The 72,089-nt window shown below is 42.7% G+C and overlaps 1 long non-coding RNA gene across 1 annotated transcript; it reads right to left on the reverse strand.

Annotated features, from left to right (window-relative positions):
* Nucleotides 1–9,458: 9,458 nt before the first annotated feature.
* LOC140734117 (uncharacterized) lies at nucleotides 9,459–15,497 on the reverse strand. The gene is made up of 3 exons (XR_012100480.1): nucleotides 15,446–15,497; nucleotides 13,991–14,100; nucleotides 9,459–9,531 (listed from the first exon to the last, which is right to left on the reverse strand). It is a non-coding gene; the product is annotated as an uncharacterized lncRNA (long non-coding RNA).
* Nucleotides 15,498–72,089: the final 56,592 nt, after the last annotated feature.

Genomic DNA, 72,089 nt, shown 5'->3' on the forward strand with positions numbered 1-72,089 from the left:
TCACTGAAGATTGTGTCTCAGTACATCCTAGGATGTAGGTGTATCTCAACATCAGGAAATCCTTTCTGGATCACAAGGTACAATGTAAACAAAATATTTTCCTCAAGTCACCTGGCATTCATTAGCTAATCAGCACCAACCACCATCACTCTGCATTCCCTCAAATTCACACAATTTTGAATGCTTGTTTCGTACCTCCTATTAACCTCCTGCATGTTCAGAAAACCCTCAGCATCTTAAGTCTCAGCTCATAACCAAGATTTCTGGTAAGAGCTCAGCAATTAATATCCAACCATCTCCAAAATCTTGTACAGCTGCCTAAAATGTGGTATAAAGTTTCCTCGTTTTTTTGGCTCCATTCCTCTATTAGTAAGATTTTGAATTCAATATCCTTAAAAAACTATTCAATTTGTGTTTATATCTTTTCAGAATTCTGTACATCTGCTTCTAGGCCTTTGTTTCCTTCATACCTTTTAAAATTGTCATGTTAAGTTCATTTATCAATCCAACTAAATTGTATCACTTGACACTTCTCTACATTAAATTTCATTGGCCTTGTACCTTCCCATTTCACTCTGTCTAAATCCTCCACGAGTCTGCTTCTGTCTCCCAAATGGTTACTTATACCTCAAGGTTTCATACCTACTGCAAGCTTTAAAATTATGCCTTATGAATGCAATTCCAAACCAGCAATATACATCAAAAAGAACAGTGACTCTAATATCGAGCATCACTGAAGACATCATATATCTCCCCCCATTGTGCAAAGCATTTTAATTTCAGTACAACAATCAAAATATACTCATGTAGCCTCTTTAGCATTGGTGTTTCCATACCAGCCCATGATGCTCTCCACTGTGCATCTATAGAAGTCTGTCAAAATTTTAGATGCCATGACGAATCTACGCAAAGTAGAGACACTGTTATGCCTTCTTTGAGATGGCACTTGCTCACTGGTCCCAGGAAGGATCCTCTGGAAAGATAGCGCCAAGGAATTGAAAGTTACTGACCCTCTCCAACTCTGATCCCCTAATGAGGACTGGTTCATGGACGCCTGGTTTCTTCCTCCTGCAGTTAATAATCAACCCTTTAGTTCTGCTGATATTGAGTAAGAGGTTGTTGTTGCGGCACCATTCAATCAATCTCCCTCCTATATGCCGATAAGATATGTCCTATATACAGTACATCCTTATCATAGTTTATTGTATCTTTTATGTACTGCAGTCGCAAAACAATTAATTTCATGACATATGTAGTGATAATAACCCTGATTCTGATTTTAGATATCTAAGCTTTCCTACTGTCTATCCCACCTATCGTTTTAAAGTGTATTAATTACATTTTCATGTATTATTAATCGTGCTTAATTATTTAAACTACTTTATGTTTACAGACTGTTTCACTGCTGACGTGAGGCCAGCCAGCTGACCTGAGAGTGGGTCTTTGTTCCTATCATCTGTCTCCTGCTCACTGAGCCCCTTCTGTCTCTTTGTGGGGGTGTCAATGTGAGCTGCAGCCACCATCAAGGGCACTCCAAGCCATTATTTCAAAGAAGCGTGGAGAATTTTGCTTTGCTATCTCTCAGTCAGCAAGTGTACAACAGATTATCCAGTCATTACTATAAAGCCGGATGAATATTGGCTGGCATTATCCTGGCATTAAAGTGATTTGGGACATTTTGAAAGTGCAACAGAAATGTGTCTCTTTAACCAAAATTTATCCTCAAATAAAGTACACTGATAAATTAGAACGATGCCATTTTGCCTCAGTTTCAATTTTGACCTTAAATGAAGCACTCACTGCAGACTAAGCAACATAGCCCTACAGCAGTTGTATTTTTAGGCCAATGATTGACTCATTGTATTGGAATGGAAAGAGGTGTTGATCCGAGATGTCTCAGAATACAAAATGGAAGTGCAGTAGAAATCTGATCTGGTCCTCTCTGGTCCCACTCACCATAATTCTGACTTGGAGCCTATCAGCCATCTGGGACAGGTGTCAGCTATAATGGCAGCCGATGGGTTCACGGAAAGTTGAGTGGAAGGGAATTGGTAAGGCGGTGAGTGGCAGATATGTGAGCCCAAGGGAACAGAATCAGCAATTTCGCACTATAATCTGTGCATAACAGCTTTACCAATCTCCACATTAAATCAAAGTATAGGCAATATTTGTTCTCCTTGTCCTCACCTACCACCCCACCAGCCCCCAGGTCCAACGTATAACTCTCCGTAACTTCCGCCACCTCCAACGGGATCCCACTACCCAGCACATCTTTCCCTCCCCACCTCTTTCTGCTTTTCGCAGGGATCGCTCCCTACACGACTCCCTTGTCCACTCGTCCCCCCCATCCCTTCCCACCGATCTCCCTCCTGGCACTTATCCTTGTAAGCGGTACAGGTGCTACACCTGCCCTTACACTTCCTCCCTCACCACCATTCAGGGCCCCAGACAGTCCTTCCAGGTGAGGCGACACTTCACCTGTGAGTCGGCTGGTGAGGTATACTGCGTCCGGTGCTCCCAGTGTGGCCTTTTATATATTGGTGAGACCCGACGCAGACTGGGAGACCATTTTGCTGAACATCTACGTTCTGTCCGCCAGAGAAAACAGGATCTCCCAGTGGCCACACATTTTAATTCCACGTCCCATTCCCATTCTGATATGTCTATCCATGGCCTCCTCTATTGTCAAAATGAATCCAAACTCAGGTTGGAGGACCAACACCTTATAAACCGGCTGGGTAGCCTCCAACCTGATGGCATGAACATTGGCTTCTCTTACTTCCGTTAATGCCCCTCCTCCCCTTCTTACCCCATCCCTGACATATTTAGTTGTTTGTTTTTCTCTCTCTCCCTGCCCATCACTCTGCCTGTTCTCCATCTCCCTCTGGTGCTCCCCCTCTCCCCCTTTCTTTCTCTCGAGGCCTCCCGTCCCATGATCCTTTCCCTTCTCCAGCTCTGTATCACTTTCGCCAATCACCTTTCCAGCTCTTAGCTTCATCCCACCCCCTCCGGTCTTCTCCTATCATTTTGCATTTCCCCCTCCCCCTACTACTTTCAAATCTCTTAGTATCTTTCCTTTCAGTTAGTCCTGACGAAGGGTCTCGGCCCGAAACGTCGACAGTGCTTCTTCCTATAGATGCTGCCCGGCCTGCTGTGTTCCACCAGCATTTTGTGTGTGTTGTTGTTTGAATTTCCAGCATCTGCAGATTTCCTCGTGTTTGCAATATTTGTTGATGGCTCCAGTCTACAGATTTAGTGACAGAAACAATGGGAAAATGTTAAACAATTGTGCCCGGAAGCAGAGATTTTGAATACTTTAAGGCAGTGGAAGGTGGTTTCTTGATAAGCATTGAAGAGAATGGTTACTGAAAATAGACAGGAATGTGAAGCTGAGGTTGCAGTCAGACCATCCATGATCTTTTCGAGCAGCATCTATAGAGGGGAATAAACAATTGAGACCCTTCAAGGCTGAAATCTGAGACCCTTCATCAAGAATGAAAGATCTCAGTTTGAAACATCAGCTATTTATTCCTCTCCATAGCTGCCGCCTGATCTGCTGAGTTCCTTCAGCATTTTGTACATGTTACTCAGGATTTCCAACATTTGCAGAATCTCTTGTGTTCATGGTCTTCCCAAACGGCTGAGTGGTCTTGGGGGAACAAATGGCCTATGCCTGCACCTAATTTGAATGTCCATTGTCAGATTCCACAGACAGATCATGAAGTAGGTAGCAGGCTTTTTTTCAGAATTATAAGGGAGCTAATGCTTGTTTGAGATGAGCAGCATGGCTACATAATCAGGTTGGTACCATCGTCAACACACTGCCCTTGACAAGGGGGATTTTATAGGGAGGCACAGCACTGAATTCAGGTAGATCTGCCCACTGTTTGCATACCAAAGAAAATAGCTGAGTTCATATGACAGGACAGAAACTGAGCTCCACTTGATTTTCCAGTCAATAACCAACAAACAATCCAGGCAGAGATGTCAGATCTAGCTGTCAGGAAAAAGGCGGGGAAGATGAGACTTCACAGGACAGAATGTTATTGTTGTTTAAATAGAATGAGATTTATAATCGAGGGGCAAAAACAGACCATTAGAGGTTAATACTTAGAAATATGTGTTATGTTTTGGATCAGTGTTCGCAATAATAAGGCAGAAATTGGCAAATTTAGCCCTCGTCTAGCCAGTGTTGGGAATTAAAGACCCACATCACTATTTAAAATATAGCATAGATAAGGCACTGGTAATCAAGAATTGTTCAGGACTGGAGAGAACTCTGTCTTTTCAATGTTCTGGGTGACAAATGTTATTTTCATTCAAAGTCAGATGAAGTCAGCATAGACAGCACAAGGAAACATTTTGCTTAGTGCTAGTAACAAAACCTCATGAACTCAATTCAAAAATGGCTTCCTATAGATTACCATGATTTAATGTTATTTTCAAAGATGCATCTTGCACAGTTATTTCAAATCTAATTATCACATCCCCCCACACAGCACTTATCCCATCCAAAAATAACATCAGAAATCCAAGTCTTGTCTGAGATCCTGGAATCTATGATCCCAGGATCTCTCATTACCTGTCAAAATAAAAGGAACCAGGGTTATTCATTTCTTTGGACAGATTCATTAATTTCAGCTGCTACACACAATTCCTTGCTGACTCGTGATGCTGAATGTCACTGATTCCACCAGGGAGAGTGGCAATGGAACCTTCTCTGTCCAGGTGTAACCTTGCTCATTTTTTAGTGTAAGATAAGCCAACTGAGGAAAAATATCTTAATAAGGATGTTTAGCTTCACTACTTATGGAAGTGTGAATCAACTCATTGAAAATATTTTATTTAATTGAAGCTACTGTTTAGTTTAAATGAGCAAAAATAAAAAAGCCAGATTTTGATGCATTCATTTCAGATGCTTTGTAATGTGATTCCACTCCAGACAAACAATAATTATTTCAACAAGCTCTCCAGCTTCACACTGTAGGAAACAGGCAAGAGCAGTGTTTATTAATGTGGTATGCACCAGTATCATCAGGAAATGAGATAAATATCTGCAGGGTTCCCCAATCTACCCTATCAATGCCTCTTTCCCCTTAAGGTGTTATTATCATCATCGTCATTATAAGACCATAAGTCCTAAAGACCATAAGATATAGAAGCAAAATTAGGCCATTGAGTCGGCTCTGCCATTTCATCATGGCTGATCTAATTTTCCGCTCAGCCCTAATCTCCTGGATTTCCCCTGTATCCCCTCATGCCCTGACCAATCAAGAATCTATCAACCTCTGTCTTAAACATACATAAAGACTTGGCCTCCACAGCTGCATGTGGCAAAGAATTCCACAGATTCACCACTAAAGAAATTCCTCCTTAACTTCATTCTAAAAGGACACCCCTCTGCAGCTGTGTCCTCTGTCTTAAACTCTCCCACCATAGGAAACATCCTTTCCACCTCCACTCTATCGAGGCTTTTCATCATTCAAAAGGTTTCAATGAGGTCACCCCTCATTCTTCTAAATTATAGTGAACACAAGCCCAGAGCCATCAAACACTCTTCATATAAAAGGCCAATCAATCCAGGAATCATTTTTGTGAAGCTCCTTTGAACCCTCTTCAATTTCAGTACATCCTTTCTAAGATATGGGGTCTAAAGCTGCTCACAATAATCCAAGTGAAGCCTTACCAGTGCTTTATAAAGTCTCAACCTTACATCCTTGCTTTTATATTCTAGTCCTCTTGAAATTAATGCTAACATTGCATTTACCTTCCTCACCACTGATTCAACCTTAAAATTAACCTTTAGGGAATCCGGCACAAGGACTCCCAAATCCCTATACACCTCAGTTTGTTTGTTTTTTGTAGTTTTTTTGTAATTTAGAAAATAGTCAACTCTTTCATTTATTCTACCACAGTGCATTACCATACACTTCCATCTGGCAAATGGTATTCCATCTGCCATTTCTTTGCTCATTCTCCTAATCTGTCTCAGTTCTTCTGTAACCCCTCTACTTCCTCAAAACTACCTGTCCCTCCACCTATCTTTGCATCATGTGCAAAACTTTGCAACAAAGCCATAAATTTCATCATCCAAATCACTGGCATATAACATAAAAATAATCATCCCAACACAGATACCTGTGGAATACCACTAGCTGCAGCCAACCAGAAAAGGCTTCCTTTATTCCTACTCTTTGCCTCCTGCCAATCAGCAACTGTTTTATTCATGATAGATACTTTCTTGTAATACCATAGGCTAGTAGCTTGTTGAGCAGCCTCGTGTGGCACCTTGTCAAAGGCCTTCTGAAAATCCAAGTACACAACATCAACAGAATCTCCTTTGTCTATCCTGCTTGTTATTTCTTTAAATAATTACAGCAAATTTATCAAGCAAGATGTTGCTTTGAGGAAACCATGCTGACTATGGCCTATTTTATCATGTGCCTCCAAGTACTTTGAGACCTCATCCTTAGTAATCATCTCTAACATCTTCCCAACCACCAATGTTAGACTAACTGGTCAATAGATTCCTTTCTTCTGGTTCTCTCCTTCTTGTAGAGTGGAGTGCCATTTGCAATTTGCCAGTATTCTGGAACCATTCCAGAATCTAGTGACATTTGAAAGATCATTACTTATGCCTCCAAGATTTCTTCATCCACCTCTCTCAGAACCCAGGTGTGTAGAACAACTGGTCCAGGTAACTTACCTACTTTCAGACCTTTCAATGTCCCAAAAACCTTCTCTCTGGTTATGGTAACTTCACACACTTCATGGCCCCGACACATGGAACTTCCACTGTACTGCTAGTGTCTTCCACAGTGAAGACTGACGCAAAATACTTATTCAATTCATCCACTATTTCCTTGTGTCCCGATACTACTTCTCCTACATCGTTCTCCAGTGGTCTGATATCCACTCTCATCTCTCTTTTACACTTTATGTATCTGAAGAAACTTTTGGTATCCTCTTTCATATTATTGGCTAGCTTAGTTTCACATTCTATCTTTACCATTATATTGACTTTTTTAGTTGCTTTCTGATGGTTTTTGATAGCTTCCTAATCCTCTAATTTCTCACTAATTTTTGTTCTCTAATATGACCTCTCTTTGGCTTTTATGTTAGCTTTGACTTCTCTTGTTTGTCATGGTTTTTGTCATCCTGCCTGTTAAATACTTCCTCTTTGGGACTTATACATCCTGTGCCTTCCAAATTGCTTCCAGAAATTCCAGCCATTGCTGCTCCGATGTCACCCCTGCCAGTGTACTTTAGATTCTTCTTCTCAAATTTTAGGGTGAATTTGATCATATTATGATCACTTTCCCCTGAGGGTTCTTTTACCTTAAGCTCGCTAATCCATTCTGATTCATTGCACAAACTCAATCCAGAATAGCTGAGCCCCTCATGGGCTCAACCATAAGCTGCTCTAAAAAGCCAGCTCGTCGCCACTCTAGAAATTCCTCCTCCTGTAATCCAGCAGTAACCTGATTTTCCCGATCTACCTGCATATTGAAGTCCCCCATGACTATTACAACATTGCCCTTGTGGCATGCATTTTCTATCTCCCATTGTCATTTGTAGGCCACATCCTTATTGCTGTTTGGGGTTTGTGTACAACTCCCATCAGGGTCTTTTTACCCTTGCAGTTCCTCAGCTCTATTCACAATTACTCAACACCTTCCAACCCTATGTCACCTCTTTCTAAAGATTTGATTTCATTTTTTACCAATGGAGTAATTGCGTCCCCTCGGCCTTCCTGCCTGCCCTCTTGATACAATGTGTATCCTTGGACATTAAGCTCCCAGCTATAATCTTCTTTCAGCCATGATTCAGTGATCATGAACAACATGATCTACAACATCATACCAGCCAATCTGCGACTGTGCTGCAAGTTCATCTACCTTATTCCATCTACTGTGCACATTCAAATATAACACCTCCAGTCATGTATTCACTCTTTTTGATTTTGTCTGTCTTTAACATTGCAACTCATATTGTTGACTGCAATTTTGCCCTTTCAGCAACCTCTCCTCACTACACACTGCCTCTGTTTGTAAACCAGCTGCCTCATCTTCAGCACTGTTATTTGCCTTTCCTACAATACTTCTTACATTTAAATATAGGCAGCTCAGGACACTAGTCACACCATGCTCAATCTTTTGAGTCCTAACTTTGTCTGAAGTCTTACCGACATCTGCCTCCACAACCTCTCCAATAACTGTTCTGGCACTCTGGTTCCTATTCCCTTGCAAATCTAGTTTAAACCCCTCCAGGCGGCATTGACAAACCTTCCCACTAGGATATTAGTCAACCTCTGGTTCAGGTGCAAACCATCCCTTCTGTACAGATCTCACCTTCCCTGGAAGAGAGCCCGATGACCCGTAAATCTTATGCCCTCCCTCCTATGCCAACATCTTTGAAAGCTCGAAGAGCTAAAGCTCCAAGATCACTACTCTGACTCTGTGCACTCAGATGATGGCCGTTGCACTTGCCCCTGCCTTCCTTTAATTTGCTCTTGCTAATCAGTCCCAAACACCAATTGGTCAGTGATCAAAGCTCTTTTTTTTTCTGTATCAATCCACTGCTGCCGCCTTTTGTACTTGGGCAGTGGACCTGATTGAGTTCTCCTCCCTTCAAAACCTCCAATGTCTGGATTGGCCGCTGATCAAAGATATATATTTTTTAATGTGCTGTGTCATATGACATAGGTGATTATGATTATTGATCTTGGCAGATTTTTGTACAGAAGTGGTTTTCCATTGCTTTTTTTGGGCAGTGTCCTTACAGCATAGGTGACCCCAGGTATTATCAATAATCTTCAGAGATTGTCCGCCTGGTGTTAGTGGCGGCATAACCAGGACTGGTGATCACCACCTGCTCACATGGCTTTATGGGAACTCGATTCAGCGGGGGGGGGGGGGGGGGGGGGGGGTTGCTGTAGGTACTACACGTTGCGTTGGGAAGATGGTATGCATTGTCTATTTGGACTTTAGTAAGGTACTTAACAAGGTAGACTGATCCAAAAAGTTGAGGTACATCAGACCCAAGGTGAGCTGGTTAATTGGATCTAAAATCAGCTTTGTACTGGTGAAAGATACTTTTCTGAGTGAAAGTCTGTGACCAGAGAATTACTGCTGGGATCAGTATTGGAACCCTTGTTGTTTGCAATATATACTGACGACTTGAACGTGAATAATTAGTAAAGTTACAGGTGGCAAAGAAGGTTGTCTAATGCAGGTGGAAAATTGGGTGAGCATACGCTAAAAAGCAGCGACAAAGCAATTATATTGTCTGTTATTTCTGCTGTTCTTCTGTCATCCTTATGGTTCTGAGTATAAGTCCAGTAGAAATGATGGCTCTTTCCCATCCTGCGCGGTCCCACCTGTGTCACTTTCCTCTTCTCTTATCCTCACTTTCTCTTGCACTGGGATTAGCCACACCTCTTGCAATCCTACCTGCCAAGGGCCTTGCATTCCTCCTTGCTTTGATTCTTCTCTGTCAATATTCTCCACTTCTCTGCTGCAGTGCCATAAACTTAAAGAGAAAAATCTATCACAGACTACATTCAAAGTCATGCGCAATGCACCTCTTAAACTAATGTGTTTCATTTCATTTTACCAGGTTATAGTTCCTATCAGTTGCCCACACACAGAGAGATTAATACAATGGATCAGTACTGAGCCTTTACTCAATCTTGCTGCAAGCAATTCAGACTTGTGACTGAGTTGCACGATTTAAGTTTATAATTTGCTTTCTTACGATAAGTGCAGATTTTTCTTTAAGTGAGACCCTTGAACTCTCCTCAGACGTGATGGTGGAATGAATTAGAACAGGGAAAACACAGATGGTAAGAGCATATGAATAAAGTTGGTTCCAACATTGTGTCCATCAGTAACTGGGTTGTTAATTAATCGAACATGGCCTAAATAGCACTGACAGTCTGATTAAAAAAGTGGGACTGGGGTCAAAGTCTTTCATTGATGCATTAGAATGTGGAAAAATAGTCCTCTTCTAACAAGTCGATGCTCATTATTTTGACATCAAGCCTTGACCCTTTGTAAATTGAATTATCTACTATTCAGCCTATATTTTTCCATTTCCTGAAAACCATTGAGCCCTTTTAATTATAGTTCAGAGTGGTCATATCAAGGATTTCTTTCTGTAAAATCTTGCACTGTCACCACATCAAATTTAAATTGGGAATCGGTTGTAATATTACCAGCAGTTATTGAAGTTACTTATAAGCGTCTTTTATTCTCACATGCAACTGAAGATTGGGTGTAACAACATACAGATCCTCAAATTTCGATGTTAGACCTTTCAAAGTGTTCCCCTTTCTGGCAACTTCTTCACTGAAACTTAAATTCAAACAATCACAATTCATTTCACCACTTTGCAAAAAGAAAGTATTCACTTCTTTGCAGAAAGAAAGCATTAACTTTGGAATCAATTGTTGTTGATCCAATAATGTTTGCCCTGACAAGCAAAGAGATGAACATTTGCAACTGGTTTATGACATATTGGTGTCATCCAGGGCATATTGTCAAGTAAAGTCAGAAATCCGTCTGCTGTAATGGATACATTTCATAGCAGATCAGGGTCAGTTCTGTTACTGGGAATAGTGTGGAAAAGTTCATCTCTATAGTCTTATTGTTTCTCGACTCCTTTACAGCCTGGCTTCCCACAGACCAAGGCTCTGATGTACCTTTCACCCTATAATTTGCCGGGAGGCTTGTTTTTGTAGATTTTCTACTTCTTTTTAGGTAATTGTTCACTATTCCCCACTCCTCTTCTGAAGGTATTGATTTCTGGCTGTAATCCAGGCTCCTTGATATCTCCTGATACCATGACTGAAAGGCCATCCTTCCTCTGTGTTTCATTATTCAGAATATGGACAAAGTTGGCACTCGCTGCCTGCCTCTACTATCCAATGTTGAGTGATATTCAAAGGCCATGAGAGATAGGCGGGAGGTTAAACTTATTTAATAATTTAGTTAAAACATGCACTCTTCCACATCGTTCCACGATACTCAACATTGAAACAGCTGGCTTTCAAGAATTCAACATTTCTGCTTTGCTGCTAGCTGTCTAGACATGTGTGAGAATGGCCTTCCTATACCTTCCCATTCTCACACAGGAAGAACATGTGGACAGTTGTGAACAACTTCCTCCACTGGGTTCCTACAAGGATTGAGTTTCTGAATATGAAACTATCTTTCATCATGAAAGGCAAAGAAGGTCGCACATCAAGGCACATTAGCCTGGAAATTCAATTACACAAAGCCCTTCCATTTCATTGTTATACAACTGACAATTGATTATTTTTCCTGGAGTTAAAATATGATGGCAGCCATTTTCTGGGTGGTTTCATGACTCTCCTAAGACTTCACTGAGTGTTCCTAGGCTTCAGTCATGCTTTCTATGTCCAAGCACAGCAATTAATTGTCTGGGGCACTTCTTGGTAGGAATTCAGAAACAATGTGGTCATTCTTGGCCACCCCCAGTTAGAAAATCAAGTAACTTTATCCAAGTGGCTTTCTGGTATTGAAGCAATCTTCCGTCCATTGCCTTGTGATCTCTAGTCTGCCTTCCAACTCCTGCTTCACCAACCCCCATTCTGTGCGTCTTCCAATGTTGCCGTATCCACTTCCTCCACCATTTGAAAAACTGGCTCCGATAACCCATTCCAATTCTTATGAGCCTCCTGCCCCAATCCTGAACCCTATATCCTCATCACCAGTCAACAATCATCCTATCTACCCTCCCCCCTCAAGACTCAGTCCCAAACTTCCAGTAAGATGGCATTGCTTTCGAATGCAGTGGGCTCTCGGGGGCCAAGCAAAGGTGTTTCTTTTCTTCATTAAAGACAATGTTAGACTCCAAGAGCTTTAAGTACTGCAGATCTGCCCTCTCAGTGAGCTGCTCATTAATCGGAGTAGCTGGACAGGGGGCTGGAGGAACTGGACTGGGTTTGGAAGAGCGAGATCGGGTGTTGGAGGTGCTGAACAGGGTGAAGACTATGTCACTGCCTGCTACAGGAAGGCATCAGAGTTGGTGTGCAAAGGCGGTGTAGTGTAACCATGGGTGATTGTCTTGGACATTTCTCTTGTGATCACAAGATCCTGTCGGAAATTGTTAATGTAAGATGTTGCAGGTCTGTTTCCCCAGTTTGGTGGCGCAACAAATGGTGGAGGACTAGGCGTCAAGCCGTGGGTTGCCTGCTGCTGCAGTCCAGGAGAGGAGACATTCGGAGGTGGTGTAGCGTGGCATCCGTGCTCGGTTGGGGGCTGGCCTCTTCCTTTAGTGATGCCCTACTGTGTTCGACTAGTGGAATGACAGGCTGCGTATGCTTGTCAGCACACTGACAGGAACTGCACCATCAGTTTGCAAGACATGTCGCTCAGGGATTTGGGTGATATATATGTTTTTTTGCTTGACTGTGTGTGTGCGCACACTATTTTGAATTTGCTGTGACACACATAACATGCTGGAAGAACTCAGCGGGCCAGGCAGCTGAGACATTTCCGGCCGACACCTGTCAGCAGCAGATGCTGCCTGGCCTGCTGAGTTCCTCCAGCATTTTGAGTGCATTGCTGGGATTTCCAGCATCTGGGGGTTTTCTCTTGGTTGTGATTGAATTTGCTGTGTATGCTTTGCATCTTGTCCCAGAGGAATATTGTTTCATTCGGCTGTATTCAAGTATGGCTGAATGATGATTAAATTTGAATGTGATTTGATTTGATTTGATTTGAAAGCCTTGCCTTGATACCCATTGCTGGAGTTCTTCCCATCCCCATCAGTCCAACAAATGCTGGATCCTCTCTCTCAGTCCTCTGCTCACCCTGATACCACAGCTCCTGAATCTTCCACCTCACAACCTCAAAATCCTGGACTCTGATGTCAGACACCCAACCCCTCCCTTGGCCACAGCCCAAGACCAATCAGGCCAATGGGTATCTTGTTTAACCCCATTTTCAGGAAAGCAGTACTGAAAGACATGCATTTGACTCTGATGCAAATGACTGGGATGATTGACCCCTGTTACTTCACCCATCCAGGGCACTTGTCTAATACACAACATCCTCGGCCAATATTTCTCTAATTTCTCAAAAAAAAAGAACCCTTTCTAATGACTTCAAGGCACAGGTTCTTACAAGCATCAGGAATTGAAACAGTTAACAGACTCTGTATTCTGCTCAGGTTGAGTGACATTTCAGCGATATAAGAAAACAGCACTGCTACCCACATGCATTATTCCTTCCCTTATCGATGTGTCAAGTACACACAGATTATACGCATACACACACACACAAACCCGAAGCAAAACTAATACATTTTATTCATGTGTGGAAAACAGAGCAGTCTATTAGTTGAAGCCAGGGTCCATTTTGTATGTGGCCATTACAACACACAAATGTAAATGCTCTTTTCCCACAGCAGGACTCACTCATTTGAATAAGCCCATTTGAGAAGCCATCTGTTGCAACACCAGAGCTCCTATGGGTTGTGAAGCCTTGTCTTCTATACTTGCCTAATGTTCTGATATTTGCTTTGGATTCTCTTTTATTTCAGAGGTTCTCTCACCTGCTGAGCAAGCTTTTGCTCCAGAGCCAATCAGTGGTGAAAACTGAAAGTAACTCAATTGGGCTCCTTTGGTGTGCCTACCTTTTGTATAGGTCTTAACTCACTGTGCTGGCACGGGAACAGAAATTATCGTGAACTAAGCATGTCAGCAAAATGCTGTCAAGACATATGGGCAAATTGCTAACTGTGAATTTTTGCTGCTCACAGAATTAATGATATCTGCTGGGGCTCTGTGGTTCTTGAGGGGATGGTGTGCTGGATATCTCCTGTTATCTGTAACTACTTGAATCACCAAGCCAACAATTTAATTTGAAACAGTCCTGCTATATCATAACTTGAAGTTTTGTGGGATTTGCTAAACAGAATTATTCATGAGATGAAGCCGTGATTCTGAGAATTATTAACTTACCCACAGTGCCTCATTGTTGTTGACTTGATCTTTGAAGCATATTGACTATTAGGCTTTTGCAAGCAATTATTTTCACCAGGTTTGTGAAAACCATCCTTTCTGCTCATACTCTAGAGGGGTGGGTAGGTGAGAAGCATTAGTTCCATAGAGTCATAAACAATACATCAGAGAACAGGCCCTCCGTCCAATCTAACCCCTCCATTTTTCTATCATGCATGTGCCTATCTAAGAGTTTCTTAAATGCTCTTAATGCATCTGCCTCTACCAGCACCCCTGGCAGGGTTTTCCATGTGTAAAGAATTTAAGTCTGACATTCCCCCACCCTACGTTCCTCCAATCACCTTAAAACTAAGTCCCCTTAGTATTAGCCATTTACACCCTGAAAAAAAGTCTATGACTCTAGGTTCATCACCCTCCACTTGAAGAAGTTACCATTCAGATCCCTTTTAAATCTTTCCCTTCTCGCCTTAAACCTATGTCCCTTAGTTTTTGGTTCCATTTCCTTGGGAAAAAAAGACAGCGTTTATTCATCCAATCTATGCCTCTCATGATTTTATACTCTTTAAAGGTCATTCCTCAGTCTCCTATGCTTCAAGGAATAAAGTCCCAACCTGCCCAACCTCTCCATATTACTCAGACCTTCAACTGCTGGCAGCATTCTCGTAAATCATTTGCACTCTTTCAATCTTACTGAGCACGTTCAGTATCCTCACATCCCATCCATCCACAGACTGCAAGTCCCTTCCCAAAAGCTCTGAGGAAGTGCCTTCACCAGAAGGAGCAAAATGCTTCAAGTCCTCAGCTTACCACCATATTGCCAAGGGCAATGCCCCAATCGCAAAAGATGCACAAGTATAAAAGGATTTCTCATTTTATTCTATAAATGAACCACAACAGATACAGGTTTCATAGGATCCATCTGGTTTAACACTCTTTGTGCACACTGGCATGTACTTTAGAATATGTGAATGAGTGTATGTGTGGTGTATATGTATCTGTGTGTATATGTATGTTTCTGTGTGTCTGTGTGTTTATGTGCGAGTCTCTGTCTCTACACATGTGTAAATCATGTCTCTGTTAGCTCAGGAAAACAGGAGTGGTAGCCAGAACTGAACAAGAAGATTGTCATTTTGTATTTTGCCAGTATTTGATTCTGAAGGGAATTTAGGGAAGATACCTGACGTAGGATGCATGTCACTGGTACTGATCCTGGTGAAGATCTCCATGTAACAAAACAATATCAACAACTGAAAATGACATTTCCGTGGATGCTGACTGATGAGCCGAGTTCCTCCAGCATTTTGTGTGTGTTGCTTTGGATCTGCAGAATCTCTCTTGTTTATGATTTGGTTATTCCTGCCCTTGTTTTCCTCTCTAACTACAATAAATATTACCTCCAGTCCCCTGAGCTCTTAACTTGAGCAACGATTTTTAATATAGCTCATCATCACATACCTTTTGAAAAGGATTCATCACATCCACTGCTTCCATTTGAATTACCTTGATGGTTGCACCTTCAATAAACACTAACAGATTTGTCAAACACAATTTTGTTTTCATAAAATCACGTTACCTCGAGCTAAGTCACTGATTACATCCTGATAACTGATGTCAGGCCAACTGGTCTATCATTACCTGGTTTCTTTCCCCTCCCGTCCTGAAAGGCAGCCTGTCATCCAGCCTCCCACAGCTGTGAAAACTGAAGATAAATATAGTCTCCCTGCAGCTGATTAAAAAGCACCTTCAGATGTTGACCATTAGGCTCAGTGGATTTTGTGGCAGAGTTGTTCTTTGAACATGAAATCTTTCTGACAGACGTTAATCAAGATGTAAGTTCTTCTTTTCAGAATCATATCAGAATCGGTTTTAATACCACTGGCATATGTGGTTTTGCACAACAGTACAAGGGGTGATTGATAAATTTGTGGCCTAAGGTAGAAGGAGTCAATTTTAGAAAACCTAGCACATTTATTTTTCAACATAGTCCCCTCCTACATTTACACACTTAGTCCAGCGGTCGTGGAGCATATGGATCTTGGACCTCCAGAAAGTGTCCACAGATGGGTGACTAATAAGTTTGTGGCCTAAGTTAGAAGGAGATGAGTTATTAACTTTAAACTTTCTGCATAATCACTCAAAGAGTTGTCCTGCATGTGCATGTAACAAGAGCTGTATAACTCATCTCTTTATACCTTAGGCCACGAACTTATTAATCACCCCCGCTGTGGACACTTTCTGGCTAACCTATAGCCTCTATTTTTCTAAGCTCCTTGTACCTGTCTAAAAGTCTCTTAAAAGACCCTATCGTATCCGCCTCCACCACCGTCGCCAGCAGCCCATTCCACACACTCACCACTCTCTGTGTAAAAAACATACCCCTGACATCTCCTCTGTACCTACTCCCCAGCAGCTAAACCTGTGTCCTATTGTGGCAACCATATCAGCCCTGGGAAAAAGCCTCTGACCATCCACACGATCAATGCGTCTCATCATCTTATACACCTCTATCAGGTCACCTCCCATCCTGCGTCACTCCAAGGAGAAAAGGCCGAGTTCACTCAACCTATTCTCATAAGGCATGCTCCCCAATCCAGGCAATATCCTTGTAAATCTCCTCTGCACCCTTTCTATGGCTTTCACATCCTTCCTGTAGTGAGGCAACCAGAACTGAGCACAGCACTCCAAGTGGGGTCTGACCAGGGTCCTATATAGCTGCAACATAAACTCTCGGCTTCTAAATTCAGTTCCACAATTAATGAAGCCCAATACACCATACGCCTTCTTAACCACAAAGTCAACCTGTGCAGCTGCTTTGAGCATCCTATAGACTCGGACCCCAAGATCCCTCTGATCCTCCACACTGCCAAGAGTCTTACCATTAATACTATATTCTGCCATCATATTTGACCTACCAAAATGAACCACTTCACACTTCTCCAGATTGAACTCCATCTGCCACTTCTCAACCTAGTTTTGCATCCTATCAATGTCCTGCTGTAACCTCTGACAGCCCTCCACACTATCCACAACACCCCCAACCTTTGTCTCATCAGCAAACTTACTAACCCATCCCTACACTTCCTCATCCAGGTCATTTATGAAAATCACGAAGAGTAAGGGTCCCAGAACAGATCCTTGAGTCACTCCACTGGTGACCAAACTCCATGCAGAATATGACCCATCTACAACCACCCTTTGACTTCTGTGGGCAAGCCAATTCTGGATCCACAAAGCAATGTCCCCTTGGATATCATGCCTCCTTACTTTCTCAATAAGCCTTGCATGGGGCACCTTATCAAATGCCTTGTTGAAATCCACATACGCTACATCTACTGCTCTTCCTTCATCAATGTGTTTAGTCACATCCTCAAAAAATTCAATCAGGCTCGTAAGGCATGACCTGCCCTTGACAAAGCCATGCTGACTATTCCTAATCATATTATACCTCTCCAAATGTTCATAAATCCTGCCTCTCAGGATCTTCTCCATCAACTTACCAACCACTGAGGTAAGACTCACTGGTCTATAATTTCCAGGGTTATCTCCTCCTTTTCTTGAACAAAGGAACAGTATCCGCAACCCTCCAATCCTCCGGAACCTCTCCTGTCTGCACTGATGATGCAAAGATCATCGTCAGAGGCTCAGCAATCTCCTCCCTCGCCTCCCACAGTAGCCTGGGGTACATCTCATCCGGTCCTGGCGACTTATCCAACTTGTTGCTTTCTGAAGCTCCAGCACATCCTCTTTCTTAATATCTACATTCTCAAGCTTTTCAGTCTATTGCAAGTCAGCACTACCATCACCAAGATCCTTTTCCATAGTGAATACTGAAGCAAGTACCTCTGCTATTTCCTCCAGTTCTATACATACTTTTCCACTGTCACACTTGATAGGTCCTGTTCTTTCACGTCTTCTCCTCTTGCTCTTCACATACTTGTAAAATGCCAGGGTTTTCCTTAATCCTGCCCACCAAGACCTTCTCATGGCCCCTTCTGGCTCTTCTAATTTCCTTCTTAAGATCCTTCCTATTAGCCTTATAATCTTCTAGATCTCTAACATTACCTAGCACTCTGAACCCTTTTTAAGTTTTTATTTTCTTCTTGACTAGATTTATTACAGCCTTTGTACACCATGGTTCCTGTACCCTACCATAACTTCCCTGTCTCATTGGAATGTACCTATGCAGAATTCCACACAAATATCCACTGAACATTTGCCACATTTCTTCCGTACTTTTCCCTGAGAACATCTGTTTCCAATTTAAGCTACCAATTTCCTGCCTGATAGCCTCATAATGCCCCTCACTCCAATTAAACACTTTTTTAACTTGTCTGTTCCTATCTCTCTCCAATGCTATTGTAAAGGAGATAGAATTATGATCACTATCTCCAAAATGCTCTCCCACTGAGAGATCTGACACCTGACCAGGTTCATTTCCCAATACCAAATCAAGTACAGCTTCTCCTCTTGCAGGCTTATCTGCAATTTGCAAGTGTCTTTGGTGCCATACTAATTCTCCTCAAACTTCTAATGAAATTGGTGTTGGACCTTCTTTGTAATTGCCTCATTATGTTTGGCCCAGGATAGATCCTCAGAGATGTTGATTCCCAGGAACTTGAAACTCCTTACACATTCCATTCTGATCCCTCAATGAGGACTGGTGTGTGTACCCTCAACTTACCCTTCTTGAAGTCTTCCCCAGAGTGGGAGGAATTAAAAGAGGAGGGGATGGCATTACTAGTCTGGAAACACATCATGGAAGTGCTCATTCAGGACAAACTGGAGAATTTGTCTTGTGAGGCTTTATGGGAGGCACTGAGAAATAAGAAAGGTGTGACCACATTAATGGACAATATTACAGACCACCCAACAATCCAAGGGATTCTTGCAAGAAACATAAGCTTTTTGTAGTAGGTGATTTTAACTTTCCATATATTGACTGGGACTCCCATACTGTAAAAGGCCAATTCAATAGTATCAGAAAGAATGTGGCAGGTGTAGTTTGGTACAAGCTCTTTTCTGCAAAGGAGCAGAAGGCCTTCAAAAGTGACATTTTTTGAATATAGAGTTTATATGTTCCTGTCAGAATAAAAAGTAAGAATAACAGATTTAAGAATAACAGGTTTTCAAGAGATATTGAAGCCCTGGTTAAGGTAGTAACAAATGAGGTTCTAGAGTATGGGAAATGTAAGAGAACACCAGGGCCCTGGAGGAAGGTTGTTCCGTTTTTTACTGTGTACTGTACTAGCAGTTTATGGTCGAAATGACAATAAATTTGACTTGACTTGACTTGAAAGAAATCAGGAGGGTTAAAAGAAGGCATGAGGTTGCCCTAGCAGACAAGGTGAAGAAGAATCCTAAAGGATTCTACGGATATTTTAAGAGCAAAAGGATTGCAAGGGACAAAAATAGGCAAGGCAGCATCTACTTCCTGGACCCTACACAGATTACAGTAGAGGAGGTGTTTGTTGTTCTGAGACAAATTAAGGTGGATAAATCCCCAGGACTTGACAAGATGTTCCCTCAGACCCCGTGGGAGACAAGTGCAGAAGTTTCCAGGGCCCTAGCAGGGATATTGAAATCATCCTTCATGACAGATGAGGTACCAGAGGATTGGAAGATAGCTAATGTTGTTCCACTATTTAAGAAAGGCTCTAAGAATAAACCAGGAAATTTTAGGCCAGTGAGCTTGACGTCAGTAGTGGGAAAGTTATTGGAAGGTATTCTAATGGATCTGATACAGTATATGAGTACTTGGATAGACATGGGCTGATTAGAATAGTCAGCATGGCTTTGTGTGTGGTAGGTCGTGTCTAACCAATCTTAAAGAGTGTTTTGAGGAAGTTACCAGGAAAGTTGATGAAGGCAAGGCAGTGGATGTTATCTACATGAACTTTAGCAAGGCATTTGAAAAGGTCCTGCATGGGAGGTTGGTCAAGAAGGTAGTAAATTACATTAGACATTGTCTTTGAGGGAGAAGCCAGAGTGTGGCATTAGATGGTTGCCTCTCTGACTGGAGGACTGTGACCAATGGGTGCCGCAGGGACTGATGCTGAGTCTATTGTTGTTTGTCATCTATATCAATGATCTGGATGATAATGTGGTTAACTGGATCAGCAAATTTTCAGATGACACCAAGATTGGGGGACGTAGTGGACACAAGGAAGGCTATCATGGCTTCCAGTGGGATCTAGACCAGCTGGAAAAATGGCAGATGGAGACAAGTGTGAGGTGTTGCACTTTGGTAGTACCAATAAGGGTAGATCTTTTACAATGAACGGTAGGGTATTGAGGAGTTGCGGTGGCAGAGTGAAGTTAAGATGGCGCTAAACAGCAACTCCTTTGCTTGCATCTTTGGAAACAACGTTATTTCCATCTTTAATATCTTTATTTTTCACTTTCAGGGTTCTTTTGAAGACCCTGACCTGGAGTTTTACGCTGACTCCAGTTCTTTGTGGGAATGGGACCCGTTCTCAGGGTTTCAGAACCGGCTGTTGTTTGGCACGGCAAGGGTTTGGCCTGAGAGCCCAGCTAAGATCTCGGGGCTCTGGAGATGGTCAGATCGAGGGTTGATGTCACGGCAGGAGACCCATACGTTGCAGGGAGTCTGTAAATCTACTGCTGTGTGCCCGAAGACCCAGGATCTTTGCAATCTTCGGGCACAGAGCTCAAAAAAAGCAATATAACGGACTTTTAACATCGTAAACCAGCGAATGTGACAGAACTACCACATTTGTGCACCACTGTGAGATACTCCATCTCTTCTGCCTTTCAAAGACAATGCTGTCCAGCCTTTGTGGAGGATGGTGAAGCCATCAGCCTGCAGTGCTGCATATGAAATTGTGGGGGGGGTTGAGTGGGATGAGTGGTGAGGGGGTGTAATACCTTGTGTTAGATATGTCCATTTGTTGGAATTAATCATGCTGACTATGGCCATCAGATTCAAAGGTGGGAAGGGCTTTGCCTGCGATGGACTGGGCTGTATCCATCACTTCTTGTAGGCTTTTCCTTTCTTAGGCATTGACGCCTCCATACCAGGCCATGATGTAACCAGTCAGGATACTCTCCACTGTCCATCTATAGAAGTTTGTAAAAGTTTTAGACGACATGCCAAATCTGTGCCAACTTCTAAGAAAATAAAGGTACTCGTCTGCCTTTTATGTAATGGCATTTATGTTTTGGTCCCAGACAGATCCTCTAATATGATAATGCCAAGGAATTGAAAGTTACTGACCCTCTCCACTTCCATTCCCCTAAAGAAGAGCTCACGGACTTCCAGTTTCTTCCTCTTTTAGTCAATGATCAGCTCTTTGGTTTTGCTGACATTGTGTGAGAGGCTATTGCTGTTGCATCATTCCACCAAATGTTCAATCTCCCTCCTAAATGATTCCAGGATTCTTGATCCAAGATGGCGGCGCGACGCAGCTTGCAGCGGCCACTCCGGAACTGATTATCTGTTATTTGTGAAGGGGGGTGCCGTACGCAATCATAATCGATTGAAAACGGACGTGGGAGCACGGAGGAACATCGGGAAATTCCAGGAAGACCTTCCACGTTGCTGCTGCTGCTGTGAGGTCCGGGACTCTGCTGAGAAGAACAGGCCCCCAGTCCTCAGGGTCGCGTTGCCGATGGCCGTTGGCGGGGCCGTCTTAATACGCTCGGCAGAGGATGGTGCTCGGAGAAGCTGTGCCGGAGGGGATGGTCGTCGGCTTGGAGGTTCGACAGACTCAGAGTCCTTTTGACGGACTCGGGTCGCTTCCATTGTGTGCTGCGTCTGCGTGGCTGAGCTGGGCGGCACCTTGGAAGTCCATAGCGGGGGTATTCCCTTCTGCCGCCGGCGTGGGATGGCGAGTCTGTCAGGACCCTGGAGACTTGTGGAAACTGTGGTGATTTCTTTTGAACTTACAGTCCTTTGACGTCTTGGACTATTTTTACTGTGCCCATAGTCTGTTTTTTTTTATCAATTATGCTATTGTTTGCACTGTTGTAACTATATGTTGCGATTATGTGGTTTTGTGCAGGTCTTGTAGCTTTAGTTTTTGGTCTTGTTTTTGTCTGGTGGATTTGGAGCTCCTTTCCAGGGAATGCGCTAGACGGTAGCGCGATATTAATACGCAGCAGCCTCTCTGGACTCTGGATTGGGGATTGCCAAATGTTACGTGGATTTTCTGGTGTAGTCTGTTTTGTCATGTGCTTTTGTGATATCATTCTGGGGGAACGTTGTCTCATTTTTTAACTGCATTGCATTTGTGGTTTCTAAATGACAATAAACTGAATCTGAATCTGAATATGCCGACTTGTCACCGCCTTTGGTTCGGCCAAAACCATGGGGTCGTCAGCAAAATTAAGTACGGCACTGGAGCCCTACGTAGCCTTACAGTCATAAGTACAAATCGAGTAGAACAGGGGACTAAAGTTTCCATGCCTCTGTACCTATGTACCTGCTCCTTCCCAGATAGGGTCATTGTTATATACAGAAAGAAAGAATATGAATCTTCAGATCTAGACATATCATAAGCAAGCAGAGTGCAGCAGTGAGCTGGTTCAGAAATCTGTTCCTGAACCAAGGGTAAAATGTTCTGCTGCATGAGTGCTTCATTAAAGCCAATGGGATATGATAAATCCCAAGAGTGAGCCAGCCTGAGTCCCCATATATAGAATCAACAGTACCATTAATTATCAAGGCCATAAAAAATTCATAAATAAAACCATGTTGATTCTTTATAATGTATTATATTTTATGAATTTAACACAGGATTTAATAGATTTGGCAGTTGAGCATTGTCTTTCACAATTTGTTTGTAGTGTTAATTGAGCCATCGTGTGCAGTCAAAATAAGAAATAGTTTTGGTAAGAGTTCATACTAAGAAATATATTCACAAAGGACTATAATGTTGCTGCTTGTGATATCTAAATAGAATTCTCGGTCTGTTTTATTTCATTACATTTTATCTTCTTGTTTACATAGATAAACTGTTATACAAAAACAATCAATTATTACATCAAAGTAGTCAAACTTTTCAAAATTCCAACAAATTTAGTGTTGTTAAAGTGTGCCGCTTTACATTTGAGATGCTTTTGGTAGTTGTTGCCAAGAGACTCCAAAATTTAGGCCGAGACCAACCATCAGCCGTGCAAGGGCTTATAAACTATAAAGGGTCACAAGACAAACTTGAGTAACATCACCGACAGCCCTTCTCATTGAGCCTGGTGCATTATGTGCACATTTTGAAAAGTAATGAATGGGATGTCACCACCTGATCCAACAGTTTCCAGTGCACATGAATCTGCAGCAACCATTGCGGATGTATAATCAGCCCTCCAGAGAGTGAAACTATTGAAACCACAGGTCCAGGTCATGGCCCTGGCCATGCCCTTAAATGCAATGTAGATCCCCTGCCAGGAGTAGAGGCAGACATTTTTAACCTCTCTCTGCTTTAGGCTACGGTTCCCTCCTGCTTTAAAAAGACCACCATCATACAGGTACTATATCTGAGAGAAACAAGACAACAAACCTTAACCACTACCACCCAGTGACTCTGACATCTACCACCATGAAGTGCTTTGAGAGGCCGTTCAGGGCACGCATCAACTCCAGCCTCCAGAAAATCTCGAATCACTGCAATTCACCTACTGCCAAAATAGGTCTACAGCAAATGCCATCTCCCTGCCCCATCTCTAGAGTATCTGGACAGTAAAGTCACCTGTACCAGACTATTGTTTATTGACTACAGCTCCGCCTTCTATATTCCAAGCAAAATCATCACCAATCTCTAGACCCTGGGAGTCATTGCCTCCCTTTGCAACTGGTTCTTGGACTTGCTGACCAACAAATCACTATCAGTAAAGATAGGCAGCAATACCTACAACACAATTATTCTAAACACCTTTGCTCCACAAGTTTGCACCCTCAGCCCCCTACTGTAGTTCCTGAACACTCATGGTTGTCTGGCCAGATCCTGCTCAAACTCCATCTACAAATTACAGATAATGCCCAAATAGTGAGCTGCATCTCAAATAGCAATCAAATAGCAAATAGCAATGTACACATCAGACTTCCAATATAACTCGGAGTCCTGCCATGTGCAGAAGTTCGCTGACGACACGGCCATAGTGGGGTGTGTCAGGAATGGACAGGAGGAGGAGTATAGGAAACTGATACAGGACTTTGTGATATGGTGCAACTCAAACTACCTGCGTCTCAATATCACCAAGACCAAGGAGATGGTGGTGGACTTTAGGAGATCTAGGCCTCATATGGAGCCAGTGATCATTAATGGAGAATGTGTGGAGCAGGTTAAGACCTACAAGTATCTGGGAGTTCAGTTAGACGAGAAGCTAGACTGGACTGCCAACACAGATGCCTTGTGCAGGAAGGCACAGAGTCGACTGTACTTCCTTAGAAGGTTGGCGTCATTCAATGTCTGCAGTGAGATGCTGAAGATGTTCTATAGGTCAGTTGTGGAGAGCGCCCTCTTCTTTGTGGTGGCGTGTTGGGGAGGCAGCATTAAGAAGAGGGACGCCTCACGTCTTAATAAGCTGGTAAGGAAGGCGGGCTCTGTCGTGGGCAAAGTACTGGAGAGTATAACATTGGTAGCTGAGCGAAGGGCGCTGAGTAGGCTATGGTCAATTATGGAAAACCCTGAACATCCTCTACATAGCACCATCCAGAGACAGAGAAGCAGTTTCAGCGACAGGCTGCTATCGATGCAATGCTCCTCAGACAGGATGAAGAGGTCAATACTCCCCAATGCCATTAGGCTTTACAATTCAACCGCCAGGAGTAAGATATGTTAAAGTGCCGGGGTTGATTGTATTTAATGTATTTAAGTAAACTACTTAAGAACTTTTTAAAAGCTATTATTAATGCTTTTGGAGAGAGTGATTTAGATGCATATCATATTTTTACTGAGTTAAGTATTGTATGTAATTAGTTTTGCTACAACAAGTGTATGGGACATTGGAAAAAATGTTGAATTTCCCCATGGGGATGAATAAAGTATCTATCTATCTATCTATTTACAGGAAGGAGATAGCAAGCTTAGTGACATGGTGTCATGATAAAACCTTCCCTTTAATGCAAAAAAAAAACAAAGCGAGCTAATCATTGACTTCAGGAAGAAAAGTTTGTGCACATGTTCAAAGGTGTTGAGGTTGAGATGATTGAGAGCTTCAAGTTCCTAGGACTGGACATCACCAATAGTCTGTCCTAGTCTAGTCATGTTGATGACTTGACAGGCAAAACTCAGCAATGCCTTTCCTTCCATAGGAGGATAAAAAATTAGGCATGTTCTTGTTGGTGCTTACCGATTTTTATTGATGCACCGTGGAAAACATTCTACCTGGATGCATCGCCGCTTGGCACGGCAACGGCTCTGCACATAGAAACTGTGAAGAGCTTTGGACGCAGCTCAAACGTATTAGATAAACTAACCTCCTGTCTATGGGCTCCGCTTAAACTTCCCAATATATCAGTAAAGTAACGAGCATAATCAAAGACTTCACGCCTTCTTCCCTGAGCATTCTCCCTTCTCCCCTCTTCCGCATAAAAGCCTGAAAGCATGCCCCACCAAGCTGAACACAGACGCGATGTAATGATGCAGCTCTATAAAACTCTAGTTAGGCCACACTTGGAGTACTGTGTCCAGTTCTGGTCGCTTCACTATAGGAAGGATGTGGAAGCATTGGAAAGGGTACAGAGGAGATTTACCAGGATACTGCCTGGTTTAGAGAGTATGGATTATGATCAGAGATTAAGGGAGCTAGGGCTTTACTCTTTGGAGAGAAGGAAGATGAGAGGAGACATGATAGAGGTGTACAAGATATTAAGAAGAATAGACAGAGTGGACAGCCAGCGCCTCTTCCCCAGGGCACCAGTACATGGCTTTAAGGTAAGGGGGGAAAGTTCAAGGGGGATATTAGAGGAAGGTTTTTCACTCAGAGAGTGGTTGGTGCGTGGAATGCACTGCCTGAGTCAGTGGTGGAGGCAGATACACTAGCGAAGTTTAAGAGACTACTAGACAGGTATATGGAGGAATTTAAGGTGGCGGGTTATATGGGAGGCAGGGTTTGAGGGTCAGCACAACATGGTGGGCTGAAGGGCCTGTAATGTGCTGTACTATTCTATGTTCTATGTCTATGTTCTGTCATGATCCTTTCAAACTCTTGAATAAATCTCTTCTACGACAAGATGAAGTCCCATCCTCTCATTGAAGATATGTTATCAATGACATATTAGTGATGAGAAACCTGATTCATATTTTGATTCTGAATCTTAACCACACAATCTATCTCACGATGGTCTTGCATTTTATTGTTTATGTGCACCACACTTCCACTGTGGCTTTTACTGTTTATTCGGCATTGTTACTGTTTTACCTTAATTTGCCTCTAGTTCAAGGTCAAGTTCAGGTTTAATTGTTATTTAACCATACATAACTGTATAACTGTGTGGAATGAGCTTCCTGTAGAAGTAGTAGAGGCCAGTTCAGTTGTGTCATTTAAGGTAAAATTGGATAGGTATATGGACAGGAAAGGAGTGGAGGGTTATGGGCTGAGTGCGGGTAGGTAGGACTAGGTGAGATTAAGAGTTCGGCACGGACTAGGAGGGCCGGAATGGCCTGTTTCCGTGCTGTGATTGTGATTGTTAAATAGCTACCCATGAATACAGCTAAATGACACAGCATTACTCCAGAGTCATGTGCAAAACACAGTACCAACAGACGTATACCACACAAGGCACATATACTGTAGCACATATACAATAGCAGTAAACATACATTCACACAAAAAAATATATCGCCCATGTCCCTAAGTGACATGGTCTGTTAATTGATGGTGCATGGGGGCTGAAGGCAAGAACAAACAGTTCTCAACAGTCTGCAGATGAACATATGCACGCACAAACGCATACAATCCAGCTTGACTTCTACCGAGCGAACACTGGAGGCAGCACCAACAGGAGGGTAGAAGGAGATGAGTTATACAGCTCTCATTACATGCACAAGCAGGTCAACTCTTTGAGTGATTATGCAGAAAGTTTCTACCTTAGGCCACAAATTCATCAATCACCCCTGCTGTGGACACTTTCTGGGGGTCCAAGATCCGCATGCTCCACGACCGCTGGACTAAGTGTGTAAATGTAGGAGGGGACTATGTTGAAAAATGAATGTGCTAGGTTTTCTAAAATTGACTCCTTCTACCTTAGGACATTAACATATCAATCACCCCTGGTACTAGAATGTTAGCCTTATTACTCAAGATAATGAACTCTCAATCTTCTGACTCATTACCAACTCTGCAATTACTTGTACCTTTCACTTGAGTATAGAAACTAGACCAAAATTGTCCAGCAAGGATCACTAACTAGTCAAAGCCACAAACAATACACTACTATGAATTAATATTAATGAAATATTCAGATGAATTATATGTAAGACTTTGCAAACAATTGTAGTGATACAGTGGGACTCACTGGATTGGTCTTGACTAGAGTCGGTGCAGATTCAATAGTCTTTATGATCATTTTTCATGGTGTAATAGTGGCATTATTTTATGCCACCATTTGGTGCAAAGCTTTGCACTTCCTCTCTTCCACCAAAGTCTGGATTTCCAGCATGGATTTATCAAAGTTCAAAGTACATTTATTATCAAAGTATGTATATTATGTACAACCTTGAGATTCATCTCCTTACAGGCAGCCACAAAACAAAGAAACCCAATTGAACCCAACAAAAAAGGCCACCAAACACCTAATGCGCGGAAAAAAGACAAACTGTGCAAACAACAAAAGTAAGCAAATGACATTCAGAACGGAAGTTCACGGAAGCAAAGCCAGTCACAGCCGGTCCAGGAGCTCGTTAGTTGCAGGCCACAGCCTCAGTTCAGCATAGAGATGAACAAACCTCACAGGTAGCAAGCTGAATACCAGCCCATCCCTCTGCTCCAGCCCTGATGGCCTGACCTTTTGCAATCTGGCCCAGTGCTTAAATCAGCCAATTGGGGGGGCCATTCCTCACTCTTGGAGCTGGGCCCCGCCACCTCGCCTCGCCTCAAACTTGTCGCTTTGAATCAGCTTGAGACCTGTTCCAGCAATGGCCAGACATTGGCTCATTCCCTGCCCTCAGGCCCAGGCTGCGCCACCTCAATTCAGCCCATACCTACCACGCTGCAACCACCTTGCACCTTCGAGACTTCAGTTTACACCTCAAAAATGCCAGGCCATACAGGCAGTTCCAAAGCTCAACTCCAAAAGGGAAGTTACAGACTATTGATTGCAGGGATATCTTACCAGAGGAACTCTGATTAATAAAGTAGTCGGCAGTTTTGTTAGCTGCCAGCAAGTCGTCCACCAGCGCCATCTTAAACCAGAACACTCTCAGCCACAGCTCACTGTAATCTACCTGGCTGTTCTTTGTCCACCATTTCCGAGTCTACACCAAAGGAGGCTGAGGATGGCTGAGTAGAAATACATAAAATTATCAGGGGAACGAAGAGGCTAGATGGTAATAATCTTCTTTTCCCCCTTGGTGGTGGTATCAAAAACAAGAGGGCAGATATAAGGTGAGAGGTGGTCGATTTGGAGGCGACCTGACCCGTAGAATCTGTAGTGAGCTGCCTGAGAGGTGGTGGAGGCAGTTACTCTTATAATGATCAACAAGCATGCGGGAGGGCATTTGAATCACCAGGCAATGGAGGACAACAGAGCAAATGCACGTAAGTGGACTGATATTGAAAAGTATAAAGCATGGACATGATGCGCAGAAGAGCCTGTTTCTGGGCTTTGTGACTCTAAGACATTCACATGTAGCCAAACCTCCAGCAAGAATGAATTTCAATGTTGAGAGGCTCTGTACTGCAAAGACAGTTGTATCAAATGTTGTACTTCTTTCTTCAATAAAATAGAAGTGTTTTCAACCCGTTGATGCTTCTGAGTATAATCCCTTACTGCACCCTAGCCTCACCCACAGCCCCTTGAATCTCCCTCCAGCCACCTACGATGGAGGTAACTTACAGTCATCAATTGATCTACCAACCGGCATCTCTTTGAGACCTGGGAGGAAACCAGGGAACCTGGGAGAGACCTATGCAGACACACGGAGAACGCGCAGACTCCACACTGATAATACCAGAGGTCGGGATTGAACTTGTGTCACAGGAGCTGTGAGGCACCAGCGCCATCTGCTGCACAGCTGTGCCAGCGCAGTCACTGAGAAAATGCCCATGCTTACAGGCCAGTTTGCCAGGCTAAACCAAAGGCTCTGCACTGAACCTTTCTAAACAAGATATGAATTGAAGGAAATGCTGGAAGAGTTTATCAGCTGCAGATTAGCTCAGAACCTTTCCCACTAAAGTTGCTTTGCAGGGTGTGGATCAAATATCAAAGTGTATGACATTTCTTACTGACAGTGGAATGTTAACACATGGTTTTAAAAGAAAACAAATAGAATAAAGATGCTACAATCAAATAATATGGGAGGTTGTGTGGTACCATTGTGTGTAAACACATGCAGAGTAACCTGCAGTAATTTTCCCCTTTAATGTAACTTAACTGGATCTCCTAAACCTAATTGTACAAACAATGCAGTATGAGCTAAATTACTGCATGCTTAAACCAGGTAGTCACACAGGATTTGCAGCCTAAAGCTAAAGACAAGGGGCGTAGAACAAACTTGTCTGAAGAACAAATGAAAAATGATGACTGTCAGCAGGGGTTTGACATTAACAAAATTAGCTGTTCAGATAGGACGTCACTGCGTTCAGGAAGGGGTGGCGTGGTCAGTCATCAGAAGGCAAGCACCACTGGAGTATTGACCACTGAGGTAACTGGGAGTACATGATAGGTTTGTGGATTAGAGGCAGAAAGAAGACAAGGGAGAGGTTATAGTATCAGCCAATATGACAAATGACTGTAATCTCACAACTCAAGTAGCGATCGCCGTGGAAGAAAGTCTAGTTTTTCAATTATTAAACCTCCAGGCTGACTTTGCATGGCCAACTTTAGTTCAGTACGCCGATGTAAATGTCCTTAGGTGTTAACTGTCCTGCACACTGCTTCAGATTAATGATTCAAAATGTAGATTCCAGGAGATTTGAATCTGGAACTCAGCTTAGTGCAGTGTAGTTCTCAAGCTGGATATCTGATCTTAGTTGCCTTTTACTTTTCAGATGTCAAATTAGGATGGACTTGGGCCAGGATAAAACTATTGAAATCACCAAGTCTCTTCTCACCAGTTCTCTTCATCCAACTCACTATGGTCTGGCACTTTATTCATCTACCTCCACTGCACTTTCTCTGCAAGTGTGTTCTACATTCTGTTGTTTTTTTTACTACTTCGAGGTATGAAATGATCTGTTTGGAAGACACAAATATACCAATTCCCACCCAATCCAACTCTAATTCCAATTCACATTTTTCCAACATATGTTGAAGCTTGTGACTGGTGGCATTTGTGTAGAATGATGAGGATTCAGTTGTACAGCAGATGGCATGAGGCATTAGAAAATATGTTTACCAGAACTCCATCTGCTCCATGAGCTGAACATTGAAGATTCCATTGTATTGATCAAAGAAGAAACAAATAATTTCACTGAAATTTCCGTCAACACACCACCTCAGACCAACATTATAAGGAAATGGACACTTGTGTTCCTATGATTGCTATATTTGACTACAGTGCAACAGTATATAAGTGACTTCATAAGATTTTCTCAAATAGAAGTTTATTATCACTGACATATGTGGTGAAATTTGTTGTTTTGCAACAACAGTACAGTGCAAGACGGTGCAAGATATAAAAATTACTGTAGGTTACAAAATATATAAATAGTGTAAATGGTGAGGAGTGTTCGTGGGTTTATGGACCATTCAGAAATCGGATGGCATAGGGGAAGAAACTGTTCCTAAAGCACTGAGTGTACGTCTTCGGGGCTCCTGTAACTGCTTTGTGATCGTAGTAATGATAACAGGACACACCCTAGATGGTACGGATCCTAACTGATGGATGAAATGCTCCTGAAGATGTCCTCAAGGGTGGGAAGGGTTGTGCTGGGTGGAACTGGCTGAGTCTGCAATACTCTGCAGTCCTACTGATTGGAGCCCATACCCCATGCCAGTCTGTGATGTCACCAGTCAGAATGCTCTCCACCATACCAAACATAGCACACGTACTGAAAATAAAATTATCCAGAACACACTGTCAACTAAGAGCGTGTCTCAGTACTGACCATATGGTAGTGCTGCTTAATGACCATTAACAAAAGTGATGGACTTCTTCATGCTCCAAGGAGTCATGTAATCTGGTTTCTGTGCTGTATCTTATTAGTTTCCACTATCAGTTTGTCATTATTGGCTTCTGCATGAGTTGACAGCAATATTCCAGCCACTGTAGTCTCACTGTTGCCAGAATTCTCCAGTTAATGGGTCACCTTTGACTACTAGGACAAAGTAAGATCAATTCCTGGTCCTTAGGGGAGTTCAGTCAAACAAAGAAATATAGAAAACCTACAACACAATACAGGCCCTTTGGCCCACAAAGTTGTGCCGAACATGTCCCTACCTTAGAAATTACTAGACTTCCCCATAGCCCTCTATTTTTCTAAGCTCCATATACCTATCTAAAAGTCTCTTAAAAGACCCTATCGTATCCGTCTCCACCACCGTTGCCAACAGCTCATTCCACGCACTCACCACTCTCTGAGTAAAAAACCTACCCCTGACATCTCCTCTGTACCTACTCCCCAGCACCTTAAACCTGTGTCCTCTTGTGGCAACCATTTCAGCCCTGGGAAAAAGCCTCTGACTATCCACACGATCAATGTCTCTCATCATCTTATACATCTCTATCAGGTCACCTCTCATCCTCCGTCACTCCAAGGAAAAAAGGCCAAGTTCACTCAACCTGTTTTCATAAGGCATGCTCCCCAATCCAGGCAACATCCTTGTAAATCTCCTCTGCACACTTTCTATCCTTCCTGTAGTAAGGTGACCAGAACTGAGCACAGTACTCCAAGTGCGGTCTGATCAGGGTCCTATATAGCTGCAACATTACATCTCAGCTCCTAAATTCAATTCCATGATTGGCAATATGCCGTATGCCTTCTTAACCACAGCGTCAACCTGTGCAACTGCTTTGAGTGTCCTACGGACTCAGACCCCAAGATCCCTCTGATCCTTCACACTGCCAAGAGTCTTACCATTAATAGTATATTCTGCCATCATATTTGACCAAACAAAATAAACCACCTCACACTTATCTGGGCTGAACTCTATCTGCCACTTCTCAGCCCAGTTTTGCATCCAATCAATGTCCTGCTGTAACTTCTGACAGCCCTCCACACTATCCACAACACCTCCAACCTTTGTGTCATCAGCAAACTTACTAACCCATCCCTCCACTTCCTCATCCAGGTCATTTATAAAAATCACAAAGAGTAAGGGTCCCAGAACAGACCCTTGAGTGACCGAACTCCATGCAGAATATGACCCATCTACAACCACCCTTTGACTTCTGTGGGCAAGCCGATTCTGGATCCACAAAGCAATGTCCCCTTGGATCCCATGCCTTACTTTCTCAATAAGCCTTGCATGGGGCACCTTATCAAATCCCTTGCTGAAATCCACATACACTACATCTACAAGTATCTGGGAGTACAGTTAGACGAGAAGCTAGACTGGACTGCCAACACAGATGCCTTGTGCAGGAAGGCACAGAGTCGACTGTACTTCCTAAGAAGGTTGGCGTCATTCAATGTCTGTAGTGAGATGCTGAAGATGTTCTATAGGTCAGTTGTGGAGAGCGCCCTCTTCTTTGTGGTGGCGTGTTGGGGAGGAAGCATTAAGAAGAGGGACGCCTCACGTCTTAATAAGCTGGTAAGGAAGGCGGGCTCTGTCGTGGGCAAAGTACTGGAGAGTTTAACATTGGTAGCTGAGCGAAGGGCGCTGAGTAGGCTACGGTCAATTATGGATAACTCTGAACATCCTCTACATAGCACCATCCAGAGACAGAGAAGCAGTTTCAGCGACAGGTTACTATCGATACAATGCTCCTCAGACAGGATGAAGAGGTCAATACTCCCCAATGCCATTAGGCTTTACAATTCTACCGCCAGGACTTAAGAACTTTTTAAAAGCTATTATTAATGCTTTTTGAGATAGTGATTTAGATGCATATCATATTTTTTACTGAGTTAAGTATTGTATGTAATTAGTTTTGCTACAACAAGTGTATGGGACATTGGAAAAAAAGTTGAATTTCCCCATGGGGATGAATAAAGTATCTATCTATCTATCTATCTATCTATCTATCTATCTATCTACTGCTCTTCTTTCATCAATGTGTTTAGTCACATCCTCAAAAAATTCAATCAGGCTCGTAAGGCACAACCTGCCCTTGACAAAGCCATACTGACTATTCCTAATCATATTATGCCTCTCCAAATGTTCATAAATCCTATCTCTCAGGATCTTCTCCATCAACTTACCAACCACTGATGTAAGACTCACTGGTCTATAATTTCCTGGGCTATCCCTACTCCCTTTCTTGAATAAAGGAGCAACATCCGCAGCCCTCCAACCCTCCGGAACCTCTCCCATCCTCATTGATGATTCAAAGATCATTGCCAAAGGCTCAGCAATCTCCTCCCTCGCCTCCCACAGTAGCCTGGGGTACATCTCTTCCGGTCCCTATGACTTATCCAACTTGATGCTTTCCAAATCTCCAGCACATCCTCTTTCTTAATATCTACATGCTCAAGCTTTTTAGTCTGCTGCAAGTCGTCACTACCATCACCAAGATCCTTTTCCATAGTGAATACTGAAGTAAGGTATTCATTAAGTACCTCTGCTATTTCCTCCAGTTCCATACGCACTTTCCCACTGTCACACTTGATAGGTCCTATTCTTTCACATCTTATCCTCTTGCTCTTCACATACTTGTAGAATGCCTGGGGTTTTCCTTAATCCTGCCCACCAAGGCCTTCTCATGGCCCCTTCTGGCTCTCCTAATTTCCTTTTTAAACTTCTTCCTGTTAGCCATATAATTTTCTAGATCCCTAACATTACCCAATTCTCTGAACCTTTTATAAGCTTTTCTTTTCTTCTTGACTAGATTTATTACAGCCTTTGTACACCGCGGTTCCTGTACCCTACCATAACTTCCCTGTCTCATTGGAACGTACCTGTGCAGAACTCCACACAAATATTCCCTGAACATTTGCCACATTTCCTTCATACTTTTCCCTGAGAACATTTGTTCCCAACTTAAGCTTCCAATTTCCTGCCTGATAGCTTCATAATTCCCCTTACTCCAATTAAGCGCTTTTGTAACTTGTCTGTTCCTATCTCTCTCCAATGCTATTGTAAAGGAGATAGAATTATGATCACTATCTCCAAAATGCTCTCCCACTGTGAGATCTGACACCTGACCAGGTTCATTTCCCAATACCAAATCAAATACAGTCTCTCCTCTTGTAGGCTTATCTACATATTGTGTCAAGAAACCTTCCTGAACACACCTAACAAACTCTACCCCATCTAAATCCCTTGCTCTAGGAAGATGCCTATCGATATCTGGGAAATTAAAATCTTTCATCACAACAACTCTATTATTATTACACCTTTCCAGGATCTGTTTCCCTATCTGCTCCTCGAATTCCCTGTTACTATTAGACGGCCTATAAAAAACACCCAGTAAAGTTATTCAAGTTCAATGACACTGAAAACCATCTTACCACTGAACATGAAAGGCTATCCTGGTTTTCAAAATACGTGATAGATTCTCACTAAATATATCTTGTGGATGACTTAGGAAATATTTTTTAAAAATTGTTGATACCTTCTACAGCAGCTGTTCTAAGGCAGAAAGATGAGATGTTATACAATAGCCTAAAGCTGCAGGTATCCACCTGCTCATAATCCTAGCTACAGACTTGTGAGTTATCCTCAATTAGCAATGAGAAAGGAAAGATGAAATACTATCTGTGTAACTAGTGCAGAGGTGGGTAAGGCTTCACAGTGCATGTGTGCAGTTACTGAAAGGGGGGAGGGGGCATTTGTTTCCAGCTGGTGAAATTGATGCTGCACTGGGTTACAATGCGCTAAGGAGGAAGTAATCCAAGGGCGACTGAACCCCAAAATGTTATGATGCAACAATCATTCAACATGACGAAGCAAGTCATTGAAGTGTGTAGATCAAGAGGACTCCAGGTTTAATCCGTGGTCCTGGCAAAGTCAAGCCAGCACTCAAGGAGCAGACTCAACTGCTGAGCTCAAGGACAACAGAGCGCAAGTGTCATTTATTTACTTATTTTTATATCATTATTATTATTTTGTACTTGCACAGTCTGTCTTCTTTTGCACATGGGTTGTTAGTCTGTCTTTGTTTATGTGGAGTTTTTCATTGATTCTGGTGTATTTCTTTGTTTTACTATAAATACCTGCAAGAAAATGAATCTCAGGGTATAGTAAAAGACGTCACATGTGTACTTTGATAATAAATTTACTTTGAACTTTGAGTTCTACCTGAAGTGGAATGTCCTCGTTAAACCTGGTTGGCTACATTGTATAGGACATGTTCATACCCAGAGCAAAATGATTGCAAGCTGTAAGCTTTTTTGGAGGGTGTGGGGCGGCTGGGCACACAGATTCACAGAGGAGTGTTCAAAGATTCCTTAAAGACAATGCAACCTGCCCTCTGCCTCTGAGCAGTCTCTGAGTCATGATTGCTCTAAGTACAGAGGGAGCATTTGAGATAACAGAAAGACCCTCAAGGCCACAGAATCCATGCATTGGCTGCAGGGAGAGCTCAACACCTCATAAGCAATTCACCTGCCCAGCCATCAAACACGGCTTGGCCTGTCAGTTTACCATCGCTCCTCAGAACCCACAGATTCAAATTTCAAAGTACATTTATTACCAAAGTATGTATAAATTACACAACCTTGAGATTCGTCTTACAGGCAGCTAGAAAAACAAGAAACCGAAAGAACCAATTTAAAAAAGACCAACAGGCCCCCAGAGCGCAGAGAGAAAGAAACTCAAATCGTACAAACAATAAAAGCAAGCAACAGCATTCAGAACGAAAGTGAGCCAATAGACACGAAGCCTGAAGCAGCCGGATCAGGCTCACAAACTCAGCCTCAGTTCATCACGCAGTGGAGCAAAACACTGCGGAGTTTGTAGATACAGAACCAGGAGCAGGCTCACAGTCTCTGCCTCAGTGCAGCAGAGAGCGAAATAAATGTCTCAGAGTTGCTGGCAGAACTGGTCCAACACTCACCTCCGGTCCCAACCACTTGCCTTTTAAATCCACCTGGCCCGTCGTTTAAATGGTCCAAACACCGGCTCCTGCCACGCTCTAGGACCCAGGGTCTGTCACTTCAATACTCTCCAACTCCTCCGCTTCACACGCTCATCTCCATCTCAACCATGTCTCGACCCCACTTCAACCACTTCTCCTCAAGCGTGCCTCAACCTTGCTCCAACTGTGGATCGCACCCGCACACCTCGACCCTCGAGTCAACCTCACCTTCACTCGCCTCTTCATTGTTAGTAGTGATCATTTACCACGTTGTTAGTTTTCCACATAGGAAGAGCTATTAGTAAAGTATTTGGTTGCATTTCCTGTTTTATGAACCATCAGTAAGCTGTCACTCATCTTTAGTAGCGCCATGCAGAGTGAAAGCATCAGAAGAGTAGAAAGAAGGAAATAAGCATTATGTCTCGGCCCAAAACGTCAACAGTGCTTCTCCTTATAGATGCTGCCTGGCCTGCTGTGTTCCACCAGCATTTTGTGTGTGTTGCTTGGATTTCCAGCATCTGCTGATTTCCTCATGTTCCTCAAGTAAGCATTATCCTGGTTATGTTTCTCCTTCCTCTATTAGGAAAGAGAAAGGAGGTCAGTCTTCTTGCTGCTAATTTCCTGTTGATGACCTTTGCTTAAATCATTCGTATAACTTTAGTTTTCAGTGGTTGTTCTGGTTTGTGGAAAGGAATGGATCAATGGACATGAAGAGGAATCAAATTGTTAACATGGTTCAGTGACAAATGAAAAATTAGCTTTTCTCATTCTTAATGTTCCATGAGTTCTCTGGTAATTTCATAACATTGTGATTTCCCACGTGCATACTGTATGGAGGCAGGATTGGCATTGAGTGTTTTGGTCTCTGTGATCAAGTGCACCCCGTTTAAATACATAGGAACTGTATTGTTCATGAAAGACAATCACTCATGTATAGCAACAGTCAGGAACTGATGTTGCAAATGGCAAAGTGAAAAATGTGAAAAAAATCATGGATAAAAAGTTGAATTCATCCTGTGATTAACATGAGCCTTAATCCTTCACAGCTGAGTTTCTCTTTGGTACAATGCCATCCTGTGACCACGTTTCAACAAGTACAGGAATTAACTGAGAGATAACTGTACATTATTTCCAATACAATACAATGATTCAAAGTTGCAAAAGTCCTCTATTTTGTCTTAGTGTACCAAAGCTTTCATGAAGAAATACTTAATCCAATTTATGATGTATTCCCTTTGGAAGCAGATCTGGAGATGTGTGGATTATATTTACAATTCATCATAATTTCTAATTATTTATTAATTAATAATAACTGATTTACAGATAATACTTAATGTCAGCAAAAAAAATTACTCCAAAAAGGAAAGATGTTCAAATTGGTTAACGGCGATGTGTTAAAATGATCAGAAAGGTCATTATATAATTTTTACGCAAACACGAGGAAATCTGCAGATGCTGGAACACACACAAAGTGCTGGTGGAACGCAGCAGGCCAGGCAGCATCAATAAAGAGTCTCGGCCCGAAACATCGACTGTACTTCTTCCTATAGATGTTGCCTGGCCTACTGCGTTCCACCAGTATTTTATGTGTGTTGTATATAATTTTTACTACAGGAAGTAAAAGATATCAGGCCCAGCACCTCATTCTCTGTTAACTCAGATTCCCGGATCAATTTGCTAGTTAATTATTTCCCATCCTCTAATTTAACTGTGATCTTCTAAAGGTAAAGACAATCATCAGGCTGGACCTTAGCTCTTCAATTCAAAATGTATGATCAAATCACAGTGATATTAGGTAGGAGCATTAGTTGACCAGGTTGATTCCAGAGATGAGGGGGTTAGACTGCAAGGGGAGATTGAGTTGCCTGGGACTGTACTCACTGGAATTCAGAAGAATAAGAGGAGATCTTATAGAAACATACAAGTATCTTTAAGAATTCTCTCTGGTATCATCCCTACCAATGATTTGAGATTCACTGATCAATAATTTCCAGGATTATCCCTGGTTCCGTTCTTGAATAATGGAACAACATTAGCTACTCAACAGTCCTCCAGAACCTCACCTGTGGCTAGAGAGGATGCAAAAATATCGGTCAAGACATAGCAATCTCTTCACTTTTCTCTCTCAATAACCTGGGGTATATCCCATCAGGCCCTGGGGACTGATACACCTTATCGCTCTTTAAAAGACCCAACATGACCTTTTCCTTTACCCTGAAGTGCCCTAGCATATCAATACTCTTGGCACTGATCTCCCGATCCTCCACGTTCTTCTCCTTGAAAAAATACTGATGTAAAGTACTCATTAAGGACCTCGCCTACATCCTCCACGTCCAAGCAACTGCCCTCCTCCCTTATCCTTGAGTGGTCCTACTCTCTCGCCAGTTATCCCCTTGCTCTTGATGTATATATAGAATGTCCTGGGATTCTGTTTAATCCTTCTTACCAAGGACTTTTCATGGCCCCTCCAGGCTTTCCTCATTCTAGAGTTCCTTTCTGGCTTCTTTATAATTATCCAAAGCTCTGTTTGATTCTGGCTTCCTAAGCTTTACATACTTGTCCTTTTTCTTCATGACTGAGTTCATCAGCTCTCTGAACATTCATGGTTTTCTTACCTCGCTATCCTTCTCCTTCCTTCTGGCTGGAACATAATTGTCCTGAATTCTGTGCAGTTAGTCTTTACATGTGGGATGTGGACTTGCCCAAAAGCAGCTGTTCCCAATTAACTCTCCCTAGCTCCTGCCTAATGCTCTTATAATTTGCCCTGCTCCGGTTTAATACTCTCCTGCAAGCTCCATACTTATCCTTATTCATAGCCATCTTAAAACTTAAGCAGCTGTGGTTACTGTTTTCCTAGTGGTTACTGTTTTCCTAGTGGTTACTGTTTTCCACTGAAGGCCAGTCACCTGGCCAGGCTCATTACCCAACACCAGTCCAGTAAAACCCCTCCCCTTGTTGGACCATCTACATATTGATTTAAGTAACACTCCCAGATGCACCTACCAAAATCTTCTCCATCTAAACCTCTTACACTAAGTTTCCAGCTAATTTGAGGGAAGTTGAAGTCCTCCATTACATCCCTAGTGTTTTTACACCTTTCCTCAATGTCCCATTGGTTATTGGGGAGGTCTGTTGTACTATTCTATCAGAATGATTACACCCTTCCTATTTTTGAGTTCAACCCATATAAACTCAGTGGATGAACCCTCCATTATTTCCGCTCTGAGTGCAGCTGTGATATCACCCGTGATTATTAATGCAACATTCTCCCCCGCCACCCTGCCCTTCCCTTTGACCTCCCTCTCTTTTCTAAAACATCAAAACCCTAGGACATTAAGCACCTATTCTTCTTCCTCTCTCAAACAAGTCTCTGTAATGGTCACAACATCATAGTTCCACGTACCTATCCATGCTCTAATTTCATTAGCTTTACCCATAATACTCCTAGCATTAAAATACATGCACTTCGAACTGGTTCTCTGGTTCCCATCCCCCTGCCAAATTAGTTTAAACCCTCCTGAGTAGCACTAGCGAACGTCCCGGCCAGGATGTGGTTCACCTCCAGTTTAGGTGCAACCCATCCCTCTTGCACAGGTTATGTATGCCCTGCCTCAGAAAAAGTTCCAATGATTTAAGAACTAGATGCATTTAAGGTGCATTTGTGCGAGCAGATGGATCACCAAGGCATTGAAGGCCTTAGACTGAGTGCTGGAAAATGCGGTTAGTATAGGCAGGTACTTGGAGGGTTGAAGGGACTGTTCTGTGCTATATGATTTCAGGAGTACATAATTCTTTTTTTTCTGAGGATTGACGCCTTGTCATGGTGGGGAGGCTTGTGAGTGCCTGAGATCCTGAGAGGGAAACAGTCTGGAGTTTAGCCTTCGGGTGCCTAGCTCCGGATGGGGAGTAAGCTGAAGTGGGAGGTTTTAGACAAACAGCAATCGAACCAAGGCCTCGATGGTGGAGCTGGCAGAGATGGTGACGCATCACAATGGCAGTGGGGGCAGAGGAGGGCTGCAGCAGTGAAGGGTCCCCAGTTGTCTTGCATTCCAGGCCACTGTACGCTGACCTCAATGTGTCAAGGATTGTTGTAGCTATTCATGCATCCCCATTTAAAACAAAGTCACACACAGGTATTCTCCATTAAGGGAATCTACCCTAAAGGTATCCTGAATTGGCCTCTACAGTCACCTGAAGATGTATCAATGCACAACGCCTTATGAGCACATCATACTCAACACAAGTAATGGCACTTGTAACTACTACTGTAATAGCTGGTCGCCCCAGTAGCGTAGCAGTTAGTACAACACTATTACAGCTCAGGCATGCTAGAATTTGGAGTCCAAATTCTGGTTCTGTTCTGTAAGGAGTCTCTGTACGTCGTCCCCATGGTATGCATAGGTTTTCCCTGGGTCCTCCGGTTTCCTCACACAGCCTAAAGATGTACCAGTTAGGTAAATTGGTCATTGTAATTTGCTCCATGATTAGCTTAGGGCTAATCCAACTTCTTGGGGATGCTGGTGCAGTGTGACTCGAGGGATCTCTAAGCTCTATTCTGTGCTGAATCACTAAATAAAGAAAATAAATAATTTATCACATAATGATTAAAAGATTGATCTTTGCTCTAAAGGTATTTTCCATTATTACTTATTAGTATAGAATTAAGTTTTAACAAATATTGCTTATAAAAAAAGGAATTGTGATTTTCCTCGTAATTGTGATTCTTAATATAACTTATTTATCCAGTAACATTGCAACTGTGAGCAGCTCCCTCTTGTGTACATGTATGCAATTACATGATTATTACTTGCATCCTGCAACTTACTTATTTACCAATACGAGTAGGCCCTTCCAGTCCTTCGAGCCATGGCACCCCAACAACCCTCAACGAACTCAATTAACCTCCCTAATCACAGGACAATTTACATTGGCCAATTAACCTACCCAGTACATCTTTGCCTTGTGGGAGAAAATCGGATCACCCAGAAAAAAAACACAAACATTCCATGGGGAGGACAGATACAACCTCCTTACAGTTCTGGAATTGAAGTGAGTGAGTGAGTGAGTGAGTGAGTGAGTGAGTGAATGAGTGAGTGGGCCAATGAAGGAATGCAGATTTGAGGCTTTGACTCGAGAGGCTTCGACGAGAAGAGGCTGAGGATGAGCTTCACTCCAAGTGAGGTAAGGCCGGGTAAGTTCCTTTCAAAGGAGAAAGTTTCAAAAGTTGAGGCAGGTATTGGGTAGGTCATGGCAGCTGAGATCGGCCCCGTGGTTTGTTCATCCTGCAGCATGTGGGAAATCAGGGATACTTCCAGTGTCCCTGACGACTATGTGTGCAGTAAGTGTGTCCAACTGCAGCTTCTGGCAGACCGCATTGAGCGGCTGAACCTGCGATTGGATTCATACTGGAGCATCCGCAATGCTGAGAAAGTCGTAAATAGCACGTTCAGTGAGTTGGCCACACTGCAGGTAAAGGCTACAAAGGCAGAAAGGGAAGGGGTGGCCACTAGACAGCGTAGCAGTAGGCAGGTAGTGCAGGAGTCCCCTGGGGTCATCTCCCTCCTAAGCAGATATACTGTTTTGGATACTGTTGGGGGAGATGTCTCATCAGGGGAAGGCAGCAGCAGCCGAGTTCATTGCACCATGGGTGGCTCTGTGGCACAGGAGGGAAGGAAAAGGAGTGGGAGAGCTATAGTGATAGGGGATTCGATTGTAAGGGGAATAGATAGGCGTTTCTGTGGCCGCAAATGAGACTCCAGGATGGTATGTTGCCTCCCTGGTGCAAGGGTCAAGGATGTCTCTGAGTGGCTGTAGGACATTCTGGAATGGGAGGGTGAACAGCCAGTGGTCGTGGTGCACATAGGTACCAACGATATAGGTAAAAAACAGGATGAGGTCCTACAAGGTGAATTTAGGGAGTTAGGAGATAAACTAAAAAGTAGGACCACAAAGGTAATAATCTCTGGATTACTACCAGTGCCACGTGCTAGTCAGAGTAGAAATAGGAGGATATTTCAGATGAATACGTGGCTTGAAAAATGGTGCAAGGGGGAGGGATTCAAATTTCTGGGACATTGGAACCAGTTCTGGGGGAGGTGGGACCGGTATAAACAGGACGGTCTGCACCTGGGCTGGACTGGAACCAATGTCCTAGGGGGAGCGTTTGCTACTGCTGTTCAGGAGGCTTTAAACTAATATGGCAGGGGGATGGGAACAAGTGCAGAGAGACAGAGGGGTGTAAAATGAGGGTAGAAGCAAAAAGTAGTAAGGTGAAAAGTAAAAGTGGCAGGCAGACAAATCCAGGGCAAAAAGCAAAAAGGGCCACTTTTAAACATAATTGTATAAGGGCTAAGAGTGTTGTAAAAACAAGCCTGAAGGCTTTGTGTGTCAATGCGAGGAGCATTCGTAACAAGGTGGATGAATTGAATGTGCAGATAGTTATTAATGAATATGATATAGTTGGGATCACAGAGACATGGCTCCAGGGTGACCAAGGATGGGAGCTCAACATCCAGGGATATTCAATATTCAGGAGGGATGGACAGGAAAGAAAAGGAGGTGGGGTAGCATTGCTGGTTAGAGAGGAGATTAATGCAATGGAAAGGAAGGACATTAGCCTGGAGGATGTGGAATCGATATGGGCAGAGCTGCATAACACTAAGGGGCAGAAAACGCTGGTGGGAGTAGGCCACCTAACAGTAGTAGTGAGGTTGGGGATGGCATTAAACAGGAAATTAGAAATGTGTGCAATAAAGGAACAGTAGTTATAATGGGTGACTTCAATCTACATATAGATTGGGTGAACCAAATTGGTAAGGGTGCTGAGGAAGAGGATTTCTTGGAATGTATGCGGGATGGTTTTCTGAACCAACATTTTGAGGAACCAACTAGAGAGCAGGCCATTCTAGATTGGGTATTGAGCAATGAGGAAGGGTTAGTTAGCAATCTTGTCATGCGAGGCCCCTTGGGTAAGAGTGACCATAATATGGTGGAATTCTTCATTAAGATGGAGAGTGACATAGTTAATTCAGAAACAAAGGTTCTGAACTTAAGGGTAACTTTGAAGGTATGAGACGTGAATTAGCTAAGATAGACTGGATATAAAGGGTTGACGGTGGATATGCAATGGCAAGCATTTAAAGAGCACATGGATGAACTACAACAATTGTTCATCCCAGTTTGGCAAAAGAATAAACCAGGGAAGGTAGTGCACCCGTGGCTGACAAGGGAAATTAGGGATAGTATCAAGTCCAAAGAAGAAACATATAAATTAGCAAAAAAAAGCGGCACACCTGCGGACTGGGAGAAATTCAGAGACCAGCAGAGGAGGACAAAGGGCTTAATTAGGAAAAGGAAAAAAGATTATAAGAGAAAGCTGGCAGGGAACATAAAAACTGACTGTAAAAGCTTTTATAGATACATGAAAAGAAAAAGATTGGTCAAGACAAATGTAGGTCCTTTACAGTCAGAAACAGGTGAATTGATCATAGGGAACAAAGACATGGCAGACCAATTGAATAACTACTTTGGTTCTGTCTTCACTAAAGAGGACATAAATAATCTTCCGGAAATAGTAAGGGACTGAGGGTCTAGTGAGATGGAGGAACTGAGGGAAATACATGTTAGTAGGGAAGTGGTGTTAGGTAAATTGAAGGGATTAAAGGCAGATAAATCCCCAGGGCCAGATGTCTGCATCCCAGAGTGCTTAAGGAAGTAGCCCAAGAAATAGTGGATGCATTAGTGATAATTTTTCAAAACTCCTTAGATTCTGGATTAGTTCCTGAGGACTGGAGGGTGGCTAATGTAACCCCACTTTTTAAAAAAGGAGGGAGAGAGAAACCGGGAATTATAGACCGGTTAGTCTGACATCGGTGGTGGGGAAAATACTAGAGTCGGTTATCAAAGATGTGATAACAGCACATTTGGAAAGAGGTGAAATCATCGGACAAAGTGAGCATGGATTTGTGAAAGGAAAATCATGTCTGACGAATCTTATAGAATTTTTTGAAGATGTAACTAGTAGAGTGGATAGGGGAGAGCCAGTGGATGTGGTATATTTAGATTTTCAAAAGGCTTTTGACAAGGTCCCACACAGGAGATTAGTGTGCAAACTTAAAGCACACAGTATTGGGGGTATGGTATTGATGTGGATAGAGAATTGGTTGGCAGACAGGAAGCAAAGAGTGGGAGTAAATGGGACCTTTTCAGAATGGCAGGCAGTGACTAGTGGGGTACCGCAAGGCTCAGTGCTGGGACCCCAGTTGTTTACAATATATATTAATGATTTAGACAAGGGAATTAAATGCAGCATCTCCAAGTTTGCGGATGACACGAAGCTGGGCGGTGGTGTTAGCTGTGAGGAGGATGCTAAGAGGATGCAGGGTGACTTGGATAGGTTAGGTGAGTGGGCAAATTCATGGCAGATGCAATTTAATGTGGATAAATGTGAGGTTATCCACTTTGGTTGCAAGAACAGGAACACAGATTATTATCTGAATGGTGGCCGATTAGGAAAAGGGGAGATGCAACAAGACCTGGGTGTCATTGTACACCAGTCATTGAAGGTGGGCATGCAGGTACAGCAGGCGGTGAAAAAGGCAAATGGTATGTTGGCATTCATAGCAAAAGGATTTGAGTACAGGAGCAGGGAGGTTCTACTGCAGTTGTACAAGGCCTTGGTGAGACCGCACCTAGAGTATTGTGTGCAGTTTTGTTCCCCTAATCTGAGGAAAGACATTCTTGCCATAGAGGGAGTACAGAGAAGGTTCACCAGATTGATTCCTGGGATGGCAGGACTTTCATATGAAGAAAGACTGGATCGACTAGGCTTATACTCACTGGAATTTAGAAGATTGAGGGGGGATCTTATTGAAACGTATAAAATTCTAAAGGGATTGGACAGGCTAGATGCAGGAAGATTGTTTCCAATGTTGGGGAAGTCCAGAACGAGGGGTCACAGTTTAAGGATAAAGGGGAAGCCTTTTAGGACTGAGATGAGGATAAACTTCTTCACACAGAGAGTGGTGAATCTGTGGAATTCTCTGCCACAGGAAACAGTTGAGGCCGGTTCATTGGCTATATTTAAGAGGAAGTTAGATATGACCCTTGTGGTTAAAGGGATCAGGGGGTATGGAGAGAAAGCAGGTACAGGGTTCTGAGTTGGATGATCAGCCATGATCATACTGAATGGCGGTGCAGGCTCAAAGGGCCGAATGGCCTACTCCTGCACCTATTTTCTATGTTTCTAGGTCTGAACTCTGGAAAATCCTGAGCTGTAATAATGTCACACTAACCACTACACAACCATGATGCTTAACTTAATACCCACAGGAAGCTTACTCTCCAAAGTCCCAATCATACACTTGTTTAAGAAATCCAGTGAATCTACTATATTGAATGTTATTGATTTCCTTTATGTCAAATATTAAACCTTGCCCTCCCTTTGTTTTTCATCTCCCTCATTCTACCATCAAAATAAATAATTACACATTCTCAAACAGGATTCATAACATACAGATTTTAATTTTGGAGCCCTTGATCTTCATTGCTTTTCATTGCTTCATCTCTTTCAACAAAGGAAGATCAATACCTACCTACAAATTTCTCTCATGATTTCAGGATCTATAGACAATGATTAATGATTAATCGCTTGCTAATTATCTTTAGTTATCTTTAGCTAAAGAATCTCTCTTTAGCAAATGATGAATCTGATTTACTTTGAACTCTGCCATTAAAATTTAAAAACCCTTGGGTAGTTTTTCTCAAAGTATTGGGTAGTCTTCTAAGTCTAAATGAAACTTCCCTTAAGATTATTGGTTGTCTGTAATTTTGAACTTTCTCATTTTCACAGCAATTTCACAACTATTGAATAGCTGCAGCAGAGTGTGTCTATACTTTACTTAAATAGTAATATTTGGTGCTAGCTCTCAAGATTCTTGAAAAAGACTGATACAAGCAAGTTAAGCTCTTGGTATTCTGGAAATAATGTAGTTACCAAAGAGTTAAGATTGTTTAATGTAATTCCCAGTACACAAGTGTAAAGAACAAAATTAGTTGTTACTTCAGATCTAATGGAGCACAAAAAGATACAATAATGAAACAATAGACAATAAATATAAATTCATAAGATAGCTTATATACATAGATTGATTGCATGTCCACAAGGTGATGCTAGACACAGGAAGAAGACAAGACAGGAAATGATAAAGTAGTGGTGGTTGAGGGTGTGGAAGAGTGGGTTAGTGGATGGAGGAGTTGATTAGCCTTACTGCTTGGGGAAAGTAACTGCTTTTGAGTCTGGTGATCCTAGCATGGATGTTATGTAGCCTCCTACCTGATAGGAGTAGGACAAACAGCCCATGAGCAGTGTGGGTAGGATCGATTATGATGTCAGTGGCCTTTTCCAGCACCTTTCTAAATAAGCCTTCCTGTCTGCCACAGTGCTGCAGCTTACTAGGACAGTCTCCTCTGCATATATGTAGAAGGACGTGAGTATAGATTTGCATAGTTCAGCTCTCTTCAGTCTGCTCCAAAAGTATAGGCATTGGTGAGCTTTGCTGATTGTGTAGGACGTGTTCTGGGTTCTTCTACATGTGCATTGCCAAGAGGTTGAAACCGCTCGCCATTTCCACCACAGTGCCACCAATGTAAAGGGGGATGGGAGTGGTGCGAGCACTGCTGAAGCTGACAATCATGTCCTTTGTCTTGTTGAATTGAGGAAAAGGTTGTTTGCCTGGCACCAGGCCTCAAGCTCTTCCACCTCCTCTCTGCAGGTCATCACACGGTGATGAGCCCTGCCATAATCCTGTCATTGGCAAACTTGACAATGTGATTACTCGGGTGTTTGGCCGTGCAGTGAGCAGAGTGCACAGCAATGGGCTCAGCACACAGCCCTGGAGGGCACCCGTGTTAAGGACAATGGGGAGGAAGGAGCGGTTGTGCATCCCGACTATCTGAGATCTGTTGGTTAGGAACAAAAGTTACAGAGGTAGAAACAAGGGGAGAATCTAAAGCAGAATCAGAAGAGTGTAATCTGAAAAACTGACTCTGCAAAGAATTGTGGGCTTTCCTAGTTTGTTCCCTTGGTCTGTCTTCACACTAATGTGTCTAGAAATTTCATTCTTTGCATAAAGGGAGCTGCTCCTCTGCCGTGAAAACTACTGTGGCAGACAGTTCACTGTGGGCTCTGTTTCTCCTGAAATGTTTCTGCTCAGTGTGTAACAATACCAGTTGCTGGCCATGGGTAATCCAATTCATTGATCAGCTTGGGCTCCATTCAGACAACTGAACCAGTATAGAAACAAATATGCATCACAAAATCACAACACTTCTTTTTTAGAAACACGAGGAATTCTGCAGATGCTGGAAATCTAAAGTAACACACACAAAATGCTGGGGAAACTCAGCAGGTCAGACAGCATCTATGTCGAAGAATAGTCAACATTTTGGGCCGAGACTCTTCAGTAGGACATATTTTTTAGTCTGATCTTTTGACTGACTAGCACAATTCCTACCTTCTCCATTCACCTCTTGCTTCAAAATCACAAACTCATTGACTGGAATGAGTTAGTAAACATGGCAGAGGTGACCAGCCTGCATACGGTGCAACCTTAGTTATTCAGAATCAAATATTCAGCTATTCATTCATACTCTTGTACTTAAACTTTGTAATAGTGTTATCATTCAAATCAAGTACAACTAATTTGATACAGCTAAAATAGGAAAGAAAATATATCAATTACTTCAATATATCGATTTGAATCATACTTTATAAACGTACTGAGAAACAAGTTTTCTTACGTTCTTCAAATTCTATTCAAAACTGAGTTGGTTAATTGGATTTGTTAATTAATATTTTTTGAACAGCTTAATGCATGCCCTCCTGAGGGTGGCAGTAAAATGGTACACTGTTTGGAAGAGGAACTCAAGAGACCCAGGTATTGTCTCTAGACCCCTAGCATGTTAAACATGGCAAGGAAACAACTTCCTGATTATCATCCACTAACTTCCCACAGGTAATGAGTCAGCCTTCTGATGTTGAACAACACTAGGAGCACTGTGAGTAAGCAGGACACAGAATGTTCCCTGCATAGGATTTTCAGTACCTATCACCAAGAGAGATTCAGTAACACCACCACCATCTGGGTAAGTTGAGTTCTGAATGTAAGTACCAGGCTGTAGCTGTGGCAAAAGTTAACTTTATTGCAATCAATTTACCTGCTGCAGATGACCTTGCTTTAGCTGTTTAGGTTAAAGTTACTGTTATGTGGTATTGTAAAGATAAAGCTTCATTTTCACACCAAGGATATCACTATTTCGTGTGGCTTTTGTTGTCTGAGCCAGGTACCAGCATGTTTTGGGCAGGCTTGGTAGAGGTGGCCTGCCTTCCCACACAGGTTGCAGTATCTGCTTTCCCTGCAGTCTTTTGATGGCCTTCTGCTTGCAGTTCTTTAGATCACCTCACCATATTGGGCTGCCACATGTCCAGATTTGTTGCAGTTATGGCACAGCCTGGATTGATAAGCGTACAATGTAACCACACTCCCCTCCGATGGCGAAGACTGAGGGAGGATTGATGATGGCCCCATTGCATCCACCCTCAGCTGGACCTTCATCTGGCTCTTACTTGTCCAAATCCAGAACACGTCTTTGATGCTGACACAGTTTCCTGCTCCCTTGACGTATCGGGCCTGGAAAGTGAGGGTATCCATGATGGGCACACATGGGTTGAACATGTGCATCATATTCATATAAAAACACAAAATGATGGCGGAACTCAGCAGGCCAGACAGCATCTACGGGAGGAGGTAGTGATGACGTTTCGGGCTGAATCCCTTCATCAGGAGTGAAGTAACATGGGATGGTCGGGGGGGATAAGAAGGGGGGGAGGGATGAAGTAGAGAGCTGGGAAGTGATAGGCTGGAGGGAAATGGTCTGGGGGAAGGTGGAGAATTATGGGAAATAAAAGAGAAAGAAATGTAGGGCTGGGGGGGGGGGAGATTATAGTGAGGGGGGAAAAAGAGAGAGAAAGAGAACCAGACTAAAATTATAGATAGGGATGGGGTAAGGGGAGGGGCAGGGGTATCAACGGAGGTCTGTGAGTTGAATGTTCATGCCGGCAGGTAGGAGGCTACCTAGGTGGGAGATAAGGTATTGCTCCATCGACCTGCGTGTGGCCTCATCTTGACGGTAGAGGAGGCCATGGACAGACATATCAGAGTGGGAGTGGTCTGTGGAATTGAAGTGTGTGGCCACAGGGAGATCCCACCACCGCTGGAGGACTGAGCGCCAGTGTTCAAATCACAGACCTCTGTTGATACCTCTGCCCCCCCCCCCCTACTCCATCCCTATTGATAATTTGTCTGTTTCTCTTTCTCTTTTCCCCCTCACTATAATCTCCCCCCAGCCCTACCTTTCTTTTTCTTTTATTTCCCATAATTCTCCACCTTCCCCCTAGCCCATTTCCCTCCAGCCTATCACTTCCCAGCTCTCTACTTCATCCCTCCCCCCACTTCTTATCCCCCCTCGACCATCCCATGTTACTTCACTCCTGATGCAGGGTTTCGGCCCGAAACGTCGTCACTACCTCCTCCCATAGATGCTGTCTGGCCTGCTGAGTTCTGCCAGCATCTTGTGTTTTTATTTATTTCCAGCATTTGCAGATTCACTTGTGTTGCCATCATATTCATATGTTCCTTTTGAGTGGGGATGGTAAAGGTGAAGAGTGACTATGACTGTCTTCAGCAGTCACAGCGGCACCTCAATCCCCTTCTCCTGCAAGTCCTGCAGCAATTTCTACTATCCTGCCATCCTCTTGAAAGTAACATCAAAGAAACCATGACCAGGGAAGACTTGGATGAAGAAGATGTCCTTCACCTTGAACCCAATGAAGCAGTCCCTGACAGTGTTTCAGATCCTGGGTCTTCCTGTCAATGCACTGGTCGTTATAGCCATTCTGACTGGGCATTGATTGCTAGAAAGGACTGCAAGGTTAGGTTTCCAATGAACGATAACACTATTTCTCAAGGTTAAGCTCTCATCAGCACCACTTGATCGTGAAGTGCCCCCCTTCTCTTGTGTTCTCAATGTTCGTGTTTACAGAGATCCACCACAAGTCAGTCCCTACAGAAAATACATTTGATCTTAGCAAAAAGGCCAAGAATGTGATCACCATAGACACTGAATGTCTCGCTGAGTTACTTCACAGGGCAGCATGATAACATAGTGGTTGTCATAATGCTATTACAGCACCAATGACCTGAGTCAATTCCTGCCCCTGTCTGTAAGGAGTTTGGACGTTCTCCACATGACTGAATGGGGGAGGCTAATTGATCATGTAGGTATAATTGGATGGTGCGGGCTCTTTGTGTTTAATGGACCTATTACCATGCAATATCTCTAAATAAAAAAGTAGAAGTAAAAACACTTTGTGTGCTGCCCAACATTCCAGGTTATTTTAAGGTTCAGAAGAATAGTTAAAAAGGACCAAGACATGGGGTAATGTTATTAATCAAGGAAAGTATCAGAACAATAGTGAGCAGTTCTAAGGGTGCAGTGGAATCAGTTTGGGAGGAAATAAGGAATAGCAGGGGAGGAAAAAAAAGAAACTAGTGGGAATGGTCTACAGGCTGCCAAAGTGCAGGACAAAGCCCAAATAGGGAAATATTAAATATGTGTGAGGCAGGAACTGCATTTATCAGAAGTGATTTTATTTTGAATGATCATCGGACTAATCTGATAAACAGGAGTATTGTGGAAGATGAATTCTCGGAGTACAACAAGGATTGTTATTTAGATTGACTAGCATGTTGTGGAACAAACTTCTAAATCATCAGTCAGAACGCCAGTTCCATTCCCAGGACTGCAGGACTTACATTATCAATGCCTCCAGAATCCTCCTTTAACCCCACCCTGGCATGAGCACTGGTGGAGAAACAACTTGTGCACTTACTGCAGAGCCACCAATCACCCATGCATGAAATTCCCACTGTGCCTGGGAAAATGGCACCACCAGTACAAGATGAGAAGCTTTCTATCTGGTAAGCCCAATCCTGCTAGCACCATAACTTGACTCATTCCCTCTGTCCTCCTCCACTCTATGCACACTGGAGCTCTGGTGGATACCACTGCAGCAGGAAACTTTTTGGGCCAGCCACTGCGAGTGCAGCTTGGACTCCCAACTGAGTCTATCTTTCAGCCCTTCTACATCGTTGATGGAGGTCCCATGGGGTCTGGGATGGTCAGAGCACACACACTGCTTGTGCACAATGGCATCAGAAAGCACCACGAGCCATGCAATTCCTTTTGATCGACTCACTCAACACTCCTTTTATCTTGGGTTACCTGTCTTTCTACTCACTATCCTCACTTCACCAGGTCATCCGATTCACTTCTGAGTTGGGGACCCATCTGCCGGACCATCTGCTTGCAACCTCAGTTGACTTCACCCCGTAAATCCACAGAGATGAAGGAAATCCTGGACCTCACCAAACTTCCACAGGAATACCACGACTTAGACATTGCCTTCAGTAAAAGGGAAGTCAGAACCCTGCTGCCTCATAGACCACATGACTGTGCAATCAACCTCCTCCCAGGCAACACCACACCCACCCCCACCCAAGGTTGTCTTTTCTCCCTCTCCCCTTCTTAGACCCAAGCCATGAATAACTACACTACTGAAGTTCTATGGCATGGCTTTATTCCACAATCCCAGTCCCCAACCAGTGGAAGATTCTTCATTATCAAAAAGAAAAAGGGGGGTCTCCCTCCTTGCATTGACTACCATGGACTCAAAAAGATCATCACTAAGAATTGCTACCCTCCCCCATTGATGGATAGCACATTCAAAACACTTCCCAAGGCCCAGATCTTCTCCAAGCTGGATCTACAGAGCGCATACAACCATATCCACACCCACCAGAGGATGAGTGGAAGACAGAGTTCATAAGGTCCACCGGCTACTACAAATATTTGGTGATTCATTCTGGACTTTCCAACAGTTCTGCTGTTTTCCAAGCCTTCATCAGCGAGATCCTCTTAGACATGCTACATAGGTTTGCGTTCATCTACCTCAATTACACTCTCATCTTCTCCAAGGACTCCCAAGCCTACATCTGTCACATCCATTCAGTCCTTCAGCATCTGCTCAAAAACCAACTGTACTACAAGTTAGGAAAATGCCAATTCCACACCTGAGTCATTTCCTTCCTGGGTTACATCCAACCATGCTCCCTCAAACAGTTACAGCACTTCTTCGGCTTCACCAACATCTACTGCCTCAAAGTCTGCTTCAGCCTCTCCCCATTCCTACCTGTCCTTGGCCCCACATTTTTTACAGACTTTGTCACAGGTCTTCCTGCATCTTGGGGTTAATCAGTAATCATGGTGGTCATACACTGATTCCCCAAGGCCTGTTGCTTTGTACCCCTTCCCAAACTACTATTGGCCTCTGAGATCACCCAACTCTGTTACGGCACATCTTCAGGATCCACGGTTCCTCTGGGTTTTGGAAGGCCTTTAGTGAGCTTATTGGAGCCTCTGCCAGTCTATTGTCCAGGTTCCATCCAGAGACCGAAAGGCAAACAGAGGGGGTCAATCAGGACCTGAAGAGAACACTTTATGGTGAACCCTACCACCTGGAGAGACATCCTGGTCTGGGCAGTGCTTGCACATAACACACTTCAGCATTTTTCTATCAGGATATTCCCTTTTGAATGTCAATTTGGGTACAGTTCTCTGCCATTCCCAGAACAAGAGGCGGAGATGGGGGTTCCATCAGCAGACCAGCTGGTCCCGAGATTTTGCCAGAAATGGGTTAAGGTGAGAGACATCATTGGCCAAATCACAGTAATAAGATCAGGTCAACCGCCAGAGAAGATTGACCAGCTCTTCATCCTGGTCAGTGGGTCTGGCTCTCAGCTAGAGATTAGATCTCCTCATGTGGTATGAATCCAGAAAAATGTCCCCTTGTTACATTGGTCCATTCAAAATCCTGTGATGCCTCAAACCAGTTGCTTATTGTCTCCGACTCCCAGGCACCATATATTCACCCCCCATTTCATGTATCCTGCCTGAAGCCCTTGACGACCAGCCCCTTGGCTCCAGTTTCCTAACCTCCTCCACCTCCCAGAGTTGTTGAGGGACAACCCACTTACACAGTTCCACAACTTTTGGACACTCACATTGTTCAAAATAAAAGGCAGTACCTCATGGATACGGAGGTATATGGCCCAGAAGAAAGCAGCTGGATTCCTTCTCAGAACATCCTGGACCCCACCTGGATAGAGGACTTGCATCAGCACCATTCTGAACACCCTAGGCCATCAGGAGCCAGTCATAGGGGTGGGGTGGATCTGTTTCTGTCACAGTCCAGACAGTAGCAAGTATCCACGTTTCGGTGCTCCATTTCCCCAGAGAATAGTCAGCTGCCGCTGTCCTTTTTAAGACTCTGACTACCAATTATTGCCTACCACATTCATTCATGGAAAGCCTGTGAAACCCACCTGGTTTCCTTGGCTGCATAAGTCTAGGGTATACACACTCCAGTCCAGCCAAATCCATGAGATTGAGACAGCTCTTCCATCCCAGCTGGTTTGTGTGGATGCAGTGTAATTTCCTGTTACAACTCAGTGCCAAGAAATAACAGACAACACGCTGCATACAATTAAAAGAACTGTATTTATAAACCTTAACTAAAGAGTTAGTAAAGAAAGAAAAAAAACAAAAAGGGACCATTTTAATCAAACAATCTAATGTGCACAAGTTGGAGCTCAACTCTTCCGAAAGTCATACATATTCACCAATCCTCAGTCGACCACAGCCCCTTCCTCCATTGAATCACGGTCCCCCACCAGGTCGAATCCTACGACCAGTTCTCTCCAGCATCTTCTCTCCATCTCCCGCCAAATTTTTAAAAAGTGTCAGGCACACAAGACAAAAACACACTTTCTTGACTGGATGGCTCACATTTCAAAGCACCTGTTATCTCTAAACATAACCCAAACACTGCTTCTATGGAGAGACAATTAAGTTAGCAGTGAAACCTTTCCTAAGGTGTTACACCTGTATTGAAATGCTTTGTGCTGTGCACTCAGTGCTCAATCATTAGAGTGTCATTTCTAGACTTGTTTGTGATTTCATTTGTGTTACCTTGTTTATTTCAAGTCTGAGTCTGAGTTAATTTTAGACATAACCCTGCACTTGGGTTCACCACCATCCATAGCTCTCTCATTACACATGCAGTTCACCTCCACCGCTTCCATCAGTACATTGTGCTGGACCAGGGCCACAATTTGCCTCCAGCTTCTGGTGAGCTTTCTGCTCCCTCCTCTCTCCTCTGCACCTCAGAGAGCTTGTCCTCTGGCTGTCATGCACAGACCAACGGGCAGTCAGAAAGAGCCATCAGCAGGTGGAGGTATTTCTGCAGTGCTTCCCTGCATTTAACCCTTCCACATAGAAGTATCTGCTGTGGCCCAAACTGTCCCACAACCTTCACACCTCTTCCACCAAGGTTATGTCATGCTTAGAAATACTGTTGTCTCCCACAGAGGAGCCAATGGTTGACATCCTATCTTCCAGGGTGCTAGTTTGCCAATGCTGGAATGCTTGGAAGAGGACACAGAGGGCCATCCTACATGCCAACCATGCCCGCTGCCACTAGGCTAACTGCTCTCAGTGCCCAGTTCCAGCCAGGGCACCACATCTGGCTGTCCACCCAAGATCAGACCTTATGCTCTGACTCCTGTAGGCTCTTGCCCCAGTTCATTGGTCCCTTCAAGATTACCTGTCACATCAACACAGTTTCTTATCGTCTCTAGCCTCCACCATCCCTAAGGATCACACCTGCCTTCCATGTGAACTACCACAAGCCCGTTGTCCATGGAACACTCAACCCACCAGAACCAAGGATGGTGAAAACTAGACCAGTGTACACAGTTCACCAGTTGATCGTTTCACATCATCATGGACAGTGTGTGCTGTACCTGATCGACCGGGAAAGGTATGGCCTGGCAGAGAAGTTTTGGTCCAGTTTTATCTTGGATCCATCACTCATCAAGGAGTTCCACTGGGCCCATCTGGATCACACTTGTTCATCAGGTGTTGGTTATAAGAGGGGCGTGTTCTGTCAGGCCTGAGGCACCTCCCAGTCTCCACCTAACAGGAATCACTTGCCATTCATTTTCAACTCATTACCTGCAGCCTATATAAACCCAGCTCCCATCCACAGCCTTTGCTCACTCATTGAACCAGCTAGTCTCAATCAGTTGTTCCTAGCCTTCAGTAACCTTATTGCCAGTGAGTTTAGTATCTCTTCTCACTTGTCATTTTGCAGTTTATTATTAAAGTCAGCATTCATCGCTGAATTGTCTCTACTGCTTTGCATTTGGGTCAAGACTCATCTACATTTCCTGACAGGTTCACTGTAAATGCTGGGACTGTCGACAAGAATCCTGACATTCTGGATGCTGATCTTCATATTGAGACATGGAAGTTGCCTTTGGATGATTTCTTGTAACATATGATCGCCAATGCACAATGGATCTTGACAAACTGAGATGTTGGTCCAGGCTTTAATAAATAGACATTAATACTCATACGTACTTGTTGACTGCTACACCTTGCACCCACCTTCTCCAGCAACCCCTTACCCTCCATCACCTTCTCTGAAATTCTACTCCTTTGTTTCCCCTTCTACTCTCACTCACCCTCCACAACCCTGCTCCACCCACTACTTTCTTCACTCCCTCACACACTTCCACCTGACCACCACGTTTCTTTCTCTTTCCAGGCACACTATCCTCTTTGTCTCTGACTCGCTGTTTTAGAATACCCTTAAGCCGCCCACATATTCCAGTCTCCACATGCTCCATTCATTCTCCCCATCTCCTGAAACTGCATAACACCTGTTATACACCAATGACCACACAAGGGCAGCTAGGATCGCAGATTAATTTTGCAGTTTCTGATCATGGCAAACTATTAATACAATGCCTATCAGCATAAATTGAATGGAAATCCAAGAGTCGCAGACATAACATGGAAGTTAGTTTGGTGCACCCAAATCTTGCTCCCATTAAAGGACAAAGGAAGTCCAGTATTTGTGTCAGGTTCTGGAGAATTCTACAACCACATAGAGAAGACAATCATGATCAATCGCCTTTTGATAATTTCAGACAAACATTATGAATCACAAAATAATGTCTATCTTGCTTCTGTTGCCCTCCAGCTGAGTGTTAACACAACCTTTTCCTCATCCTTTTGATAATTTGGAACAGCAGAAGTAAAGTGTTTGGTTAGTGAAGTTAATCTCTTACTATGAATGCAGCATGAGGTACTTACAGAAAATTGCATCACACTCAATGCATTAATTGTTTGTACGTTCTTAAGTGAAATACAATGTCTGACGTGTTTTCTTGATACATTGGACTGAGAGTATTTTCACTTCTGTGGTCATTGCAAGATACATTAGCCCTGGCTTGCTCAATAATAGAAGCTGGAAAGGTTCTATTATTGAGGTGGTTAATGGATATTTTTCCAGGATTAAGATATAAGATGTGCTGGTGAGAGTGGTAACAGTGGAAGCTAAACAATTACATAACACAAAACAGATTTCTACCTGGTTCTAAGTGTATGGCTGAAAGCAGCAGGAAATTAACTTCAAGTTGGCTGCCCACACAACATCAGTGTGAAATTGAAGCATTTGTCCAATCTTATTAACATTCATAAAAGAGCTTTGATTTTCATTGATTGAACTGGGCTCTTTATGAGAGACAGCTGTGTGAATGGAACATTCACTTCACACTGTTTTTCCTTCCTAGTAGTTCTTTTTATTTAATAGCCCAATGGTATTTTTAGTATTTTCTTTTATTTCAGCTTTCCAAACAAGTACTGGATTCTGCCTCTCATAATTCCAGATTTTTGTTTCTCTATAACTGTCCTTGATTTGCTCCTGCAGAAAAATAAATTACAAAAAAAATATTATCTTAGACTAGCACAGAAAGCAATTATGTCAACTTGACCAACTTGGTTTTCAACTTATCAGACATCAATCACCGTTCTTCCCTCTGCCCGTCCACCCCTCTGTAATTTAAAACTTGTCCCTTTTCTAACTTCTCCTTCTTCTGATGAAACAACTATCAAACAAAGTGAGTCAAAGAGGACTTCAGACATTTGAAGCGATAGCAGAACTGAACAAAAAGCAGCTGATTGATGCTAACTTATTTCTCTGTACACACACCATCCCTAACCATCTACCGGTAAGTAGTTCCAGCATCCCAGGATTTATTTCAGATTTCTGTCATTCATACCCTCACAATTCTCAATCCTTTTTCACAGGGAGGGAGAATTTGGAAGATTTACAACTCTTTGTATGAAGAATTTAAATGGCCAAGCTTCATTTGGAGACTGTAATCCTTGACTCCAAATGTTCCTGCAAAAGAAAATAAACCCACAACATTCACTTTGTCTCTCAATAGAATTATTGCTAATTGTTCTAAACTAGATGGAATAAATATGAAGTCTTCTCCCATTACTCTTCTGGCTCTTGAGCAACCAGGGTGAGGGAGCATATCACTCCAGTCTTAATGACTCTACATTAATATTTGTATCTTCTGGAATTTATTTTAAAGTTCTCTTACTTGTTTTTAAACCTCTCAGTTATCTGGGACTGGAGTATATTATAGAATTGCTTTTGATTTATAACCCTGCTTGAGCTTTCAGGTCTTCTTCCACCAGTAAATTTAAACATTATCCCTCAAAAGATAATTGGCAGGTCAGCTTTTTTGAACTGTGCTCCTGATTTGTGAAACTTGATACCTAAAACTATAAGGGATGCGCTTGACACTTCTAAATGCCAGCTCAAAATCTATTTATTTAACCTTGATTTTAACTAACATCTTTTTGTATTTTATTTTCATGTTTGCACTTTATCCCATCATAAAGCACTTTGAACTACATTTATATGAACAGTGCTCTATAATTAAGTTGGTATTATTACATTCTGCCTATGTTAACCCATGTGGTTTTGGAAATTAATCTGCAAATGCGATGTATGTCATGATATGCATAAAATGATGTAATGCCAGCTGTAAGCTACCAAAGTGAATCACTTTCATAACTTATCAAAGGACATCAATCCAAATGAACTAATTAGCAAGTAAATCCTCCCCTACAAAATGGTAGGCTGTAGATGTAAACTATTATACAGCCAAATAGTATGGCATCTCTGTGATAATTATTGTTCAACAATGTTTTACTAAAGAAAAAAAACAGTATTTAAGAACATTAAAATAGGAGCAGGAGTAGGCTATCTAGCTTATCAACCCTGCTCCGCCATTCCATATAATCATAGCTGATATGGCTCAGGGCACAACGCTACCTGTTATGTACCCCTAGGGTTCATATTTTCTGTGGACTGTCACTTTAAAACACCAAGAGAATGAGACAGACTTTTGGACACTGTTTGAGGAGAGGGAGAGGGAGAGGGAGAGGGAGAGGGAGAGGGAGAGGGAGAGAGAGAGAGAGAGAGAGATGGAGATGGAGTTATTTGATGGATAATCAATGTTATGCTTTCTCTGCAGCTTCTTTTGAATATACAAAGACACACAGCTCAGAGTCAAGATGGATTCCATCAATGGAAGACACCAGTGAGTCGGTCGCTGGTTTAAACTTTCAGTACCCAAAAGGGGTGAGTTGAGATCAATCATGAGTATTAATAAGTGACTCTCACAAGTTTGCTGCAACTAGAAGAAGTTTGCAGAGAAGAGAGGAGAGGAGAGGAAGGTTTGAAACAGAAGAAACCTAGTGACAAAGAGGTCACTGTTTGGATTCTCTCTCCAAGTAGCCCGTGGGGGTGAGTTTGTTTCCACTCGAATACAAAAGTGTGATTGTCACGTAGTTAATCCACAGCAGTGGGTTCTCTGGTGAGGGGAAACCTTTGTGAATACCACATGTTTGTTTACCCTTGTCTGGGTGTGGTAGTTCACTGAAGAAAGGCACCCCTATGGCAAATTACTGTTGGAGTTATTTTGTATGTCATAGAACTGGATAAGTGGCTATCACTTTGTGTGTGATTGGGGTGACCTTGTGGAATCTGCGGGTGTGTTGACCTTTGCCTGGGTGGCGGTTCCCTTGAAGATGGTCCTCTTTGTGATAAACTACTGTTGGTGATAATCCATACATGGATTCTGTTTGAGTGTCCTGTGGCTACCACTTTGAGATGTCCCATGGCTGAATTCTGGTACCACTTGTGTTGAAAGGATATTTGCTGGAGATCACTGTCGGTGATACGTCCTGTGTGGAGTGCAACAACTTCGGAGATAAAACCTACTGCGATTGTTATTTTGTATTGCTGTCGTGTGGAGTGGAACAACTTCAGAGATAAAACCTACTGTGATTGTTATTTTGTATTGCTGTCATGGATTTTGTGGAATATCGACGTAATTGACCTCACAAAACTCGCTTTTGTATTACAAATATCTTGCCTTAATTAACCTGAGGATTGAACTGGATTTTCTTATATACCATCGTAAGACTGTAACTCTTGCCACCTGAGCTTGAATAAGTTTGGGAACTTTATTTTTTTTACCTTTATATGCATAACACCGTTAACTCTTGATTTACCTGGTTTAAGTTACTATATGACGTAGTTCCTAATAAAATAGTGTTTTGTGAACAGCAAAACCGGACTCCAGGCATGTTCTATTGTTGCTGAAACTTTTACAGGATTGTGTGTACGTGACACTACCCACCTGCCTTTTCCTCATAATTTTTAATTCTCCTGCCATGCAAAAATCTACTTTTATCTTAAATATATTTAATGAGGTAGCATCTATTGCTTCACTGTGCAGAGAATTCCAGATTCACTACTCTCTGTGAAAAGCAGTTTCTCCTCATCTCCATCTCCTATGTCCCCTATTTCTTGTCTTGAAATTATTTCATAACTTATTAAGAAAACATACTGTTGGCACACATTCTCCAGATACTCTACAAGTTACAGAGAATGCTTAAACTCTGAATTTGTAATGACATGGATGCTCACTGTGACAGCACAAGAGTGTGGATTTCCTCCGGGGGCTCTTGTTTCCTTTCACAAAGACATATGGGTTAGTAGGTGTGATTGGTCACACAGGTGTAATTGAGAGGCACGGGCCCTTTGGACCAGAAGGGCCTATTACCATGCTGTATCTCTAAATGAAAAGGTTAAAGGACAACTATGGCCTTAGACGTATTATTATTATTCTCTGAATAATAGTCAGAGAAAGATAAATTTGACAGCTTGAGATTGCCTCTTGGCAGCTGTTGAAAATTTGGTTCATCTGGAACAAACAGGGCTTGGAATAAGCAGACCACCAACCACCCTGGCTCACCTGATCCAGTAACATCAGATTTGTCATGGCATGTGTAACCACGTTCAATAACTATTTCATTACGTAGTTGGCATGATAATTGTTTAAATTATTCTGAATCTTCCTCTCACCTAACTGGTCTTCACTCAAATTACTTTCAGTAAATAAAAACCTTATTCCAATAATATGCACACAGGTTATTTGAACATATTGCAAGATGGCTATTAGTCTAAGTCGGTAACTAACTATCCTATGGGCAATAACTGCACCGACTCTCCAAAGCTTAGAAAGCACCGATTAGAAGTGTAATTAAAATACTCTCCATCTTCTTTTGATGGTTTCAACATATTCTTGGACAAAGCATCTGACTTCACTGGCACTACATCCACCATCCTACACATCACCAAAGATGCAATACACAGAATAATTTGCTGTTAATCACCAAAAACATTTTAACTGAACTTTAAATACATTGCTGTCCAACACCATAAAGAACAAAGGCAGCATGGGCTTCAGACACCGCCCCCTGACTAGGAAATATATCACTGTTCATTCATCATCTGCTGAACGCCTCTTCATAATGTCGTGATAATATCTTTACCAGGAGTTCTGCAGTGGAGAAAAGCCTCAGAACCACCTTCTCAAGGTCAGGTAGGGATTGACAATAAATGCTTCCTCATTTAACTTAGTAAAGAATGACTGCAGAAGTCAATAACAGTTTCTTTGGCTAATCCATAGCTTCACAACCACTCTCTATACTTTATGAAGAAGTTCCCAAAATTCCCATTCACTTTTTGTTAAGGTACTTCTAGATTTTTCTTGAAGCACTTGGAATTCTGAGCCTTGAGTTTCTTACAACACCTGTGAATAGACTTTCAGTTATACGGACTGACCATTGGTAGTATGTGTGATCACTCAACTGAAGCATGATGTTCTCCTAAGAGGTTGTCTTATTGGTGGGTGACTATTAAGTGCCATGGAGTTACAGGAAGGAGACTAAACCCTGTCACCTACAGCACATGATTGTGCTTCCATGTAAATTAATGGAGGAAGTTCTTGGAGTCCTGGAAAGGCAACCGAGCACTCCAAAACCAATGACAAAAACTCAAGAGACATTTAGTACTCCTGTCCTCTTACTTCAGTATTTAAGTATTAAGAATACTTTTAATCAAAGGCTTTACCATTTACAAGTTAATCATGCTAAACAGGTATTTCAAACCTTGTTATGAATAATTGTTTGGATAAGAAAACTGCTGGTATCTATCAGCTGAATACTTCATTTCATCTGATCTTAACTACAGTAAATTCACAGATTACTTAATGATATATTTCTTTAAGTATTTCTTAATCATGCATGTCTTCTCAAATTACATAATAAATGATCAAGTTTCAGGCTGAGACCCTTCTTCAGGACTGAGAAGCAAGTAGGAAGATGCCAGAATTAGAAGGTGGGGGTGGGGGTAGGGGGGGTGAGAAAGAGGCTGGCTGGAAGGTAATAGATGAAGTCAAATGGGTGGGAAAGGTCAAGGGCTGGAGAAGAAAACCTTCTAGGTGAGGAGAGTGGTCCATAGGAGAAACAGAAAAAGGAGGGGACCCAGGGTAAAGTAATGGGCAGGTGAGAAGTAGTAAAAAGTCAGAGTGGGTAATAGAGAAAGGTGAGGGGGAGGTGGTATTTTTTAACCTGAAGGAGAACTCAATATTCATGCCATCAGGGTGGAGGGTACCCAGGCAGAATACAAGGTTTGTTCCTCCTACCTAAGGGTAGTCTCATCTTGGCATATCTTGGAATTAAAATGTTTGGTCACTGGGAAGTCTCACTTGGTGGTGGTTGGTGCAAAGGTGCTCAATGAAGCAGTCCCCCAATTTATGACATCACCAATGTAGAGGAAGCCACATCATCCCAAAATGTCAATTATTTATTCTTTTCCATAGATGCTGCTGGACCTGCTGAGCTCCTCCAGCATCTTGAGTGTGTTACTTTGGATTTCCAGCATCTGCAGACTTTCTCATGTTTGTACATAATAATCATTATTTTCGGAGATATCTCTGACATCGTAAATCTGCTACCTCCTAACGCAAATCACAGCATGTTAATCTGAAATGTTACTTCGGAAATTGCACCATCTCGGATCGCAAGACCCTGAAGCGGATAGAGGTCAGCTGAGAAGATCATCAGGGTCTCTCTTCCCGCCATCACAGACATTTACACTACACGCTGCAACTGCAAAGGAAACAGCATTATGAAGGACACCACGCACCCCTCATGCAAACTCTTCTCCCTCCTGCCGTCTGGGAAAAGGCTCCGAAGCATTCGGGCCCTCACGACCAGACTAAGTAACAGTTTCTTCCCCCAAGCTATCAGACTCCTCAGTACCCAAAGCCTGGACTGACACCTTGCCCTGTTGATTATTTATTGTAATGCCTGCACTGTTTTTGTGCACTTTATGTAGTCCTGTGTAGGTCTGTAGTCTAGTGTAGCTTTCTCTGTGTTGTTCTTTTTTATGTAGTTCAGTCTAGTTTTTGTACTGTGTCATGTAACACCATGGTCCTGAAAAACGTTGTCTCATTTTTACTATGTACTGTACCGGCAGTTATGGTCGAAATGACAATAAAACTGACTTGACTTGACTTGAATAATTGCCTTACTCTAATAATGCAGGAATCACAGGATCAAGATAAAGTCAGAGACTCCAATGGTCACACATTGTTTTCCACAGCAACTTTTTCAAGGAATACAATTTGGCAGTATTTGAGTTGTTTCAAAAGATTGACTTTGGACATTGTAACAATGGAGTGTAGGAATGGTACATTAATAGTTCAACAGGAAGCAAAAGCTTTGTGGAAGGCTACTGCAGTTAAGGACATTGTTTTAGGAGTGTAATGTGAGTTGCTCCTTTCCTGCTTGATAGCAACTCTTAATGGTAACAGAAATCCCAAAGAACCTCTATTTACTAATAAAGTCATAATGTAATAGTTGTTAGCCACAAATAATCCCACGGATGACTAAATGACTACACCAAATCAAAGAGCTAGATCTCCTTACTAGACTTTCTGCATCTTCAAATTCTTTCAAACCTGTGTTCCATACAACTGTATTCCATATGCAATATTTTGCATATGGCCTGTATGCATGTTTTTGCAAGGCCCTTGACAATATCCCTCATGGAAGGCTGACCTGCAATGTTAGGTCCTGTGGAATCTTGGTACATAAAGCTGGTTAAGTGGTTTGAAAACTGGCTCAGAGTTTGGAAATAGCGGGTAGTTGTTGAAGACCTTCTCGAAAGGAGACTGGTGATTAAAGTGTGCTGCACGTGTTGGTGTTGGCACCTTTGGTACTCACTACATAAATGAGATGGATGCAAATGGACAAGTTTATCAGTGAGTTCATTGAAACTAGTCACAGGTAGTCAGATTGGTGAAAAATACATTTAGCACAGTAACCTTCATCAGTCAGGGCATTTAGTACAAGAGCTGGAACATTATGCTGCAGTTGTAAAAGTCATTGGTGAGGCTACACTCGCTGTACTGCATACTATTTTAGTCATCTTATTATAGGAGAGATCTGGTTAAACTGGAAAGAGTGAGAGGAAGATTTACAATATTTATGCAGAACTGGCAAGCCTGAGTTATAGGGAGAGGTTGGTTAGGGTGAGTCCTTATTCCTTGGAATGTAGGAGAATAAGGGTTAACCTTAAAGAAAAGTTTAATTATGAGAGGTGTTGATAAGGTGGATGGTTAACAGTCTTTTCCCCTGAGTAGGGGAGACCAAAACTAGAGGCATAGATTTAGAGTGAAAGGGAAAAAATAAAAACATCTGAAGAACAAATTTATTTTGCAAAGGGTGATGAGTATATGGAAGAGTTTGAGGCAGATACAATTATGTAATTTAAGAAGCACTTGGGTAGGTACAAGGAGGGGTGGAGGTTAAAGGGATATTGACCAAATGCAGGAAAGTGGGACTAGCTAGATGGGCACCATGGTCAGCATGGATTCATTGGGCTGAAGGGCCTGTATCCATGACTCTAAACAGGATTGAGGGAATGTCCACTAAAAGGGAAAAGAAACAAAAATCTGGCAATGCATGTCAAATCCTGTAGGGTTCTGGAATTATTTAATGCCAGAGTTCTTGGATAACCAGCAACACAATTCATACCACGTAGTCAAACAGGAAAATAGCTACAGTAATAAAGCAAACACAAAATGCTGGAGGAACTCAGCAGGCCAGGCAGCATCAATGGAAAAGAGTAAACATTCAATGTTTCATGCTGAGGTCCTTCATTGGGACTGGAGAAAAAAGATGAGAAGTCAGAGTAAGGTGGTGGGGACAGGAGGAAAAATATATAAGGTAGTAGGTGATGGATGAAACTGGAAGAGGGGGAGGGGTGGAGTAAAGAGCTGGGCAGTCGATTGGTGAAAGAGATAAAGGGCTGAGAAGGGGGAATCTGAGAGGAGAGGAGAGTCGGCTATGGAAGAATGGGAAGGGGGAGGAGCACCAGTGGGAGGAGATGGGCAGGTCAGGAGATAAGGTGAGAGAGGGAAATGGGAATGGGGAATCGAGAAGGGGGTGGAAGGAAAAACATTACCAGAAGTTCATGAAAGCCTGAATGAGAAATACCCAGCTAAGGGATAGACATATTAAAAACATGAATCACTTTTCATCCCAGTGTAGAAAGAAGGAAAATTAGTAGCAAGCAAAGCAGTGCAAGTATAAATCAGCAAGCCTAATCCACAGCGCCAGAGTAGATAGGATCATAGTCAAGAGAGTGAACTTAGAAAAGGTGGAAATGGAACAATGAAGCAACGAATGGAAGGGAATTACAAGTGTGGTCTATCAGTGGTGCATTATCACACTTAAAACTTCTGTTGGGAATCTTGAAACATTTAATAATGTACAACTGTTTAACTGTGGTGCCACTAAGCAAAGCCAGTTGAAAATAAAAACTCCAAATTGGGGGAAAGAACTTTTGTTGCTCTTGAACACAGCCGAATGCCAGTCCTTAGTAGCCATGCAGCCTAGCATATGGAACTCTAACAGTACAAGGAGCAGATTGTTAGGGATTACTCTGGAGTTATGAAATATGAATAGCAGATATTAATTAAAATGACTCAGTCTTCAGAAAATAAAAAATGTTCACCATTTAACTTCAACTGATACATTAAGGCTATTGAAATCCCTCAGTGGGTGTAGGACATTCTGATTCTGTACTATTTAAACTATTCACGGGAAGACAATAGAAGAACGTTCATGTTAATTGGTGGTCATTGGAAATATCAGGATGAAACCAGGAAAGGCATTAAAGTCCAGAGGAAGTGTCTCAGGTCAAAATGTGAACTGTTTATTCCCCTCCACAGATGGTGCCTGAGCTGCTGAGTTCTGCCAGCTTTGTGTGTTGCTTCAGATTTGCAACATTTATGTATATTCTTAAGTGGTCAGCTCCTGTATTAACACATCATTAAAGGCATATCGCTGCTACTTAATGTGCAATATTCTGGTAAAGTTGGATATTCGAGGAGGCTGTCATGGTTTAGGCTGATCATCGGGAGGCGCCGGAGTCTTCCAGACTCCAATGTTCTTCCTCCTATGATTATTAGTTGGTTACGTTATTTCGATCTGTGGCCCTAGTTATCAGTGCACCTGTGCCTTGTGTACTTTCTTTATTTAAGCTCCCTCTGTTTTGTTTGTCTGGTTGGTAAGATTCTTAGTTCAACTCATCCTTGTCTGTGGTCTATCTCACTGCTGGTAGTCCACGAGTTACAAAGGTACATTTAATGTCAGAGAAATGTACACTATATCCTGAAATGCTTTTACTTCGCAACCATCCACGAAAGGGAAGTACCCCAAAGAATGAAAGTTAAATGTTAGAACCCCAAAGTCCCCCCCCCCCAGCTCTCCTCCCTCCTGTGCGGAAGCAGCAACAACAATCCACCCCATACCCCACCAGCAAAAAAAAAGCATCGGCACGCGTCACCGAGCACTCAAGCATTGGCAAGTCGACAGCAAAAACACAGACTTGCAGTACTGCAAAGTTCACCCTGCATTCGATGTACCACCGGCTCGCTCTCTCTCCCTAGAAAAAAAGTTGAATTTCCCCATGGGGATGAATAAAGTATCTATCTATCTATCTAATAAGGGAAAAAGAGATGCATCTGTTTCGCAGCGAGAGGGGAGACAAACAACTCGCTGGTTTACCATGTTAACAGTCCGTTTCATCGCTTTTTCCGAGCTCTGTGCCCAAAGATCTCGGGTCTCTGGGCACACAGCCTTAGATCTTCCATGTCCCCTGACACACCGATCTTCTTCTCAACACCAACTTCCAATCCCTCCCCCCGGTCTCCAAAGCCACAAAAACTCGGTCGTCTGAAAACGAACGCAGCTCCTAGGCCAAGCCCTTGGCATGCCAAACAACAGCCAGTTATGAAACGCCGAGAGTGGGTCCCATTTCCGCAAAGAACCATAATCAGTATGTAACTCCAGGTCAGGGTCTTCAAAAGAACCCTGAAAGGGAAAAATAGAGATATTAAAGATGTAAATAGAGCTGTTTTCGAAGATGCAAGGAAAAATAGTCGCCGGTAGGCGCCATTCATCTTCCTAATGGAACCTTTGTCTTTAAGATACTGAACATCGCCCAGTGCAACAACCTCTTGTTATGGCAAGACTGATGCAACCACGGACCTGGCAGAGTATGAGCATCTCTAGTCAGTGCTAGCCAGCCAGTAAGCCATGGTGAGAGGACAGCAGCATGTACTCAGATCTTGACTGCCCTGCAGGAGGCTCACTGATATCATCCAGCTGAGCCAGCAACTCCTACTGCCACAACTCCCAAGTCTCCGAACCTGCAGGCACCCAGGTAATTTGATGGTAACTCAGGGACACATAGAGGATATCTCACTCAGTATTCTCTGGTTTTTGAGCTGCAACCCACTAAATTTCACTCTGGCTGCAGCACAGTGCCCTATATTAATTATTTCCGGCAAAGCTCTCGCCTGGGCTGGGGGACTCTGGGAGAACTCTACAAGTTGTGCAGATTTATGCATCTTCAGCAGGAAGATGAGGAGGTTGTTTGACCACCCATTCTGCAACTACTCCACTTACATCATTGATATCTCCATCTGGGTTGACAATCATTTCTGGGAAAGAAAAGAGCACTTCAGTGAGTCCTCTAGGGTTGCCATTCACCAAGCCACACCGGTCTCATCATCCGCCAAGTGACCACACACACCCACAACCCCCCAGTTCCTTTCAGCTTCCTCCAACAAAGCTAATGCAACTAGTCAGAACCAAACTTTCTTTACCCTGTATTTGATATTCCTGTACTCTTAACTTGATAAGCAGCCTCATGTGTGGTACCTGGTCAAAGGCCTTCAGAAACTCCAAATGCATTCCCTTTATTTATCCTACTTGTAATCTTCTCAAAGAATTCCAGCAGGTTCATCAGGCAAGATTTTCCCTTAGGAAACAATGCTGACTTTGTCCTACCTTGTTCTGTGTCACCAAGTACCTCATTACTTCATCCTTAACGACAGACTCTAACATCTTCCCAGCAACTGAGGTCAAGCTAATTGGTCTATAATTTCCTTTCTGCTGTCTTCCTTTCTTAAAAAGTGAAGTGACATCTGCAATTTTCCTGTCTTCTGCACCATGCCAGATTTAATATTTGAGAAGATCATTACTAATGCCTCCACAATCTCTACCACTACCTTGTTCAAAACCCTTAGAGTTCACCTGGTCTTTCAGCTTTTTGAGCACCTTCGCCCTTGTACTAGTAAACTGCACTCACTTCTCTTCCCTTACACCCTTCAACATCTGGCACTCTGCTAGCCTTCCACAGTGAAGATTAACAAAAAATACTCATTTAGTTCATGCCGTCTCCTTGACCCCTTTATTATTTCTCAAGCCTCATTTTCTAATAGTCCTATATCCACTCCCAATCTCTCTATTTCCTACTTACTTGTAAAAGCTTTTACTATCCACTTTGATACTGTTTGCTATCTTTTCCCTCCTGATTCGTTTAGTTGCTCTCTGTAGGTTTTTAAAAGCTTTCCAGTCCTGTCTTACCACTAATTTTTGCTTCTATCCCTTCTGTTTTGCTTTTGCATTAGCTTTGATTTCCCTTGTCAGCCACAATTGTACAGTTTTGCCATTTGTGTATTTCTTTGTTTTTGGCATACATCTATCCTGCACCTTCATTTTCCTCAGAAACTCACACCACTGCTGCTTTGCTGTCATGTCTGCCAGAAGCTCTGGCCAATTTACTTTGGCCAACTCCTCTCTCGTACCACTGTAATTCTTTACTCCATTGAAATACTGCTACACACGACTTTACATTTGTGGCTAGATGGTGGGCATGACTCTTTTCAGTAGTTCAATGAAGGCCTGAAATCTGTCCCCACATACTCGCTGATAATAAAATGAATACAAGACATATGGTGGATAGTACAATATTATAAAACTATCCTCTGGATTTTTTAAGTATTGAGAACTCCTTTACCATTTAAAAAAAATACAATTATTAAGGCCTTGCCCATCTCTGTAAGATCCAAGGTTTCTGAGAAAAATCTTTCACAAAACCCTCAATCTCTGTCTCACACACTGTTCATAAGTTTAGGATCACCTGCAGTCATAGGGAACCATTCACTTGTCCTTGCATTCTTCACTCCCCCCCCCCCCACTCTACATAATTGGTGTTAGCAAGAGCAGTTGCCTCTGCAGCAAGTGCCTGCAGTTGGTCAAATGTGCACAGCAGCTTTCACGAAGTGCAAATTATGATAATTACTGAAAGCTTAAATATCCAAATTCCATGCTCACTTTTGTGCATTCGAGTTTCTAGGAAGTAGAAATTATGATCTCCTAAAATATTGTTGCTTTATAGTCCATGAAAGAAGTGTTTTTAGAACATCAATCCAACAAAGACAGCAGCTTCCAAACATTCATATTGTGCTGATACAGTACAGCTAGAAGCTACCCTCCCAGCTACTTTGAACTTTCTATTGGCAATGATACAAGGTCAACAGTTTTCAGATAAAATTCCTCCTTGGTCAATGAAATCAACATGTTGTGTACAGTTAAATCCAATCTAACTCTGTTAGTAGGCTTTGTCAGTGGGCACGTAATCTTTGTTTACTCACTGTACAAGCATATTGTACTGAACCGCCAACAAGAGTAAATCTGCAGATGTTGAAAGTCCAAACACACACAATGCTGGAGGAACTCAGCAAGCCTGAAAGCATCTATGGAAAAGAATAAACAGTTGATATATCAGGCCAAGGCCCTGACAATTCACTCTTTTCCATAGATGCTCCTGGCTTGCTGAGTTCGTCCAGCATTTTGTGTGTATTACGTATTGTGCTGAAGCTTGGTAGTGAGTGAGATTGAAATGAGAAATTTTGTGGCAACTCTCACCTGCTAAACCAAAGATCCCACCAACAGTACAAGTTTTTTGTACAACCTAGCCCAAACAACTTCCATGAAGATTTTCTAGTTTGATGAAGAGTTGGTAAGCATTCATCGTGTGAGAGAAACATCCTTTCAGCCTGTGGCCACACCACAGACATTTTCCTTTATGGAATATTGCTGTTCTCTTGCCAGTAATCTTTCATTCACCAGCCAATTCATTCCACAAACTTGGTTCCTATACTGAAGAATACTTTACCAGCACTTCATCTGTGGTTTTCAAATCAGTTTCAGTTTAATCTGTGTATAGCTCTTGAGCAGTAATGGCTAGAGAATCAAATGGTACTCACCTTTTTATTTTAAAAAAAGGTTTCTACAGTTTCATTCACGAGACTGAAAACATCTGGCCAGCTGCCAAAAGGTTTTGCAGGTGATACTAGCCAGAAAAATCTATTCAGTTACTCAGTCTTTGTGATTCATAATTTGCAAACAACTCAGTGGACAGAGGCTCAAAGCTGTATAGACACCTGCTGTAATATATGTAAACATCTTAGAGACAAATAAATCACTTCAAGTCTGATTCTTGCCCAATGATAGTAAGAAAAAACAGCACATTAAATTGTTTGAATTACAGTTTAGATTCCTAATTCCAACTTAGTGATCATGTCTAATCCATTAACTGCTGATGAGATTGATGACACCTCATAGTCTATTCTCTTCAGATGCGTCTTCAGGTGCTCATTCTGCACCACTTTTCACATCAACTTTCTTATTTCAAACTGTTACCCTTCACTGCCCAGGTACCAGAAACTGCCCCCACACACCAGCATAAACAAAATTCTAAAACTGCATGCTGGCATTACCATAGAACCATAGAACATTACAGCACAGAAGCAGGCCTTTTGGCCCTTCTTGGCTCTGCCAAACCATTTTTCTGCCTAGTCCCACTGACCTACACTGGGCCATATCCCTCCATACAACTCTCATCCATGTACCTGTCCAAGTTTTTCTTAAATGTCAAAAGTGAGCCCGCATTCACCACTTCATCTAGCAGCTCATTCCACCCTCCCATCACTCTCTGCGTGAAGAAGCCCCCCCCCCCCCCCCAATGGTCCCTTTAAACTTTTCCCCCTTCACCCTTTAACCCATGACCTCTGGTTTTTTTTCTCCCCTAACCTCAGTGGAAAAAGCCTCTATCTATACCCATCATAATTTTATACACCTCTATCAAATCACCCCTCATTCTCCTATGCTCCAGGGAATAAAGTCCTAACCTATTCAACCTTTCTCTGTAACTCAGTTTCTCAAGTCCGGCAACATCCTTGTAAACCTTCTCTGCACTCTTTCAACTTATTAATATCCTTCCTGTAATTAGGTGACCAAAACTGCACACAATACTCCAAATTCAGTCTCACCAATGTCTTATACAACCTCACCATTACATTCCAACTCTTATACTCAATACTTTGATTTATAAAGGCCAATGTACCAAAAGTTCTCTTTACAACCCTATCTACTTGTGATGCCACTTTTAGGGAATTGTGTATCTGTACTCCCAGATCCCTCTGTTCTACTGCACTCCTCAGTGTCCTACCATTTACCTTGTATGTTCTACCTTGGTTTGACCTTCCGAAGTGCAATACCTCACACTTATCCGCATTAACCTCCATCTGCCATTTTTCTGCCCATTCCCTCCAACTGGTCCAAATCCCTCTGCAAGCTTTAAAAACCTTCCTCACTATCCACTACACCTCCAATCTTTGTATCATCAGCAAATTTGCTGATCCAATTTGCAACATTATCATCCAGATCATTGATATAGATGACAAATAACAATGGACCCAGCACTGATCCCTGTGGCACACCAATAGTCACAGGCCTCCACTCAGAGTAGCAATCCTCCACTACCACTCTCTGGCTTCTTCCATTGAGCCAATGTCTAATCCAATTTACTACCTCTCCATATATACCTAGCGATTGCATCTTCCTAACTAACCTCCCATGTGAGACCTTGTCAAAGGCCTTAATGAAGTCCATGTATACAGCATCCACTGCCTTCCCTTCAT

This window comes from Hemitrygon akajei, chromosome 10, assembly GCF_048418815.1.
Source record: "Hemitrygon akajei chromosome 10, sHemAka1.3, whole genome shotgun sequence".
Classification (NCBI taxonomy): Eukaryota; Metazoa; Chordata; class Chondrichthyes; order Myliobatiformes; family Dasyatidae; genus Hemitrygon; species Hemitrygon akajei.